The 72,089-nt window shown below is 34.9% G+C and overlaps 4 protein-coding genes across 5 annotated transcripts in view; 1 reads left to right on the top strand and 3 right to left on the bottom strand.

Moving 5' to 3' along the window:
- Window positions 1-8,064, top strand: part of grp (gastrin-releasing peptide) — an 8,180-nt gene extending 116 nt beyond the window's left edge. Inside the window, exons 1-3 of the mRNA XM_088628919.1 lie at window positions 1-112; window positions 5,522-5,772; window positions 7,648-8,064. The exon at window positions 1-112 is cut by the window's left edge and continues 116 nt beyond it. Coding sequence (XP_088485045.1) covers window positions 1-112; window positions 5,522-5,772; window positions 7,648-7,701 — 417 coding nt within the window. The 3' untranslated portion in view covers window positions 7,702-8,064. The remainder of the gene's footprint in view (window positions 113-5,521; window positions 5,773-7,647) is intronic.
- A 3,964-nt stretch (window positions 8,065-12,028) lies between these two features.
- On the bottom strand, window positions 12,029-17,932 carry rax (retina and anterior neural fold homeobox). Its single transcript, XM_088628918.1, has 3 exons — window positions 17,145-17,932; window positions 16,514-16,746; window positions 12,029-14,610 (listed from the first exon to the last, which is right to left on the bottom strand). The coding sequence occupies exons 1-3, from the start codon at window positions 17,407-17,409 to the stop codon at window positions 14,167-14,169; spliced, it is 942 nt and encodes a 313-aa protein (XP_088485044.1). The 5' UTR covers window positions 17,410-17,932; the 3' UTR covers window positions 12,029-14,166.
- Window positions 17,933-29,431: 11,499 nt separating this feature from the next.
- Window positions 29,432-40,705, bottom strand: cplx4a (complexin 4a). The gene is made up of 3 exons (XM_088628917.1): window positions 40,134-40,705; window positions 33,991-34,078; window positions 29,432-31,027 (listed from the first exon to the last, which is right to left on the bottom strand). The coding sequence occupies exons 1-3, from the start codon at window positions 40,298-40,300 to the stop codon at window positions 30,800-30,802; spliced, it is 483 nt and encodes a 160-aa protein (XP_088485043.1). The 5' UTR covers window positions 40,301-40,705; the 3' UTR covers window positions 29,432-30,799.
- Window positions 40,706-47,229: 6,524 nt separating this feature from the next.
- lman1 (lectin, mannose-binding, 1) lies at window positions 47,230-68,194 on the bottom strand. Of its 2 annotated transcripts, none has more exons than XM_088628915.1 (13): window positions 67,954-68,194; window positions 64,878-65,032; window positions 64,673-64,780; window positions 63,347-63,408; window positions 62,206-62,305; window positions 61,832-61,955; window positions 61,624-61,682; window positions 60,846-60,978; window positions 58,158-58,345; window positions 57,729-57,799; window positions 50,440-50,593; window positions 50,043-50,164; window positions 47,230-49,401 (listed from the first exon to the last, which is right to left on the bottom strand). In XM_088628915.1, the coding sequence occupies exons 1-13, from the start codon at window positions 68,150-68,152 to the stop codon at window positions 49,365-49,367; spliced, it is 1,512 nt and encodes a 503-aa protein (XP_088485041.1). In that variant the 5' UTR covers window positions 68,153-68,194; the 3' UTR covers window positions 47,230-49,364. The 2 variants fall into 2 exon arrangements, with proteins under 2 accessions (XP_088485041.1, XP_088485042.1); XM_088628916.1 differs by having other exon boundaries at window positions 58,158-58,342.
- Window positions 68,195-72,089: the final 3,895 nt, after the last annotated feature.

Genomic DNA, 72,089 nt, shown 5'->3' with positions numbered 1-72,089 from the left:
TTTATCTTTTTGATTGTAATTGTTTATAGAGTTAACTTTGCCTCATCATTCCCGGTGGAAAACGGAGCACCTCTTGCCAAAATGTACCCCAGGGGCAGCCACTGGGCAGTAGGTAAGCTGATATTTTACTATGTACAGTATATATCATTTTAAAGTAAACTTGAACTTTAGAACCCACATGAAATAAGAAATAAACATAATCTAAAAAATGGTTTGTAAAGAATCAAAATATGTATTTTGAAAGGAGATGTGGGCGCAAATTTCTGTGTCTGCGTCTGTGTGGGTAGATATAGTGAGCGGGCTACTCAGCAAACAAAACATTTAATTCCTTATTATTTCACTAGAAAGCAGTGCATCTAATTAAATGCCAATTAAGTGCGAAAAACGCGCTTTTGAATATTTGGATATAACGGCCCTTCAATGTATCGTTATTATCAAAATCTTTATCACAATAATAATATATTCATCAGTGCAAGTACTGTATGAAAGTTGTCAGTTTCAAGCTTTTACTTGTCGAGACCATGAAATATGACCAGGAGGTTTACAGTAATTCGATTCTCTCTTCAAACAGTTAATCACACGCAGCGGTATTCGCTGTCATTTCTACAGATGCTTGTGATTTTAAAAGGGCACGTCTCTATGTTTAAAAGTTAATCGATGCCTATTTAAATTTTAGAGGGTTAAGGTCTGTACATTTATTTTCTGTAGCCAATCTTTAGTTTTCTGAAAGAGTGAGATAAAGAGAAACGAAGGAAAGTCCAGGGTGATTAAAGCAACAAATATTGGTTTTGTGTAAAAAAGAATCGTTATATGATTCTTAAATAAGTGAATTCGAAGGGAAATGATTGTCTAATATTTCTCTTTACGTCTTATTGTTTCTTAGCATGCACTTTATTCTTACTAAACATAAATGTGGTAAATTGATTAGGGTGCTATAGTGACCAGACAGAAGCATTTATCCATTTATCTTGCCGATATTTTAGTGCTCGTTGAAAGATACTATAAACACTTGTACAGAAGTACCCCCTTTTTCCTGACACAGTACCACAGTGGTGCGGTGCAATATACAGTACAGAAACCAGGCATATTACAAGTCTAAGGTTATTTAAATAACAAAAAGTTAAAATTTGCTATGTCGATTAGGAAAATGAAATTGTGTCTTATTACTTGCAAATATTCCTAAAAAACTAAAAATAAAAACTTTCAGAGATCTGTTTTTAAGTATTGACTGAATCCAATCCAATCTATCATGATCTATGGTCTATACAAAATTCGTGTTTCTTCTCATCTAAAATTATGTACAGTAATTGGTTGACTTCACCTCAAAAGCACATGCACTGAGAACATTTGCTGGAAACAACATGACTTGTGAAAAAGAAAAATGGTTATTTGTGACATAATGCGCACAGTAGCAGTGTAGTCAAAGGAAAACTATGTGTCTTGGGGGATTTTCTATGTATTTGCCCTGGTAGATTTTAGGGTTTGTAGAGTTTGGGGGTGGGTGTAAAGGTAAAGGTAGTATTACATCTTAAATTAGCTGTGGAGTGCTTTCATTTCCTCATTCAGAATGTACTTGGTTACACAGCACAGATGTATCCAACCTCTCTTACCATCCTGTGCTAAGGATGAAAGAAATGTTTCACTAAGTTACAGTATATTTCAGATAAATTACTTCAATCAGCTTTAAGTTTTATACATTCTGATTAATATTTAATGTCTTGTCAGTAAAATGTAAATTTTAATTGCATTAATTTGTTGCTTTAATGCTGCAATTGTTCTTTAGATATACCCTGTAGAAATGAATACTGAAATGCCTATGAAAGATTTATCTTCCCCCTGTGTGTGTTTGCCTCTGTGAAACTGCAATAAAGATAAAATAATGTATTTTATAGTCAAAGTATACTGTTTGGGGAGCGAGGTCACCTGAACTACAAGACACCATAGGGATCACTTTGTGAATCAGAAGCTCAAAGCAAAATGCTGCATTGGCTGCTGAAACTAACCCTGCTTTTTGAAATCCACTTGATAGGCTTCTGAGTTACTGAAGTCCTTTGTCGACACCATTTTTACTAATCATGCTGCCTGAAGCCTTGTATGATATTGTAGTTCACTGTGAATACCACTGAGAAGATGATGGGCCAAAGATAGCATGACATAAGTCCCAAAAGCCACTTAACTTTGAAGCAAAAATCTGGACCTTAATGTATTTATAACATGCATACAGTATTTCAGAATATTTCCCTAATACTTTTAAAATAGCTTTCAAAATGTACAAGAAATGTATCGTTATTATTATTAAAAATGTACACTCATATAGCACTTTTCTGGAAACATCACTCCAAGCACTTTACACATAATGGGGATTCTCCTCCACCCTTACCAATGTGTAGCATCCACCTGGATAATATGACGGCAGCCAAAGTGCGTCAGTATGCTCACCACACATCAGCTATCACTAGTGGGGAGGAGAACAGAGAAATGAAGACAATTCATAGATGGGAACTATTAAAAGGCCATGATTGGTTAAGGCCGGAAGAAATTTGGCCAGAACACTGGGGTAACATCCCTACTCTTTTCGAGAAAAACGTCCTGGGATTTACAATGACCACAGAGATTCAGAAACCCAATTTTATGCCTCATCCGGTGGATGGCACCTTTTTTTACAGTATTGTGTCCTGTCACTGTACTGGGCCATTAGGACCCACACAGGTCACAGGGTGAGCGCCCCCTGCTGGTCCCACTAGCACCTCTTTCAGTAGCAACCTTAGTTTTACCCAGGAGGTCCCCATCCAGATACTAGTCAGGCTCACACATGCTTAGCTTGAGTGGGTTGCCAGTTGTGTGTATATTATAATCTACAGTGTATATATATAAGGGTACTTCTGATACTTTGTTGTCAAGCTGGTGCATTTTTTTAAATTATGCAATATCATATTTTAATAAAATGCACTATATTATAAGTCAAAATCTTTTTAAAGTAAAAAAAAACTTTGAAACTTTTAGATGAAACTGACTCATGCCAATAAAAGAATTTTCATATGTATGTTGAATTTTATTTATCAGACCAGAACATAAAATCTATTTCCCTCCCCTGCATGGCAACATTGAAATGTTTTTGTTATTTAAGCCTGTTTGTGGACACGCTTCCAGTACTCCCACCTTCCAGTCATGGTCTGAATTTGCTTGTGTGAACTGTAGAATGAGCAAATGGCCAATTGAGTTCTTCGTACTTGATTTCAGGATTTGTTCATTGGACTAAGCTGGTTAAATGAAACTGATGCAGATCTCACTGTGTCACTCTGCCAAAAAAGGATGGCCAATGGTGGGTGGAAGAAGAAACACAATGCTTTCTGAAATCTAAATACACCTTTCGTTGTTCATACTGTACATTTTTAAAGGAAAACTAATTTTCTCTTTAGAACTGTAATGTTTATCTGGTGTAATCTTGTAAAATCTGACTGAATAGATTTTAAGTATTACAACAATGGGATGTTTAAACATTAAAATCAATTTTCAATTTCTAAGTTTAAATGATGCAAAATTGATTAATTATTTGCAGCTAATCAAAGAAATATTTCTGAGTGGCTCAGCCTGTAAAAATCCTGATCTTGATCGTGATCTGAGGTTCCACCCTCGTTGTTGGATCTGTGTGGGGATCACAGATTCCCCACAGTCACTTGACCATGACTGCCAGGATTAGTAGGCCCAGCTTCCCAGGCTGTGTCAAGACACATGCATGCTTGGAGAGATATTGGTTTGGTTCACTTTTCTCCTCCATTCAGCACTAAACCTCCAATGTGAGTCCTTAAAGCCTGCGATGTGCTAAGAGCCAAGACATGAAAACACAATTGGCTATTCCAAATTGGGTCTGTACTGGAAATCTAAATTAAAAGAAAAGAGTAAGTGTAGTAGGTTTAGTAATAGTTCCATTATTATTATTGGTCAGATGCTACTGTATATTGATTTTTTATTCTGTAGCACAATGCCTGAAATGTATTGTTTACAGTGCCAGCTTTAACTATAGGAACAATATTATTCACTTAATAATAATAATAATAATAATAATAATAATAATAATAATAATAATAATAATAATAATAATAATAATAATAATAATAATGGAACTAATACTCAACCTACTACATTTACACTTCTCATGCCGAAACAGTGTAACATATTGTGTTATCTCTTTAAGGTTAATTGAAAACTCATTCTGCAAGTAGTATTTACAATTTAATTTAAAAAGTATCTAATTTGTCATACAAAGTATTTCTGAAACCCCATGGAAGTCTGTGATGTATATGAATTATATACTGTATCTATTCAAGTTTACAGTTAATTTGATAAATATTTTTATTAGACTATCATGTCTTAGAACATTGCTGTTGGAACTATGTATATATTTTAAATATTCAGTGACAGCACTGATGATTTCCAAAGGCAGTTAGTCAATTTCATGTACATTAACTCTATATCAACAATGAAAGAAAACAAATGAAGATGCAATACATATTTAATACATTAAGCTTTGAAATGTTCAGTTTTCAACGGCATCAAGTTATTCCTAAATAAAATGTCTTTTGTAGGATGAGCAGATTTAATGTTTTCTAACATGCTGCAATACTATTATTTTTTCTTTGTGGACATTATAGAACAACAGAAATATGAAATATAAAAAATGGATGTAGTGTTTAGAATCTAAACGAAACCAATACAAATATGTTACCTTTTGTGACGTGATAAATGAAAAAAGCGCTACTTTAAGACAGAGCAACATAATGTTTTTAATGTCTAGAATTTTGGCAAGAACATTTACACAAATTTATGTAAATTGTTAAAGAGGTTGTCAATGAATAAAAGGCTTTTATGAATAACACTTTTGTTTTTCTGCAAATAACTGCTTTTAAAAAGCACTTAAATATGCACTTAAACAAATCAGTCTGATTGTTAACTGGTTGTGACAGATTGAGAAATAGGCCAAGAATCATTTTGCCCGAGAAGTGTCTTTAGTACTTTCTTCAGTATCTCTATTTTACAATGTAATTGCTGTAGTTAAATGTAATGTTTGCTGGACTGCATAAAATTAAACAGTTGGTCCATACAGTCAGGGAATAGTCCTCACAACTCAAAACTTTTTTTTAGTAACTTGTGTTTTTCATTTAACAGATATACACAATAAACAACACTGATATTTAAAATAAAGTATCAGTTTCTGCCTGGGATTGTTATTATCTTCTGGACATTGTTTCATGATTGAATGCTAGCTGAGTCTTCTGGATGTGTTTTCTGGATATGCTAAAGACAGACAAGACTTTATATTCTCTTAACTTTATATACCATATTATTAACCAGATTGCTTGACGAAACAAAGATGAATTAAAGCAAGTACAATATTTAATTTAAGCTGATTTACAATCGCTAGAAAAAAACCAATAATGCTCTAAATTTAAAATTAAATTGTGCTGAAGTAAAAAACAACAAAAAAGTTCAGAATCAAGATTCTAATGTTCTTGTATCACAGGACATCTGATGGGGAAGAAGAGCATCGATTTCCCTTTGGGATACGAGGAGGGCGATGGGACCCTCTATTTATCAACAGGGGAGGAAGCCAAGGAGCTGGATAGACCTTTGAAATGGTCTGAACTTATCAAAATCATGATAAGGGCACTGGATGGGAACAATAGCCAGATGGGTCAACTTTTAGAAGAAGAGATACCTTTCAGTAGCAAGAATGCTTGGGAGGCAAGGGACAAGAGCAGCAACCTAAAGGAGGTGAGCAGACAGCCGAGAATTAATCTTAGCAAGCGAGGCTCTCACAGATATTTAGCTGTATCAATTAAGAACATAACTTTTTGCAATCTTCAGTTAATGCTTGTGTTAAACAAGCATTAACACACTCCACATACAGAACATGCATTCTTTGTCCATGCTTAGATACTAAATTCACAGAGCTGCATTCGACACATGGTTTCTGCCTTGAGGCTGCAGATCTTATTGGAAAAGGACATCACTCGTGCAGTGTGTCAAAGCAAAAACTACAACGTAATGCACTGAGGAGCTACGGTTGGACCTTGCACCATTGGATTGGCATTGTTTAGCCTGATGAAAGAAGCTATCTGAGGTCAGGAGACTAGTTCAGGAATGACAGTCATTGGATTATCTGGGCGTATACAGTATAAACCAAGGGAGGAAGAAGCGTGTGATTGTGCAGTGGGATCATTTGGTAAAAAGAAATGTTTTTTTGGCTAAAATAAATCATACCCGTGAAGTTTTTTTTGTGTGTAATGTACAAATTTAGTTTACATATTGACTATCACATACACAGCATAACTTTCGTTACTGAAGCTATATTACATTGATTCAGGCAAACACCGTTATAGTCTATCTTTATTAGAATACAGTTGAATAAAAAAATATAAAATGCTAATCAAGCTTAGTAAAAATATAAAATATCTTACCTTCATTCAATTTTCATTTCCTTGAAATCTTGAAACCTCACAAATTTCATCCTATCCCACCTTCTTTTCCACTTTCCTACAGTATGTGTTGTAGGCATAACTTAAATAAAATTACATACAAAGTGACTAGAAACAAGTGAGGTAGACAATAGTTTAATAAAATGGACAAAGAGTTACTAGTGATGAAATTAATATCATTTTCATTAATATATTTTTTCACTATGTTGTATATTAATAACACTTAAGGTATGAAATCATGGTCACATGAAGTGTAACTGCTAATCAAAATTTGCTGAAGGCTATATGTTCAGTGTAGAGTTGATGCCTATTTCCAATTAAGAAACTAATGAATTTAAGGACATAGGATTTGAAACCAATGACTCGTTTTAGTAGCCTTTCCTTCACTTGTTTTAAGCTATATAGAATTCTTCTCCAGTTCTGATGACAATTGTAAATCAAAAGGCTCACTCAGGTGAACAAAGCAAATATACTGTACACTTAGAAATATAGACCAGGACATCATAATGAACGATTTGTGAGTTGAATGCACTAACACTATGAAAGAACTGCAAATACAAATAATAGGTTGCTGTCCATTTTTAACAGCTTTGTACATAAAATGAAAATGAGGATCAATACATACTGATTACAAGAGCAATATAGTGAGGTCACAGCTGAGTTGACCCTAGAGCCACATATACTCTACTAGTTTGACAGCATACAGTATGTCATTTTGATTCAGTGTGGTGGGAATATGGACTATTTCAGCTTAAATGGTTCAGCCATTTTAGATTGTGAGTGGGTTAAATTCAACATGTAACATCTTCATGAAAGACTCAGTTACAGTATAACACCAATGAAAAGTTGTTAAGTGTTTTATACCTCAAACAAATACTCTGGTTTTTAAATCACTAAAGTCTTTATCCATGGGCACTTCATTGTAAATCTTAAAATAATTATTTATCTTTGAACACTAGCACATTCTTTAAAATTGAAATAACACTTTATTCTCAGCACCTGTACAGTATTAACTCCTTACCTTTTTCAGATACAGTATTAGCAAAAAGGGTGAGTTTACAGTGTTTCATACTAGGTGGTTTAATAAAGAGAGTGACAGCCACACCTTATAAAGTTACATCTTATATCATTGCTACAGTTTTCAAAATATTTTATTATTTTTTGTTCTCAGGTGACAAACTACCTCCTGCAAGCCCTCACCATGAAGGATAACAACCCCAGCTGAGAAGGAAAATCAACTTAAATTACAGAGACTTTTACTTCTTTTCAAGCAATTTACTCTAAATACTACCAGACAAACTGCTTTTGTGTTGAAATATAATTTGTGTTTCTGTCTTGAATCAATTTACATTAACCAAATATGTTATGCTTTGATGGTTTAAATTTAATTAATTTCATTTTTGTAAATAAAAATTTGGAATGGACCATAATATCTCAATAATCAAACTCCATGGAGTGCAATTAAGCATTTTTAATACTTTTAATCATTTTATCAATGAACACCTGTGCTGCACCAACATATACTTGTAATAATCACAATGATCCCAACTCTGTTAGATAAAATTAAATTATAATTTGAAGGCATTTATTTAAACTAGGTTTCCGTCTTTGTCTCCTTTATTTACATTGTGAAAAAAGCAACAATATGGTTCAGTGCTACGTTTAACCCGGTATTTCAAAAACACATAAATCACAAGGAATAGCATTATGAATAAATGACATGTAGTACTAGCACCAAAATGGATTATTTATTTTAAAATATTTTAAAATATTTAAATAGCTTTTGCACTTTCAAAAATGAATCAGAGATGCATCATCCGGCCTCATCTTTTTTTTCGAATTATGCTTATTTTCAATTCATTACTTCTAATGAAATAGCAATCTACAGTATAAAGCAGTATCTAGGTTGATAAGACTTCATTAGACCCTCCCCATACAATAAAGTGGTTATCAGAAGTCCTCTTTGAATTAAATAATGAAAGGCTCACACAAGATGGCGCTAAGAAACCAGAGAAGTGTCTTATAGGCTCTTTATATTCCACATTACAAGAAAATAATGGAGTCTTGTTCAATTGCCTTAGTCTTGTTCCCAGCTTTGAAGATGTACTGCATTAGGGTCACTCACATTGCATAGTATTGCAAAGTATCTGTGTCACCAATCTATTTTAGTGGTCTGCATTCTGTAAAGTACTCTTGCATAAAAAGAAAACTACCGGAAAAAAAAAAGATAGATCAGCATTTTTTGGATCTTGCCCATACCTGTGTTGGCCATCGAAAAATACTCTACCACAATGAAATCCAATTCTCACCAGTCCCATATTTCAGAATGTTTTCATTTTATGTTGCCTTTGGAGTTTAACTTTAAATTGATTGCACTTAAAGAAGAAAATGTCAATAAAAAATAAAAAAAACACAAAAATAATAAAAAATGTTCTGTTAACAAAAAGATCAAATAGAATTTGTACCAATCCTTATTTCCTCTCCTTCCCCCTTTTCACCCTTGTTAACATACTATAAAAACTGAGAATTTCAAACTTTTCTACTGTTCGTGAGATGTAGTTGTTCACAGCACAAATTGTGCTGTCACTGTTTCTCCAATCAGACCTGGTTCCCTTGCCCTCAATTGTGGCGCAGTTATGCAGGGCTTTCAAAAAGTTGTACTGTACAACTCATGTATATATAAGGCAGCAACACTTTTTGCCAAGTTTAGTGTGGCATGAAAACTATTAGAAGTACACTTTCCAGATCCCAGAAGATGCCAAGATCTTATTAGCTGAGTTTGAGCTGTGGGAAATCTTCATCTTTGTTTGCTTGTGGGTGGGACATTCTGAGGTACTTTTGCTGCTCACTTTCACTATCCATCCTTCATGTTTTTGAACTGGAGAGCTAATCCTAAAGGCAAGCAAACCTTTATAATGTGTTATCACCAGCAACAGCCCTTTTGAAAGCATTTCTTTAAACCCTGCAGGCCCTCACAGATTCTTAGCTCCACCCTATCACTATCACTATCACTATTTGTCCCATAAAACACCCAATTTCATATTCCTGTCCAGAAAAGAATTTCCTATTGGTCTACTCTTCTTCAGAATATGATCTTCCCTTTTCCCTAAATGTCACAAAATTGTATCCATTAATTTCCTTATCTGCCCCAGCTAGCTCCCAACTGTACACTTTACCTGATGGGACAAGATTCCATGTGGACAATATAGAGTATGTCCTCTATCCACTTGTCTTTCATTTTGATAACAATGTGAAAGCTATACCAAGGATGCAGTTCCCACTAGAAGTGCCTTGAACATTTGTGGCATGATTTGGAGCAACGTGACATTTAAGTATCAAAATTTGGTGAACAGGTAAGCATTTCTATGAAAGGAAGGGTTTCATACTCTGCTGACTGGTGCAAAGCAAATGGACAGCTTATATTTTATTTTTCTCAACAATGGCTACACATACTACTGCTAGTGACTCTGACAGCAGTCCCCCTGCTATTGACAAATGTTAATAAGAATAAATAATTGATTCATACCACGTCTGTTCAGTAAAACATTTATGCATCTGCCATAGAAAAGACGGTTATTTTCCTGATAATAACTTCGATACCTTATCAAAGTTACATGTGATATGTTTTGCAGATGCTCAGTATGTTATTTGTGATGCAACGTATCTCTACATTTAAAACAACATTATTTTTTATATTTTTCTAAACTATTTTCCGTGTTTTCAAATGTAACTGCACCATACCTGTAGCTCTATCCAAAAATGAAATGGAGTGGTTGAAAAACATATTAACAAGTGCTGTTGACGTACTTTACAATAGGACCATGGTTTGCACACTTGAACAAGAAACCATAAGGTAGCTCTAGACTATCCAGTTTCTTCATTACAGAAATATTAAAGCAATAGCACCAGAAAATTAGAATAATTACCACTGCCTTGGCTACAAATCTTAGCAACGTCTTGTGTTAGAACAGATTTACTTTATTGGATTTCCTTAGGTAATATTTTTCTGTCCAGGGCTTTTGGGTGCTGCTCACTAGGAAAAGGAACTATATAAAAGTGAAAGCATACAAGCAGATAAGACTTATATAGAGATACCATTACTGCAATTCATTTTAAAACAGAATTCTTAAAAAACATTAAGTAAAACCTTGTTTGTGAGTATGCATTGTTTTTAGAAGGAAGTAACATTATATACTGTATATACAGTATAGCACATGTGAAGTATGTGAAATACTTAATAATTTAAAGAAATATTTATGTTTTATCTAGTAGCCTTTCCAAATTGGTAAAAAAAATCACTCTCAATGGTCATTTTTTTAATTGAAAAATTGTATTTCAGAAGTTTATGCTGGTAGAGATATGAAATCACTATTTTAGTGCAAATAAAAGGGTGAGATGATTCAGAAAAAAAAGTTGTTGAATTTCTATATAACACAGATAATTAAGATTATATACTTTTTTAGGTTAGCATTGCCATCCTAGAGTAAAATAGGGGCTTGTGAAATGTTTGTTTTTGATGGAGCTCAAATAGATGCGAGTAAACTGTGAAAATACAATTATGAGCTGGTCTTTGTCTTAGCACAACGAGTGGAAAAAATTAAATGAAGATCTTGTTCTCTATTGAATAGTCCATACTTAACAATGGGGGCATTTATAGGCCTTTAGGTTTTCTATAATGAGAAATGAAAATTGTCATAGCTCTGTTTTGTTAAAATCATCCTGATAATAAAATTAGATTTGCCCTCTCTATTGCTTTAATCATTTAATGAAAACAAGTAATTGAGATTATGACAAATAAAAACTTAAATGAGTGATTTGAAGATATATGATTGCATACCTACTAGTCCAGACTAAATCAAAAGAAAGGAGAAGACTGATTACAATTAATAGCAGGCTCTAGTAAAGAAACAAGTAATAGGTTTATTTGTTTATACGTTGTGTTTTCTTTCTTCTCTTTTCAGCATGGAATAAACCTATTACTTTTTCCTTTGCAGCCTACACATGCTGACGCAGCTACCCACCTGAACTAGTAAAGAAAGCTGGGTAAGAATCTTTGGCATTTCGGTTTTTAATAAAATCTTTTAAAAAATGTACAGTATATGCATAATAGGAGTGCTACAATTGCACAGTGGTTAGCATTGCTCCCTTACAATACTATTGCGTTCAATTCCAGACCTGGGGTGCTATCTGTGGTTTGCATGTTCTCCCTGTGTTCATGTAGTTTTCCCCTGGGTGCTCTGGTTTACTCCACAGTTGAAGGACATACTGGTAGGTTAATTGGCTTCTGGAAATTTGAACTTGAGTGTGAGTGTGTGCTTGTGTGCCTGTCCTGCAATGGACTGGTATCTCATCCAGACTGTATCCCGCTTTATGCATGTTGCTTTCAGGATAGGCTCCTGCTCCCCACGATTCTTAATTGGATAAAGCAGCTAGAAAATAGATGGATGGATGGTTTATGCATCATTTAGTCATTTCACAAAACTGGACACCATAATATGAGTTTAAATACTTTTTCAAGACACTATATACTTAGGAAAGAAGAAGACTTTCTGTGAAACAATTAAACATGTTTTCTGTTTTTATTCTCCAGTGACATACCTCCCTTTAAGAGGCAATTAATCTTCACTGCAACACACCACACCAAGCATATTGATCCTTTGCTGGGTCTAGGGTAATCGTTGTCATTATTAACTAGAATAATTTTAAATGTTGAAGTTTATCATTCTTATTATTACACACTGCAAACAACCCATAACGTCTATTGGAAAGATATTGGGATATCTGACTCTGCAAGTGGTGAAAATAAATGCATATTCTTGTATACAGTATGTATATGTATATGTATATGTATATGTATATGTATATGTATATGTATATGGGGTTTGGAATTAGTGAATGTCATCAATGGTGAGACTGGTGTGGCAAATTTCTTGTTATTCCAAGCCAACCAAGTAGCATCAACTTTCAAAAACGTCAAAGAATCACCACACAGTATTAGAATCACGGTGTAAAAATTGTAAACATTTCAGGATTACAGACATCTTGCTGTGTCCTGACTTTTCTAAAGACCAAAAGACCAATAGAACATCTGTGGGTCCAACTTACTAATACCATTAACAGAAGTCAACTGAAACCAACCATCATCTGTTGATTGTGCCTGCACAGGACAAGTAGCAGAACATCCCACAGAACTACATATAGAGATTTCTGAGGCTTATGTGCCAGTGCTGCCAGGAGTTTGTAAATGCTTATGGAGGTCATACCCAACTCTAAATTTGTAGTTTTGTCCCATGTTTCATACTCAGATGTTAACCCGTTTTTTTAATCTTTTGTTACAAATTGTATGGCTCTGTTTGATACCTTTGTTATGTGAAGAAATCCATTAGACCCCAGTATTGGATTTCTTTTGTACATCATTATAGAAGGGAAAGTTGTCAAAAGCCTCAATTTGAAGAAGGGAGAATATTACTATGGTCTGCTCAACCATACAGCACACTTGACATTTCTGATTGGCCTGGTTTAGAAAACGAACTGAGTTATTTTTTTTAAAAATGTAAACAGATCCAGTTTTATATTTCAATATTTCAACAATGGACATCTTCAGAAGCAACAAAACAAAATCTGGACCAAACGAAATGCTATTTGTTCCCCTTCAATCTTTGACAAAAACATGAACATTGATATTTTGGCATCACACCTGCCACTTGGAATTTTTCTGAACATTATTGCATTTATTTTATAGTTGGTCATCTGTAAGACAGAAAAAGGAGAAGGCGAACTTTCCATACCTGTAATATCCTGTGGTTTTCTTATCATGGACAAAACGTTTGACCAAGGTTTGTAAAATGACACAGCAGGAGTCTGCTTTGGTTAAGTGAGACAATCAGACATAGAATTGCAGTGATGATTTCAGGATGACAAGTGATCTTTACAATACCATTGTGTTAATGTTAAATTGTAGCTGTGAAAACATTGTAAAGAATGCTTTGACAACATCCCCTGGAGTATATGTACTTGCAGATGTCTTTACCAAACTGCAACTGTTTTGTGATGTTTCAGAGTATCAATTGATTAGCTGTAATAAAAGGTACTCTGTTCTGTCAAATGAATTCATTGTTGAAATACAAGGGTTGCGTCAGAATGATTTCCTTTATATTTATAAAGTATAGTATAAAAATAACATTTACTACTCAGAACTATTGGCTTAAGTAAATTTTAAACATCCTCCCACACACAGCAATAGAAAAAATAAAACTGTAGAAACCTTTAATGAAGGACGCATTTAATAAACATCTATGTTTCTACATTAAAAAATGTTCTGGGGTGCACATAGAAAAAAAGTATAAAATAAGACACCTACTGTATGTGTGCTTAACAGAACTTTACAATATCTGTGAAAGAATTTCAGTAGAATTTCACGTTTACGTTCAGTTTTTGATTAATGATAGTCATATTGACAAACAAACATAAATAGCTTTCTTTAGATTAAATCTAAACAATGAGGCTGAGTTCAAACCAGACTTTTGCTTTGTTCTCAAAATAACCATTAAAAAGACAAAAAGGAATTAAGCTTTCACCCACTCAAAAAGGGCTTATGGATTCTGGAATCATGACCATTTTGCTTCCCGATGGCACTTATTACACAGCAAATGTGGTGAGTTTCATACAGAGGACAATAGCTCTTACAGCCCTACCATGTTTTTCCAATTGATTGAATGTGCTCCTTTGCCTTCATCCGCAGGGAAGCAATGCTAGAGTTTCTCGGATCAGAGTCCTCCAAAGGGAATTTGTCAATGAATGGAGAGCCTCCACACTGATACGGGGGTGGTGGGCACATGGCAGCCATGTGTGGAAGGCTGTGTCCAATGGCTGTCGAATTGAGGAAAGGTGGAGGGGTGTAGCTGTTTGAGAGCCCCTGAGGTGTAGGCATGAAGCCTGGTAGAGACTGGAGAGTGGCGGATGTGGAGATAGGGGGTGTCAGCCAGGGCTCCAGAGGTAGGCTGCTGCTGAGGTTGCTCAGGGATTGTTGAGGGGACCTGCTGAAAGAGAGCATGGGGGAATCTTGAAGTTTCATTGAGCTGACCTCCAGTTTCTCCTGCCGTCTCCATTTGGCTCTTCTGTTCTGAAACCATACCTGAAAATAAAGAATTCAACAGATGTTATAGCATTTGCAGAACAGATTCCATTGATGAATATAGTTCTTGCTATTTGACAGGTTGCATCATAGTGAAGAGTGAATTAGAGCTAAATGTTCCTCAATGACCTCCAATTTTGCACCGCTTTTAACGGAGACATAAATAACTCCCACTGAAACAAAATAAATACAACACAAATACTATGGATACATAACCGTCCATGTTTTTAGTATGAGTGTGCTTTGTGAGAAACGTGTGCAATTTAATTCACTTTTAAATTTAAAGAATAATATAAGCGTTTTTAAATAAAATGCCTAAGTGCGAAATGCAAAAGACAAACTGTTTTCAATCTTAAACTGCGGGAGGAAATGCTCCTTAACAAAGTTCATAATTTATATTTTAGTTGTAACGCAGAGGTCTGTGAATAATAATAATAACAAACATGAGAAACCATCAGGGTTTTTCCTCAGTGACTTTTTAATAAAGTGTCCTAGCTTTAAAATAAACGTATTTTAATACTGGCGGTTCGTTTGTCCGTTAAAATAGGACCAATAGATTTCTTGCAAGATATCTAGATATTACTTATGAGTTATAATACCAGAGGAATAAAATACTGTATGCATTATTATCCATATCTTTATCATATGTTTATCAATATATTCTAAACACGCTATTACTAGTGTAAATCGAAGTATTCACTTAAGCAACATTTGTTATTTCTATATTCAGAAACTGCACCACTTCCCTGCCTATTGCTTACTATGGCCGTTTAAAGCTCTAAAACAACTTTTGATTTTGGGGCCCTTGGATTATTAATCTTTTGAAAACAATCTATGACTTAATTTTAAATATGTTTTGATAATAAATAATAGGTTTTACTATATGAGCTTCACATTTATGGGATTTATATTTTAATCTAATACTGTTATTATGAGTTTTTCTATAACTGTCAAAGCCTTATTATTGATACTCGGATAAAACGTCTCCTATGTATGAAGTATGAAACACGTAGTAGTTAGAAAAAACAGGTGTTTACTTTTCGTTATGTATCTAAATATTTTATTGCTTTAGATCATAATATTGCAACGACATGAGGGAGATTCCAGTTGCCATTTTCACATAATTTACAAAAAACAATAATTATCCGACAACTACTAATCATTGTCAGCAACTTCAACAAAAGTAAAACTATTCCAAAGGCACAGAATTATCACTAGCTTACAGTTACAGGGGGACTACAAATAATTAGAGGAACAGTTTTACCCCAAGTACTAAAAGAGAATTATATTTAATGTCTTTAGTCAATGTACTTAAAAATACCTTAAACGGCTTGCAAAATACGATTTAAATTAATTTGCTTATATCTAGATTCCCTGACTGCTTCCAAGACAGTGTATGAAATACCTTTGTTTAACTGAAAATTCACAATAAAACAAAAATCTTAAAAACTGCCTAATTATACCTTGTTTTGTCCACGTTTAAAAGAACCGTGTTTTATTGCATAATCAATATTGTGTTAATTTGTTATATATTCCCGTTTAAATAACATATTATTCGGTTGTATACTTTGCGCCGGACATCCTATGCAGGAACCAGAGACTTGTTTTTAAATATATTTTTTGATGTACACAGTTAAAAAGCCCATGTGACGTGTACTCTTATTCTAGACAAAATGTTTTTTAGTACAACATTTTGTATAGTATTAAAGATCAATTTAAATTATTATTACAATTAACTAAATCATTCGATTTAATTTTATTTTGGGCTTAAAGAACTAACCTGTGATTTCTTTGGATTTCTGTTACTATTTGTTTGGTCATAATTGCCCTTCATTTAAATCGTGATGACTCGAGTCGTTAGTAGTATTTGAGTAGTTAAGTAGTATTGCTTATCGTGTTTTACCTGAACTCGAACTTCAGGCAGGTTTACTTTGAGCGCCAGCTCCTCTCTGCTGTACACATCGGGATAGTGGGACTTCTCGAAGGCTCGCTCTAACTCATGTAGCTGAAAAGTTGTAAATGTAGTCCTGTTCCGCCGGTGCTTTTTCTTCGGATGGTCCTCATCAGACAGCTTGCTCTCGTTTTCTGGTAGATCGGGACTGATTGAAGGTCCCGAACTACTTGTGCAATACACATCTGAAATAAATGGGCACATGCAATGAATTTAACTTCAATGTGCAGTTTATCTGTGATTCAAATTAGTTTTAGACTTTTTTTGGTAAAAAATCCAAGGAGTTCCAAATTCAAAAATGATCTTCCATTAAATCACTACAGCTAAATGACCATTGCATTAAAATAAACACTTCTCGTGTATTTTACTGGAAATGTCAATGCTTTTAAAACAATCAGACGCTCATTCAAAAATTTAACACTGACCTCTACACCTTCAACAACAAAAACTGTAAACGAAATACAGAGGTTTTTACACAACTAATTTATACAGCATTTGTACACATCTATAAATAAATGTGATCAGTCACTCATGTTCATACAAAACTAATACATTTCAATGGATGTTGCTCATGATAACTTACTTTCAAAACTTTTAGAATCTTGCTCTTTCTTGAGAGGGGACATCTTGTTACAGCAACTCCTGGAGCTATTCCGTTCGGTATCTTTTCCAAGTCTTGTCGTCCCATTTGAGGAAAACGCCGGGTGAAGGATATGTTCATCTTTAGTAAATCCCAAAATTGCTTCAATACTATGGATTCTCGAAGTGTTCCCGGGACTTCGTACTAAACTACCTGAAGGAGAAAGTCGCTCTTCCATCTCTTCAGGTGGTGCTCCAAGGAAACGCATGGGCTTTCGCGGACAACTGGCAGCCTCCTGAACAAGTTTCGAAGGGAAAAATATATCAAGAAGCAGGTGTGATAAATGTGTTTTTTTTGTATAGTTTTTTTTTTTAGAATTTTTGCATTTAGAAATTCCCTATAAAGCGTCTCTCCTTATATGTAAGGCGTGCAAACTACAAATTTGTAGTTTGTCCTTAAAGATACAACTTTTTTTTTCCTTCAGTGTGATGTTAATAAAAATACTTGGTTGTCGGAACAGACAGTATGGATGTAAAAAAATAGTGTGCACTGATACGGCTGTATCACAAAGAGAAATGACAGAGCGCTGACTACGGTCTGTTTTGAAAGAAATAATCTTCCAGATTAATGAAGAATGACCTTCTGTATGATGCTGGAAAAGAGTGCCGTTGTCACTCCTTCCTGGGTTTTTAAAGGAACTCCTCGGATACAACCTTTTGTCCCAGTGAGAGCCCCTACTGGCCTGTCAGACAAGAACGTCAGATTCCCTTAGCCCCTGGTTTGCAGGGTTACAGTGTATCCCAATGAGCTGATATTTTTTAACTCCTCCCAGTTTCTTGTAGATACTGTAACAGGTCAGCCTTTTATAAACCGCCTTACATAAATCTTAAAACCATCTTTAACTCTTCCAGATGTCATATTCTTGATGGCTCGAATACAAAAGGGGCTTGCTAGAGATTACAGTTTAAGGTAGAACAAAATAATAATTACACAATCGTAATCAGCACACAGATTTCAAGATGTCAAATCAGATTAACGTTTGGCATCTTGATCAGAATGTGTATCAACACTGATATAATAAAAAAAGTGTAGAATTCATTTATGATGATAGAGGGAAATAATCACATAGGCCTGTCTAAATCTACTGGCCAGGTCAATAGTATTACTACGGCTGCTACCACTGCTATAATATTTTATTTTTATGCTATTATGTACTTATTATACATCATATCTTTTATTCAAGTACTCCCAATTTCACAGTAAAGAGAGAGTTTACAGTAAAAGTTAATTTTCTGTACATTTAATTTAATTTTAAAGAATAGCATTTGTACATTGGGCCTAATTCAATATTACATTTAAACCATGAAAGCTAAATATCTAAGAAAATTTCCAAAAATATGGGACTGAGTAAATTTGACTAAATTAAGAATAGGGACCGTATATAAGAGCGATGTGTGGTTTTATGTATCTAATTATTTGGGAATTTAGAGTTTTAGGCTAGTTCTTCAGCAGTATCCTTTCAAACTGCATATTTGACATTTGAATCTGTAGAAACTTCGGGCTATCATTTATTGTATGTAACATCACATAAGTCCAAACTCAACAGTGTGACGAGTACAGGGAGACTGAAACAAATAAAGATCGCTAGTTTTAAATTATAAGAAGTTCAGGCCTACAGTACATATTGAAAACGTTTAATCATTATTACACACTTATTTTAAAATCTTGGAATTCCCTGTGATATGTTACGCACATTACTATGTGATTTATTTATTCACAATTAAGTGAGTTTACAATGTCAATTTACTGATTTCCTACTACAAGGAGCAATATTTCTAAATGAGAATTCTCACTTAATTTAAGACGGAAATAATTTATATGTTTTTCTAACTTCCTCGATATTAAAGAAATACGTGTAATTAGCACTAATCAAACATTGACAGCAGTTTGGTAAACTCTTGCCCACACGCTGCTAAGGGGATTAGTGCTTTTCTTACAACAGTTAATTCCTTTTAAACTACTTAGCTTTTCCCAATTATTGGAGGTGATGTTATCCTCTGTTTACAACTTAACCGCAGAAGTGTTCGCGACAGAAGGAGAATGTCTTGGGAGTTAATAGTTTTTTAGGGGAAACAGAAGGGGCGAACAGAAAAAAAAACCTTGGCTGTGTTGCCTTTTGTTTCCTCAGTGGAGTCGATAGTATTATCTGGAAAACCTTCGAACAATTATTCACTGGCCATTGTCGCGTTCTGTTCTGCAGGTTTACTACAGCCAATCTTGTTGAATGTGCTTTGTTAGTTCATCAAATACTATACAAATACCTCCTATTTTGAGGTTTTTGTTGAAGGCTATGTGAACAAAATGTGATTACTGTGAATCTTGTTTTAACAGCAATCTTGTATTGTAAACTGTAACCTTAAACCTCACAGTGTTACAAAGACACAATTGTAAAATTCGTTAAATTACCACCTAGGCAAGAAATTAAGGTTACTCCTTTGTCAAGGTCAGTAGTGCCTTGGGGAAAAGTGACTTGGCATATCAATTCCGATTTTAGTAATTATGATCTACTGTATGTTCTTAGGATGTCAGACTTATTATCAACAGGCTTTCCTATTCTGTCGGATGCATACAGTACATGGTTTTAAATATAATATTATATAATAATTTCGATGATCATGGAAGCACTTAAAGGTTAATTTTGTCAGTAGAGTGCATAAAAAGCTGCACGCTTAACGGCTCTGAAAAAGTGAAACTACCTTTCTGCTGTGAGATAACAACGTTCCAACAAGCGTTCAGCAAACGCCTCAAAAACGATTTTTCCGCCTGAAATACTTTTGCGCTTTACGTTAATTGTCGGAGACAGGCTACAACAAAACACGTATTTCAAAGTTAAAATAACTACAGTAAGAACATGTATACATTGGAAGAATTATTCCGTTATGGTGTATTTTTGGGCTGTGGGAGAACATGAAACATACTCTTTAAAAAAACATCTCTTCCCTCATGAAACATCTCTTCAAAAATACATTCTCAGTTTTCAGATTACAGTAAATGCGCAGTCAAATAATTTGCTTTTTATTCAAATTGGTTATATATATTTAAGTATTGTCAGGCAAACAAAACTGTATTTTGGAATTTAAATGCTCTAATTTGGAAAACGCAACATTGTTCATGCATGTACAGTATGTATATCGCATATGTATATTTCGTTACAATTCTCAATGAGATATTGTTGAAAAACTCAATGAAATAATGATTTTTCTATGTTATATAAGTTAAAATAGCATATCAAAGATCACCTACTGAAGCACCCAACTTGCATTATACAGTATAGTGACTGCAAAAGCAATAACAATCTGAAAGGCTCTGCTTGGACTGCACAGTTTAATCGTGGCGTGCTCTTAGAAAAAAATCTTCTGACAGACATCAAGCCTCATATTACTGTCAGAAAACTGTTTTCTGCAATGAAAACCGCAAACTATAAACACTATTATATTTATTCCCAAGTATATGACAGTGGTAAAGATCTGGTAAACAGATAAATGCATAAATTGCATGTCCAGTTAGTTTTGTAAAATGTCAGTAAGGAGCTACTGTAAGGGCAGTTGGTAGAAATCGTTAAGAGGATTATATATGGAGAAAATAATGATATCTGAAGAGAAGAAATTAATGGAAAGACTCCAAGAATGCTTGAATGTCACTAGTTTGATTATTTAGTACACATGAATGGCTGCTCTGTCTGAGCCAAATTTATGCTCCAGGCATTGAATTGGGGAATGGAACTCATCTACAAAGGTTTCTAAATTCAGTTATAAAGTTTTTACTTGCTATTTGTTTATTAATGCATTGTTCACATAAACAGTTTTTCATAAAATTATTTGAAAATGACAATTTCCTGTACATATATTGGAGTTTGTCTTTTGACCTTATATTATTTTTATGCTATAAAAGAAACCTACAATTCTGTGCAACTGTGCTAAAACGTGATTTAGCCACTCTGTAATGCAGATTTAAAAGCTTTATATAATTGACTGTACGGTATATTACAACTAATCCAATTAAGAACAGATGAATAAGGGATTGGAGAGAGTCAATATTAAGTGACAAGTGGCCAACAAGGAAACAAATTTATATCAGGCAAATGACCAATTTATTAATAACAAAAGAATATTGAGAATATAGAAATGGTTTGTATAAAATATCTTAAGTTTTAAGTTACATATTTTTCTTATACTGTAATTCTCTAATACTTAGTTGTTATGCAAATGTGTTCTGAGTCATGCAGATATTAAGAAGATTATGTGAATGCATGTTTTCCATGTCAGCATCACTGACATGAGTTATCATATACTACTGTATATGAGAATTTGAATCCAGCAAAAAAGCTGTATTCAGATTTTGTTGTCTTGGATAAAGAAAGTCCTGGAATCCTGACAACATCAGAGGAATGAGAAAAACGTAAGAAAAATGGGTACTGGACAATATGCACATAAGGTTGGAAGAAAATCTGTACTATCCCTGAACAATTGGTCCAAGGCTTGTGTTGTGTTACGTTACCCATAGACACACACATTTAGTCACTAGCCCCAGCCTAGTGAATACAGAGTAAGTGCTCCTTGACTGATACATTGAAACAATGTGTGGAGACATGTATTGCATCATTATCAGACTCCTTTTCATAGCTTTAGTTCTATTTAGCAATTGCTTAATTGCTCCCCCATGAGGATGAATAAAGCATTTTGAATTTAATTTAATTTATGGATGTATTAAAGCTAAAGCCAACTACCTAATGTTTTCAACACCATGGTGGCGCAGGTTTTTAGACCATAATGCAGCATTGTAAACTTCCCAGCATGGCCAAACAAATTCACAAGGAGATAAGTACACTCTCTGCATCAAGACACTCCCTTTCGTTCCTAGTTAGCTACATCACAAGGCACATGATAGGCACAGATAGGCTTTGCAAATCTACGAGAAACCAATCAATCAGACCTTCCCTTTAGCATTATTTTGACAAATACTGTGACACTAACATATCCTTTAATATCCACAAAGTGCATCTACTAGAAGATAGTACCTCTGGTACTATCAATCCCTTATACCCCAAAACTTGTTTCAGCAATCCAGAAATAAATATGTGGTCTTTGGGGAAAGCTGGGAGGTCTGTAAGTAGAAGCAATTACTTCTTGCTTCTACAATACAAAAAAAAAAGCTCTGTAACAGAAAGCTAAACATATTGAAAAGCAATATTAAATAACTAATCAGTCTTTGAATTCTGTAGAAGACAATGTAACAATGTGATAGTTAAAAGAGCCTGTTAAATAGTCAAAATAAAGATAAAATAGTTAAAAGAGCAGAATCCATCAGAGCCTTTATGTTTTTAGTTTAATGAATGTGTTATTTATTCTTTATTTAACCAGGAAGTCTCACTGAGTTCAAGATTTAATTTTCAAAAGAGACTTTGCAAGAAGTTAGCCGCAATACAATCACACCCATTTATACCAACTTTAAGGAAATAACATACTAACAATAAACATAATAACAATAACATACAGTAATGACACCTGATGAAGCCTTCATGGCTGAAACGTTGTGTTTTCTTTCTTCTCTTTTCAGCATGGAATAAACCTATTACGTGTTCCTGATAACAATACATACATTTAAATAACCAAAAAAATTAATTAAAAAAACAATTTCTGTTTAGAAAACAATCTCACCTATCGTGGCTTTAAATATTTCAATGATGTGAGGTTGGAAAGATATTCAAGAAGCAAGAGCAAAATAAGTAAAGCCCCCTACTGATATATCAATACATATACCTGAAACTGAAAACTAATGTTAACTGAGATATTAATTGACATGTCTAATAAAGTTAAATTAAGGAACCTTTCCCCATAAACACTTCATGTGTTTCATTCTCTGTGATAAATCATGAAGTGATCAAGATCAATTAGAGATTATCTGTAAAAGGTTTGCAACTAATACCAGACTAAAACCCAAACATTTGTCTCTGTTGATGCTGTAATATTTCAATTTAAATAGATTTTTTAAAGATTTTTAGAATTGCTGAATGACATTTAGTCTTACCCGGATATAATACAAAGGTATCAAAATGATACCACATGCTGTACATTTTTTAGTAACAAGAATACAGCGTATAAATACATCTATGCATTTTTTACATTTTGGCTCATATTAAAATGTAATGAAAACAGCTAGGCCTACAATAGAACCCTGAGGCACTCCCTTAGGGAGATTAAAAGAACACAGAATTACTGTATATCTGTCAAATAATTTTAAAACCAAACTACAGTTCACCAAATGTTATAAAGCCAATGCAACAATAATATAGATTCCGTCCATTTTCTACCTGCTTCTTCCAATTCAGGGTCACAGGAGAGCTAGAGCAAGCAACAGATGCAAGTCCATTCAGTTCATCGCAGAGTAGAAATATTCATACAGTAGTATGTTATAAATATGGACAAATCAAGGAAAAGGGGATCAGCATATTCTTATCTAGAGCTATCAAAATATCAAAATAACTATTGTAGGTGGATGCTGCACATTGGTGGTGGTGGAGGGGAGACCCCATTACTTGTAAAGCGCTTTGAGTGGAGTGTCCAGAAAAGCGCTATATAAGTGTAAGCTATTATTATTATTATTATTATTATTATTATTATTATTATTATTATTATTATTACTGTAGAATATGAACCATTTTCATTTTCAAGCAATTAATGACTCTTACAGTACATTTTTACCCATTCTGACAAAATTAGAAATAGGTCAATAATTACTTAAATGAGAATTGTGTCTTCCTTTCAATAATTCTAATTTTAAGTAATATACTGTACTATATTTATAATTTAATCAAATAATTGGTAGTTGTTTCAACTTGAGTTGTGATAAATCCAAGAAAATACATATGATTTTACATATTATTTCAGAACAACTGACCATGCAAAACAATATTAATTTAAAACTGGAAAGTAGATTTGTGTGTGTTAGTACAGTATTTCACTAATTATTTGACAACATACTAATTTCCAGGTATTTACTTATATTTCACTTTATGCTTGTTTGAGTCTTGTTAAAATGTTTCAAAACCCTTTCTGCTTCAATTGAAGCAATCTTTTATAGTCATATTATCAGTTTGGTGTCTTGATGGCTTTCTGCTTGATTTCCGTCCCAATGTGCAAAAAGTTTAAAATATTTGTTTCTTAGGACGGAAACCTCATTGTGAAAAAAATAAGGCATTCACATGTCAATGTATCAGAAATAAAACTTTGAGAAAAACACATGCTTCTAATGTCTTAACAGGAGTTGTTTTAACATACCTTATTCAAACTACTGTATGTGCAACCGTTTCTAAAAATTAATTTAAAATGAATAGATTTTTAGAGCCTGTTTATATTCTCAGAATTACTTACAATATTATTTCCATCCATGTTGTTTTTTTAATGTTCCCTGTAGCTGAAATATCAACTGATCATTAAAAGCACAGGATCTGCATCTGCATCTGCATCTCTTGTGTTGATGTTTGTACCAGGGGTGCTTCAGACAATTCATATATACTGTATACAGTATACTTCAATTCATGTAACTTCATAAAAATATATGCCATCTATTCGGTAGCTGGAAATTTGTGATATACCATTTTCCTGACTGTACTGGAAAATAATGCTGTACATCAAAATATATTATATTATTATTAGTACTATATACTTAGCATGTAATTTTATCTGGTAGTAATAAGTACTGCTTCAAAGAATTGTATTATAATATATTATCATTTCATTCTGTACATTTATGTTAACTGCCATTTATGTTATAGTAAATATGTTAAGTACTTAAAAGCTTGTATTTAATATTAGTGAATGTTGTTATGGAATATATCTTAGGATTACATCAATTCATGTTTCAGATGTTGTTTTCTAGTGTATTGAAGACTTAAATCTTCACAAATATGACCAAATTAAAGTGCCAGGAATGATTTGTTAGGCTAATTTACGTATTTGTGAAGTATAATTAGAAGCATTTAATTTTTTATCTTCTTAAAGTATTCTGTTCTGACAATATATAATGTGTTATTTGCAATAACATGTCCGGCGTGCTTAAAAATATAATTTCCCAGTATGGTTGATGCTAGAAATATGTAATAGAACCCATGACATATATTACTGGTTAATATTACAGGTAAATGTATAGCCATCTCTAATATATAGTGTTTTTCAGTACATTTAGAGTACATCGTCTAAAATATTTATGCGTTTTACCAAATGCATGAACCCCTGTTTAGGAGAGTAAATAAATATTTCTAAATATGTATTGAAGTACAGTATATGGAGTTATATTAAGTACTTTCACACTGTGTGGAATTTCAGGAATTAGGATAGGACTAGACTATCCATAATTTTCTAGAATGAATAAGTTTTTTATAAATATACATAAAATATTCATTACTCCTAACGAACTAGCCAATAGTATTGTTGGAGACAGAGGGTACCGAAACCCATATAAATATAAATTGCAATCACAAAAGTTCCTTTTTGTAACCACATAAAAACACCTTTGTATACATGAGCATTTTGAAAAATATAGTACCATAAGGGATATATATGTATTTCTTTTTCATAAATGTATTTTAAAAAATATACTTTCTTAATTTATTTTATTTTATACATTTATGTAATTGAGTGCTATTGCACTACTTACATACTTACATTACATACTGCAGTATTTGCAATTCTGTAGTGTAGCAGACTTACTCTATGCACTCTGGCAGTAGAGCGTGTTTTCATCTGTTTTAGTGCAGTCATAGAAAGCTTTACTTTAGACAAGTTTGTGAATCTGAGGCTCTGATTTGTCCAGTTTTGCTCCTGATGGGCTTTCTCAATATTAAGTTCAAAACTTAATTAGTACCAATAACAGCTCTCTGATATTAAAAGGACTCAAACCATTACCAGGTCTGGATCAGGGAAAATCAGATTGACCAAACTGTTGTTAAATTGAAAGTACTTCCACAGATATCATTTAGAACTCTACTAATGGCAAGGGTAAAATGAATTTGTTACAGCTGAGAGCACCTTTCTACAATCTCAAGCATACAGTGCCAATGGAAAATTGCAGATCTAGTGAATGAATATCATAGTGTAGTGTAGTTATCTGACCCCTCTGCATTAATTAAATGTAATCGTACCTAGCTGTTAAAGGAACTAGCATATTGTCTGATTTCCCCTGAGGACAAGTTTCATGAAGTAAAACTACATTAATGCAATCCATCTTCTCTTGTTTTCCAATTAGCCTAATTGAATTCAAATTACTTAAGAGAGCCTGCCAAAGGCATTTAACTTGATGGGATGACAACCTCAGCTAAAGTGATCCTATTAGCTGTTAATCTTTTAAACTTTAAATCCCAAGAACCTTAAACACTAGCTCACATGAAATAGGCTATGGCATAATAACTCCATGAAAACAATGCTGAAATTCCTACCAAAAGATTATCACAGATTTTCTCATTTTAAATGTTTAGTCAGAACTCTGGTATGTTTCTCCTACCTTGTTGCCTCATTAAAGTGTCTAGCAATATGTTTTGTTTAGTAAAAAGTAAGCCCTAAGTTGTCTTTGAAGTTTGCATAATTATCCAAGAAACCATAATAATAACCCTTTACCCTTTTTTAAATGCAATAGCATGTACTGTAAATAATATGCTACAACAAAAAAATAATCTGCATGCTGTAAGTATTGAGCCACAGTGTTTTGTGTTTTATCAGAAGAAAAAATAGTTTTGAGTGAGTTACAAAACAGAAAATAGGAAACATATTTGATAGCAAAACATGAGAAACTTTGAAACATGATTTCTCTCATGTTTATGTTGGTGGGCCTCCTGTGTTGTAAAAGAAGGAGGAAAGTGAAAAGGATGCCCAATCCAAAACTTTGGGATGGGTACTTAATGAAAAGGGACCATTCAGAAAGATTCTGAAGTGGAGGGTCCATCTACAGGGAAACTGACAAAAACAAAATGTGAAGAGCTGCTGGGTTATGAGATGTAGAAGAAGAATTGTTTGTATAGATAGAACCTCCACAGCTGCCCTGAAATATCCTACCAAGAAAAACAAATGAAAATAACTTTATTAAGACTAGTAACTTTATTAAGAATAGTAATGTTCTTCACAGTACACCAAAACACACATGCAAAGGTGTAGTGAAAAAGCTTCCCGAATGTGAAAGAGATCTCCCGAATGCTCTATTTCTGTACATTCCTGAAGATGAGTACTCACTATGAAGATGAATACTTACTTATCTTGACTTAAATTATCATTGACATTATGTTTTCCCTAAATGCAAGCATGATAAATAGTGGCACTATTACTATCCCTACTGATGATTTACAAATACATTAACTGCTTTCAAAATGATTGGTAATTGAGAGTTGTTATGGAGACACAGACAGGAGTTGTGAGTACATGAATAAATGCAAATTGCTTTTTAGATGCATTTTAAAGTGTCACTTTTTTTAAAGCTCCCACACAATATATAAAAATCTCTTTTTTATATACTGCCTGAATAATTTTTGACATCTGATTTCCAACACTTGTTTTATTGCTGAAATAGTGCTTTCTTTCTTTCTTTTTTTAGAAATTGCCAAAATCTGACATTTAAATGTGTCTCTTCTCTGTAGTATTGTTATTGGTTGAAAATATTTATAAATTCTTTGTAACCTGTAATATATTTAGAGAGAATTAATAAAGTGTTAACAACCTAGCAGTAAAAAACACATATGATAATTTGCATTTTTTGCTAAAACTAATTTCTGCTTGTTCCAAATTATCAAAAGTATGTAATTGTTCTAAATTATGCTGTCTTTATTGATAATTGTATGTTGTTAAGTTCATTATACATTTGAAGTGTCATGTACTGTACAATTCCTTAAAGTGTTACCCAAAAATAAAATATAAAACTCTAAATTTCCTGTTCAGTTTTGTACACTTGAAATGGGAGCTGTTACACTTATTTTCAGGCATTTACTTTATATGTCACAATATCACCCAATATTTCCTTTTTCTAGAACATTAAAACACACAAATAGAAAATGTAGGCAGACATTATTTTTTCTAAGTAGTAACTAGATTAATTCATATTTGTAGTCCAAGACTCTAAAAATGTCTTAATGTCACTGGTGAACTGAGGCCAACTTTTTTGTTCAATAACGGGAAGTTTGTTTAAAAAAGCATAATGCGAGAATCTCGTAGTATAATGAAATGGTAAGTAATTGATGGTCCAATTTCTTTTAAAGAGAAAACATGGTCATTGTGCCCATTGTACACATTTCAAATAAGTAATTCAAATAAGTAAACCATCTATGTTAATGATTTGGTAGACAGTTTAAAAAAACTCAAAATTAATTTGAAAATGGAGCAGAAAGGCCGATAACATAAATGATACTACATGATCCCCAACACAGAGATGAAAAGAATAAAAGAACACCTGGATTTCCTTTCTAAATCCCTTAACAGTCACTGTAACACGAGTAAGGGGATAAAACACTGGACTTCAGCCTTCCTGCAACAGGCCCTGCGCAGCTTTAAATTAATCGAGGAGATTTGTTTTTGCCTGAATTATTCTATTTATACTGTCGATCAGGCAGTTTAATCTAATTGTCAAACTGCACTAGCAATAACACAAACCATGTAACATTCTCAAAGTTTCAGGAATTCTATTCTCTTAAAAATATTCTGAATAAGATGTTATGATACTACTTGGTATTAAAATACTCAATCTTTGCTGTGATTGGTGAAAAATAATGTTTTGCCTCGATATTCCTTTCTTTTGATTTTTTTCTCTTAGTATCATCACTGTGTTAGGAGTATGAGTATAAACAGTAGTGTGAAAATATATGATAATACATGTAGATTTTTTTTTACCTTTATTGACAAAATTGAAGATAGTCATTAGTGATTTGCAAACTTGTCTTTCAAGAGTACCTGATGGAAGTACAGTATGTTGTGCTCATTGTTGTTTTAGTGTATGAAATTCTACATAATCGGTTTGTTCCTTAATATAATAGAATACAATAGTGGCATAGAATAAGTTGTTACTTATATTGATCCATGATTCTTTGTGTATTAGTGACCAATATGAAAATTTATGTTTCACCATCAGAGCAGCAGTTTTTTCTGCAGTTTACTGATATTTGTATAGAAATCAATTTGATAATCACATTGAAAGTAGTTAAAATATTTGACAATACTTTTCTACTTCCATACAGCTCTTCCCTTAGAAAACAAGGCTTTTTCTTTTTTTCTTTCATTCATTTATTATTTTTAAAACTAAGCTCATTGGTAATTTTGAAGCTTTTCAAGAAGAAAACATTTCTACAGATTTGAATGTACATTTTGCTTTTTCTATACTTTTTTTTTACACAATGTCCGTAGGTTATTTTCAAAAATACTGTGACAGAATAACTGTTACAACATTTTTTGTCAAAAAACAGAATCTTCATTATTGTGGGGAACAAATAACCCTTTTTCAAATTTATTTTCAGTTATGACTGAAAATTAAACCCAGGTTTTGTGTGTGCATGAAAGAAATATTTGATAAAGACAGGAGTTGGACCTTTTGAATAATCTCCTAACACAAAGATTATGCTCTCAGACTCAAAAATTAATTTAATATATATCCAATGTTTCTTTGGACAATAATAATGACAATTATTTGTGTTACCCAAAATAGTATTTATAAATGCACTGGATACAAGTAAAACAGTTGCAAACAATGGAATTAGTTTGAAAAATAACTGAAAATCACAATATGAAACACAACATAAACACTAAATCCTATAGACCCAAATACACAACTGAAGAATTGTTTATTTTTTAAAATCTAAGCATTAATGATTACAAAACATATTATTAATGCATATTTTTAGAATGGTAAACACAAGCCATAATAGTGGTCAACAGCATACCTTTTTAGTTAAAAAGCTGCTGTTTCTTTAAGTGCTGCCTCTGTTTTTTAAGAGGATCTCAAAATTTCCATTGAATAAAGAAGAGCCTTGACTCAGATGTACTGTAATCACACAAAAGTAGAGTTAGGTATTTTAATTTGTGGAGCAATGTGTACCTGCCGTTATCATTTCTAAATATGTCTAACATAAAGCATGCTATTTCAATAAAACAATCTTAATATATAATTTAACAAATTAAATATTACTGTATATTAATCCCTCAAACTCTCTCACCATAAGTAACATAATGTAAAGTCACAAAGATTGAATTAACATACAGACAGTTTAACAGTGTGTATGGACTTCATATTCCTCCTTAACAGCTCACATGAAATACAGTACAAACCTAAATTACAAGTACAGGTATAGAAGCTTTCACGCTGGTGAAGCAGTGTATGGAAGTTTGTAGGAACCAGGAGCAAAGAATAAATCTGAGCATTGTTTTATTCAGACAGCACTTACAAGAAATTTTGTTTTGTTCTACGCGTTAACTGGAATACATAGGAAAATAATCTGTTCTGAGCTTCAGAGGAATTTCTTGGGGGAAAAAAGATATCATGAAAGAAATCTTTGTCAAGTTTTTTCAAGTTTATTTTATCTTATTAGAAGAACAAGTTCTTAAAACCTGAGATCTAGCGGAGCAACTCTCCTATCACATCAGAGAGCATTTCTGTTCTGCCGCCACCTTCATCTCCGTGAAGGTGGCTTGGGCTTTCTCCTTAATCTGGTCCATGTCCATGTTCTGGAGGTTTTGCATCTGCCCTAGAATAGAGTCCTTCTCCTCTTCCTCCACTGCATCCTCATCCACCATCTTTCTCAGTTCCTCAGGCACGTCCACGTCATCTCCTGCGATCTGGATCATGCTCTCATCTTGTTCACTCTGCAGATAACAATCACATGAGAGCAGTTACAAATGAGAGGAGGCCATGCAACCCGTATGAAAGAAATCAGGTGGTGCGGTGGCTCTGTGGCTAAGGATCTGCACCTGTGGCTGGAAGGTTGCTGGTTTATATCCCCCAGCTGGCAGAGGAATCCTACTCTGTTGGGCCCCTAAGCAAGACCCTTAACCCCAACTGCTCCAGGGGTGCTGTATGAATGCGCTCTGACCCCAAGCTTCTCTCCCTGTCTGTGTGTCTCATAGAGAGCAAGTTAGGGTATGCGAAAAAAGACAAATTGATTACACAAGAAATTGTATATGGCCAATAAAGTGATCTTATATAGCCCTTTTGGTGGTTAATAGCTGATTTATCCTATGATCTCATTCCACTGCTTGTACTTACTTGTAAGAAGATACTATTGACTTTAAAAAAATGGCTGGGAAGCTTTTCCAATAATCCCGCAACCCTTTGGGTAATGAAGTGCCTTACGCTTTGCATTCAGCAATGTTACTGCAAGATGCTTTTCCTCACCTTCAGCGCAAAATGCTTTGAAAAATACCATCTTGAAATATAGAAATATAGAACATTTTTTACAGTAGCGTGCTGTGCACAAATAAAGATAATTTATGTTTTCAATACCAGCTTTTATTAGAGGGTCATCTGAATTTTCTGTGATAATGGGGCATCCTGATAATTTAAATTTTCTACTGAAAATTGATTTCTCTATATCACTTATTAAACCTCAAAATCCAGTGCATTTCATCACAATCATACGTATTTTAAACAGTAAGATAGGGACAATAGAATTATCCACTACATTTTCAGCTTTAAACCATACAACACAGCTTTAATCTGCATTTACCCAAGATGACTTTAATCATAAGTATTTTATTTCTCGGAATCTATGTAAGAGCAGACTAGGTCTCTATGAAGTGTAAAAGAGAAAATCATTTTAATACAATATTAGTATTGTTTAGTCATGATAAGATTTGTTTCAACTTGCTTTGCTGAGGGCCAACTCCCTGGTCATAGGGCTAGGTGCAAAGGTAGAGATACTGTAGGTGGAAACCAACAAACTAATGCAAAGAAGAAAGGGCTAATATATGGTATTTGTATTTTTATGTAAGAAATCAGGGCTGATTACAAGTTAGGGCGCCTGAGGTAAAAGTGAGCTTAGCTGCTGTCATCCACACAAGGAGACATAAGGTCTGTTGCAGTACACAATTATGTCATTGATCAGAGAAAATATGCCATTTAAAACCATACTTGGCTGAGGTTGTGAACTGCTCTTGCTAAGGAAGCTAACACTTGTCTTTTGTTTTTCAAATCCAGTGTGTCAAGACAAGAGCAGATATCAAAAGCAGTCTAGTACCTGTACAGTGTATGTTCATTCTTAGGAGTTGAGAGCCAGTCCACTGAGAGGACAAATTTTGACAAATAATATTTTTGCACATCATGAATACGTCCACTTCTCTATAGGCTATGCTTCACCTCAATAGGCTAGTATCTCTGCGCATGCAGGGCTTACTGGTTACGGGATGTATGCACCTATTTATGATTCCCCCCCCAACAAAAGTTTAAGTTTTATGCCATTAGCATGGACAAAGTTTCAAAAGTGTCAAATAGTGATATTCTATAATTCACTATGCCTTAGTGGCTGATGCAATGTCCCTGAAAGTTGGCATTAACAAAAGAAAACGTAGGTGTGAACTCAGTTTTTGTTGCAGAGAAAGCATTCTCTGATATCACTATAATGTGTGATTTGTCAAAATTGTAATTGCTTCTGAAACAGGAACTAGAGGTCACAGACAAAAAGCGAGTGGCCTGCTTTGAAGTCTTCCACATATGCTGCTTTTCGTATGCATTCCTTGCCTCTGCTTTGCCTCTTCAGAAATCCATAAATCTTTCTGCAAAGGAAGTTTTCTTAAAGTACAGCAATACCCAAAACACATAATGATGTTCAGCATAATGATCTAAGACATGCAGAAAAACCAAGACAATTATTTCTAAAGAGGAAAACCATCAATGTGCTATGAGTAATTCAAATAGGTAGCGTCAGCATGCGTAGGCTGCAAAGGAACAAGTAAAGGTTTATTCCATGCTGAAAAGAGAAGAAAAGAAGCACAACGTTTCAGCTGTGGAGCCTTCTTTCTTTTCTTCTCTTTTTGGCATGGAATAAGCCTTTACTTGTTCCTCCAAAATGCTGTGAGGACTTTTAGAATGACACTGGCCTTTTTACTGCTCTCAATTTGAGATGCCATTCAACATTGACACTCTTCCAGCTCAGCTGTGCAGTTGTGCTGATCCTCCTCATAACCACTGTGTCTCTTGTTCAAATACCTTTTAGTTGCTCTCTAACTGTTGGGACACATCTGCTGGAATTGAACTTGCAGAAAGCCTGAACTGAGAACAAGTGGAAAGTTAGGAACTAATTTGAATCATCTTGCCAAAATCTGATGACATCAGTCTTTATGTATTAAGTATTTTATGTAAGTATTTTCATATGTTATTGCTTTGAAAAAAGGAGAAATGTCTCATAGATAATGTGCAGTTGTGGCAAAATGTTTGCAAGCTTGTAGAAGCATCCTCGTAAGGCCATGCAATATATGATAAGGACAATTTGATATGTTCTACTATACTTTAATCCCCACACAGTTTGGATTAATTAAATTTAGCTGATTCAGAACGTAGGGGTAGGATGACAGTATCATCTTGACTAAAACTTGAAGACTTTTTATTAGTGCAGATATGTTCTTATTCTTAATAACATTTGGAATTAATTAAAAAATGGTTCTGACAAAATTATTAAACATTATTTTTTAAATAATTTCATAAATGAACAATAATTTTTCATTTCCACACTGGATTGTCTTGATTTTTATTTTTACTGTACTCTTTGTTTCAAAAAATGAAAAGGCAATATAGAAAGAAAAGGATTGTCCTGCACACGTCACTGGTACCTTACCTTTGGCAACCTGTATTTTTCTCGCAAGTGGACCCTTAAAGTTGCTCTTTCTGCTTTCTTGTGTGCAAACTCTGCATCCCGTTCCATTCTGCAACCGGGAAAAAGATAAAAACAAGCACAAAAGGATTGTTTAAGTACAATTCTCCACTACTTCTTATTTTCATTGCGCTTCTAATTGGCCACATGACTTAAGAGTGAAGATTGCATGTAAACTTTATTCCCTTTCTGCATCATTGGTGTCAGCCTTTCTCCCACTGAGATGCAGATTAGCTTTACAAAATAAATATCTTTAGGCTTCAGAGTAAGTTATTTAGACTAAGTGTGGGTAACTATGCCTGGTGCTAAATATATTACAAAACTCTCCTTTTATTTTTTTAATCATTGCAGAAGAAACCGCTAAGTGCGTTCAGACTTGCTAATACTATTTTACAAATAAGTCAACTAGGAATTGATTTCTATCAAACCTTAACATTTTATTGAATAAACACACAAAATAATAATATCTGTGAAGGGAATGGAAACCATACAGAAAATGGACTTTGAAATAACGTATTTAAGGAAACTTCAACTGAGATTGTAAAAATGGGACCTATCAACGAGAAATTCACATTTTAGTGCACTGCTAGTTGAGGTGTGATGTGTAAAGATCCATAGGATCTTTTAACTTGCACATGGCCAAAATATGTATAAAAACTAGTGAGATTTTTAAATATATTCAAACAGGTAGGCATAGAGTTGGAAAATATGATAGGCCATAGTAGAATGTATATGAATAATAAGGAACAAGAAAACAGTTTAGTCCATACTGAAAACACATTCCATGCCTACGAATGGTGACGCAGCTACCTACTTGAAATACTACAGTATATGAATAATATACATATACTATATAACAAAAATGACGAACTTGACTAAAATGTTTAAAACTTGACAGTTGGGATTTGGTCCACCTTCAACTTTTAGCAGGGTAGTTTGTGTAGATTAGGGCAGCACAGTGGTTAGCATTGCTGTCTTGCAGTGGTGGGGTCATGGGTTCAATTCTTGGGGTGCTCTCTGTGTGGAGTTTCTGTGTTTGTTTGAGGTGCTCCTCTTTCTTCCCACAGTCCCAAAACATACTAGTAGGTTAATTGACTGATAGGAAAATTGGCCATGGTGCGATTGTTTGCATGTGTATACAGTATATGCCCTACAAATGACTGGTGTCCTGTATAAGGTGCATCCTTAGCATAAGCGGTTACAAAACAGATGGATGGATTTGAAAACTCTACTTGTTATAAATGTTCTACACATTCTTGAATGATAGCCAGAATTCCCTTGATATTTGTTTAGATCCTGATCCTTTGAATTTATACCGCAGGACCGCAATTTTTACTGCAGGATCCGTCTCAGAGCACATTTTGCCGACAATTCCTCTTCACAGGCAGCTGATAACAACCCGGTTATTGATGTCATTAACAACATTAATCCCAAACAGAGCTGTTGGACTCCCTCCTCTGGCCGTTTTCCACCAGTTGATTATTTCATCAACCAATGCACTAATCAAGCTCCCAAGGCACTCTGTATACCCAGTAAACATAGGTCTAACCTCACCCAAGGAGAAAATCAGGCGCTCCAGTCTCTCCGCAACAGGGATGATATCGTCATCAAACCAGCGGAAAAAGGAGGTGCTGTTGTGGTGTGGCGTAAGGATCTATATATCTTTGAAGCCTCTAGACAACTAACTGACACTTCTGCCTACCTCCCTCTCCAACAGGACCCTACCACTGACTACCAAAAGGAAGTGGTATCCACCATTTCCCTTCTTATCAGCAGTAACGAGCTCCCCCAGGAGGCGAACCGGCTCATCATGGAACACCCACAGGTATCTCAATTTTACCTCCTCCCCAAAATCCACAAACCGGACACCCCTGGACGCCCCATCGTATCAGCATGTAACTGTCCAACTACTTACATCTCAGCCTTTCTCGACAGCCTCATGAGACCGCTGGTTGAAGATCTTCCCTCATACATCAAAGACACCAACCACGCGCTCCAACTTTTCAATGATTTCCAATTTCAGGGTACCGAATGCCACATTTTTACCATGGACATCACATCTCTGTACACCGTCATTCCCCATAATGACGGCCTTACAGCCCTCAAGCACACGCTGGACAAACGCACAGTGCTTGATCCACCCACCCACACCCTGGTACGCCTTGCAGAATTGGTCCTCACACTGAACGCATTCTCTTTCAATAATCTTTTTTACCAACAGGTCAGTGGAGTTGCCATGGGCACCAGAATGGGACCCAGCTATGCCAACATTTTTGTCGGCTGGGTAGAAGAACGCTTCTTTGCTTCCTACACTGGCTATGTCCCTGACCTCTACAAACGATATATTGATGACTGCGTCGGTGCCGCCACATGCTCCAACGATCAGCTTGAATTCTTCCTGCACCATTTCACCAACTTCCACCCGTTCCCTCAAATATACGGTTAACATATCTTCCACCACTCTTCCGTTTCTAGACATCCACTTGTCTATCAACTACCCCCGACTGTCCACTTCAGTTTATTACAAACCCACGGATTCACACAGCTACCTCCTGTACAGCTCATTTCACCCCAACCACACTAAAAACTCTCTTCCTTTTTCACAGTTCCTTAGGTTACGACGATTATGCAGCGATGACATCGACTTCGAAAACCAAGCCCTCCAAATGTACTCATTTTTCATCAACAGAGGATACCCCAGCAGTGTGATTGACAGGGCCCTTGCCCGAGCCAAAAACACCCCCCGGACCATCAACCCGATCAGGAACTCCCGCCGTAACAACCGCATTCCTTTGGTGCTTCCTTACCACCCTAACACACTTCCTATCCCCAGGACCATTAACCAGAACTTTTCCATCCTACAGGATGATCCCTCCATTGGGGCCCTCTTTTCTGATCGCCCTATCATCTCATATCGCCGACCATCTAATCTGCGTAACCTCCTTGTTCACAGCTCCCTTGACCGCCCTCAACAACCATCCACACCAGGCACTTTCCCTTGCAACAGAGCTCGCTGTATCACCTGCAAGTACACAGCCACCACCACACTCATTCAAGGCCCCTCAGGACAATTCCGGATCACCCAGACAGCATCTTGTACATCCAGCAACCTTATTTACTGTATCTCTTGCAGTAAATGCCCAGCCATCTACATTGGAGAAACAGGAAGGAGACTCGGAGACCGCTTCAGAGAACACGTCAGGGCTGTCAAGATTAAAGATCTCTCCAAGCCCATTGTTTCTCATTTCACCTCTGACGGCCACGACCACTCTAATCTCTCCATCTGTGTTCTCAAAGACGGTTTTCCGAACTCATACATCAGAAAGACCACCGAAACTAAAATTATTCTGCAGCTAGGATCACACATTCTCCCTTCCCTTAACGACAGATTACTGTTCTTTTAAATTTTCTCCATTCATTGGAAGTTTCATTTCACACCTCTCTGCACCCATTCTGACTTCACACCTCTTGATTGGCCTCTCTTTCTGTCCCCTGCTCCCGCCTCTCACTCCTCCTCCCTCTCAACCTTTGTTCTCCCCCTACTTTACCTTTGCCTACTGCCCTGTCTCTCTCACACCTGAAGAAGGCTCCACGGCCGAAACGTTGTGTTCTCTTTCTTCTTTTTTTCAGCATGGAATAAACCTATTACTTGTTCCTTTGCAGCCTACGCATGCTGACGCAGCTACCCACCTGAACTACTACCGCCTTTGAATTTATAGACCTATCTTCTTTTGTCTATTGTATAAGGTCATTGTCATTCTCACTGTGAAATGATTGTGGGCTTTATACAGTATAAGAAATTCACCAGGTAAAATTAAGATGTAATTTTTGTACATTCATCTTATGTGCTTCTTTTGTTCTATGATTTCCAATGACTGTAAGAATGTTCCCATATACTAATGTGTAATGTCCTGTGGTTTATACAATAAACAAACAGTAAAATCGTGTTTCATAAATTAATAAGAAGGTTAATTGTTGTAGAAATAGATTGTCGGACAAGGTTCAAGGTTCCAAAAATTTTCATAGTTCATTTACTTAATAAATCAGAAGGAAAATACATAATTCACAGAACATACAGTATAAGAATAAAATCTTAAAGCCTGGCACAGGAGGAAGGGAGAACTAGTAAGGAGATTTGTTATGCCATTGGATGTTTTTAATTCAACATTTTATAGTTATTCTGGATAAACATGTTAGTGAAATTCACAAGAAAAAGCCATTTAGGATAAGCATTTTCAACACATACATTTTTATTGACAATTTTATCATTTTAATTTTTAAGACATTAAAAGTTCCTTCAAAACAGTGAACATAATAGAAGGAAATTGCATTTTTTAGGAAACAGACCTCTCATTATATATAGTGGTTTCTGCGCAGTAGTAATTAACTCTGCTGTTTCCAAATAAGTTTAAAAATGTTTACCACTTAGTCACAAGGTTTAGTTTTTTCTAAAGAATATATATCAAACAGCTGAAATGTATTTTGTGTAGAACATGAGTCATGAAAGCTGGTAAGAGGTTCCTGACCCCAACACTAATCCTTAAAGCACTGACTTAGAGTTTTAAAAATAGTATTATCATGGCTCTGTTATGGCCAACCACAGGATAAATATAAAGCATAATTTATCAATCTGCCATAAATGAATTACTACAATTAAATCATTGCAATGGAAAGAAAATGATAATCTGTTGAAAACAGTTCGTATAATGGTGCTATGAAAGAACACATTCAGTTGCAATGCATCAGTTCCAGTTGCTACAATCATGGATTAGAGGCATAGCTACTTACAGCAAATACAGAATAATTTCATGGAAAAGCAACATTAACAATATTTGAAAGGACTTTCAACATTGCTTATTACAGTATATTACAGCAAATACAATTAAAGGTAAAATGGCAGCAGCATAACTATCAAACAACCTGTACAGGCCCATGGATCTTTCTATTGTAATTATACTCACAAGTAAATATACTTTTGAGTTAATCTTGATGTATATTTTGCAATATGATCATTAAAGTACTGTACTTTTGTTGTCATTTTTCCTAAGAGATTATATTATTTTTTTCTTGGATGCAGGTAAAAATAAATTGTCTTGACCTGTGAAAAAGATTAATTATGTAGAAAGATTCCTCCCTCAATGAAGTGCCCAATTGTGAAATATGCAGAAAATGAAAGATAATTATTTTGCTCCTCTTCTAACCCTTAAAAAGAAGTGGTATAATTAAACCCTTATGATTGCACAGCAGCGACTTTTCAATCCTAACACAATTACATTATGCACAAAAACATATTTATACGACCTCTCCCATTTCTCTTGAATACCTACTAAACAACACACGTCAAAGGGGACTGGATGGTAGATTATGAGAAGACATGAGGCTGCAGTAGATCAGTCATATGACTGCTTTTGTCCTTATTTGTGAACTGTGCCAGTCTGGCTGGCTTTATTTAGTTCTCAGACTGAACAAAGGCAAAGAGTATTGTTACAGAGCAAAAAAAGGCAATTCTTTATGCAGTGATACTCCTGTTGGGAGTATAATACTTCTATCGAGGGTGCTGCAGATATGGAAAAATGGCAGTTCTGTCCAGATAAATAAAAAAACAGGAACCAACAACAGCAATGTAATGTTTTTCTTCTTGTATCATGGAATTTTTAACCTTTACTATGATTTGGATTGGCTCAGATTTGCCCTACAAGTCTGTGGAAGACTCCAGTCACAAAAACACAACCTGTCCAAAGTACAGGTCCAAAGTAATAGTGGAACAGTCTGTCTTGATAAGATAAGATGTAAGTACTTGGAGGAACAACTTGACAGTGTTAACTCTTTTTTTGAAGGCGTATGTTCTGTTTCATTAACATATACTGTATGAACTACACTGGGTGGAATCCTTATGTCATCCTGCCTTTGCCAAACTCTTTACAATTGTGCATTTTCGTCACCTTGTTGTCATACGGAATTCACTGCATTTTTGTTAATAAAATAAAAAAATCAGCCTCATCTAATTGCTTCAGGATTTGGAGCCATTAGCTAACTTTTTCTGTAGCTTGGGAGTATCCCTGTGAGGGTCCCTCTATACGTGTTGCCAAATGAAAGCTGGCACTTACTTTTCTTCCAAAACCTGTCTCTGGTACTCCTCATACTCCTCGCGGGTCATCCCCGCTGCTGCGGCAGGGTCTGCTGGGGCCCCGGACTCCTCCTTCTTCTCCTCTCCTCCTCCCAGCCCCAGGTTCTTCACCTGGCTGCTCACCATGTTCTTCAAAAGGAAGGACATCGTGCGGGTGGCGTCAAGCTTTTTAATAAGAGCGACCCGGTTTCTTTTTGTTTTCGAAGCCCCCAATATTTGTTTTTCCAGTGGCAAAATCCAACAAGAGTCTGACTAACAAGACTGCGGCTGCCCAGCCGTGTTGTCAAGGGCACAGTGACGGTGGAGAGTAGAAGCCAAACAAACGAGAAAAAAAACAGTTATGCCAGCTATAATCTGGATTAAAATGTCGAACTCTCTTGCACTGAGAGGCAGATGGTTTAGATTACAGCTGAACAAAAAATCATTACTTACAATTTGCTAGTTTTCATATTAATGCCATAAGCTAATTGAAAGTGCCATTATTGTGTAGATGATGTGTTGCAAGGAAATGCTTGAAAAATAAAAGCAACTATTTTTGCAACTTTAGTCACTGTGTTGTCCTGACCAAAGCTAATCGTGTTACTTAAGTGGAAGCAACCCACGTGCTGACAAGAGTGGTTCAAAGAGATTTGCTGTACATTCATGCTGCTGAGCCACAGAAAGAAAGAAAGGATTAACAGCTGTGATTTATCGCTCAAGAAAGGAGCTGAGGTTATTTCAGACATTTTCCTGCTCATATGTTCCTATGAAGAGAGAGGAGGATAGAATGGAGAATGATGAACATTGCTTACTTTTTACAGAAGGAGATGAGTCTAGGCAGCTGAAAGCTGGTCCTCTCCAGGCAACATTAACATAGGGAATGATGTTAAATCCAAAGTATACAAACTACTATGATATTATCTTCTTTCTCGTTTAGGTTTAAGATTATCCAGCTGTCCATCTAAGGGGAAAAATCATGTTGCAGTGAAAATATAATCTTTTTTTGGAAACATGTTCAAATCCTGTTTTCAGTCTCTAAACATTTTCCATATGTTACTGACACACAGAAAACATTAGAATGGCCTTTTCAATACAACAGTTGGGTAAAGTGAGTCACTGATAAAAAGACTAGTGGCCTTACAATGCAAAATATATAAAGCTACATTTGAAAACTCAGGATCCATGTTGAAAACTAGCATTTTCTATACTAGTGGAGGTGAATAAACATACTGTAGTAAGCCCTGTCAGCCTAAAGAGAGCTTCATATCTGATACCAAGAACTATTCAGACCTATAATAGATGTACAATGTTATGTGACACATACACATCCTTTAACAATTCTGGAAACAAATAAAAACAGCTAATATTACAAAATAGATTATTAAAAAGATAACAAAAAATGTAAGTTTTTAAAGGCTACAAAATAATAAAATATAAGGGTTGTATTTCAGAGCCTTGGTCTCTAAGTATGAAATGCTCCAGTACCTCATAACCTATAGTTTCGAGATACTTTAAGATCCTCAGCAAAAACACATTTAACTGTTTAAATGTTTTTTTATGGAAAAAGATACAGAGAAAGTTTCTAATAAAATCCCTAGGATAAAATGAACAGAAATATTTATATTTGATCATTTGAAAACAAGATATTTAAAATCAGCTTCTGCATTTAAGGACAGTAGAAGAGAGATCACATCTTCGATTCAGTGACTCCAGTAGTGCAGTTCGAAGCAAGTTAAAGCTAGTCATGTTTTTTACACAGACCAATGAAATAAGAATTGGAATACTGGCATACAGAGATATGTTCTAATACTGTATAATGTATATGACATTACATACTATATTTAGGCAATAAAGATAACCTTTATGGAATGTGATGATATTACATGTATGGAACAATGTTAAGTCAAAATATGGCCAATAGATGATGTTTTAAATATTAAGCTAAAAGGTGGGTTTGTAATAATACACAAAAATTGGGATTTCAGTTTTAAAGTCATATGTAGCTGCTGCTCTAAGAAACATTTGCGGATTCAAACTTGGGTCCTGACAGGTAATATTCTGAAACTCTTAAATTGATCAAGAACTAAAAAAAGTGTGCTTACAATGTTTGGTTGTAGTGACACAATGAAGATACAGCCAGTTCGAAACATGTATTTGAGTGTCCTAATTAGTGCTGTACAAAGCAATGGTATGCTAGGACAAAATCCAGCATTCAACGATTCTTTAAACATACATTTGGGAGGAGGCCAATTTTTAATCTCATTCATTTCTGCTGTCCTACATGTAAATATTTCACTTCTAACTGCCGCCTTTGCACTTCTGTCTTGCACCTCTCCCCCTGTCTACAGTACACCCTTGCAACTGCTCCCTGGCTCATTCCTAGTGAAGACAGAGGTCTCAAACTTCTCTCAGCCAGGTGAACTATCCCAAATAAATTAATACATTTTAATCTGTACATCAAATCCATCAGGATTTGGTCTTTACTACTGAAATGAACTGTGTTGTCCTGGAACAATCAAATGAAAACATTCTTTCAGACATTTTGAAAAATGATTTCATGATTTAATTTAAAGCTGCACAGCAAAGTCATATTATTTGATACATACTATCTTTTATGAGAAATCATTGAGAAGGAAAACACATTTTTTTATCACAGCCTAGTTGACATTTTTCCAGTGCACCAGGAGAGTTTCTTTCGGACTGGTCAGATTTTCAGGATACTGACAGATTAATCACTGTCATTCACTGATAGCTGTCAGTCTGGACATTTCAGAATGCTTCAATTTCCATTCAGAGACATCTGAGGCACTGTTTACTTTTTTGTCTGTTCTAGGCTGCTGCTGTTTTTTGCATATTCATATGTCCAACTCTGAATTTGCAGAAGGATATCCCAATCAAAAAAAAACTTGCCCTGGTGTCTTGAGCCTGCCACACATTCCTACCAGTTAAATCATGGTAAGCTAAGTCCCACTGACAGCTTTCCTCTAGAACTCATATATATACAGGGAAAAGGAAATAAAAAATGCAGGTTTACAGTTTTGGAAAATGTTACTATAACCTCTGCAAATAACTAAGCCTTTTGAAGAATTGTGACCAGTACAAAAAAATGTGAATAATACTTTTAATAACATAATGAACACACATACATTTGTATAAATATTGGAATTAACTGGTCATAAAATCAGATTTATGACTAATGTCATGTTTATCAATTTATTTGAAAAAGTTGTAAATATTTATTGCATGCACCTTGTTTTTAATATTCAAACACCAATGCAAAAGGGTTTAAATGTAGAAAAGTAATTGGGAAACATGCGGTGGTTTCATGTTAGTGCCATAACTATTAGAGAACTATGTTTGCATCTAAGACGACTTCCATTGCAAGGATCTTTTCTATAAAAAACAATTTTATTTGTGCAGGCTGCCTCTGTGAACATATACCACATCTTTATTCTATGTATTATTTACAGCATAGTTCAGATAAGCATTTTATTTTTTAGTTTAACCACCGTTATTTTAAATTTACCAGATATAGATACAGATAACAATAATCTGGTTTATTGGTTCAACCAGATTTACTCAGATCAGTAACCTTGATGCTGCATAAAATAGCATTTGTATCTGACATTCACAGCTGCCATGACTTCACAGTTCCAAGGATGTTGGGCTTCATGCCGTCCTGCAGTCCTTGTGTTAAATAGTTTTATCAATCTTATTCCATATTGCATTTGTTCTAATTTCTCACCTCTAACATATTTAGGAGTCTTCAACTCCAGGAAACCTGTGTCTGGTAAGTGTTACAGCTCTCTGAAATGATCACCTGCTTTCCGCTAGTGAAAATAAATGAATTGGCTTAAGTAGATTGATTAAATAGTTAAGAGCACAGATTAGATGAGAACCATTCTGTTTATACGAGTATGTTATGTTAGGACTTCAAGCCACATGTGAAGATTCTACTATATGAAATATTCAAATTTATTTCAATGGTTTAGTGCTCATTATTTTCCAAATAAACACAAACAAATCACCGTGTTTGTCTTGTGTGAACATTAGAAGAGGTCAGTGTGACAGATGCACTGGTATTTCCCTTGCATTTCTGTGTAATCCTCTTCTGATAATAAATACAGATAGACAGAAAGGTCTATCAATCCAGGATTATTTATGCTGAAAACTCTGCATGCTTTAATTTTACTAATGGTAAGGCTTTGGAGCACATTTTAGCAGCTGAAACTCCACAGCTGAATCCAGAAAATATTACTTTCATTATGGAATTGCAATGCACTTTAATTTTCACTTCAAGTGCTATTTTTCCTAACTGGTTGGTACTATGAAAATAAAAAAAAATAAAAAAGGATGAATGACTTTATCATCTGATGCAATGACACTAGCAATTTGTGGAAATTTGGTAGCGTAGAGGTTACCATCTCTGTCACGTCATGTTTAGCAGATGACACTTTATAGATAAATAGACGTACTGCAGCCTGTGATACAGGACACCAACAGACCAAAGCAGTTACTGTACCTTGTAGATACTTTAATCATTTACTTTTTGATATATTTAGTTTATAGTATATCAACTGCTGCTATTTTATTTGGGCAAAGTGAGGGAAATGAAATGACCAGCTACTTTCCGCACATTAAAAACAAAAAACCCATAATAGTACATGAACTTGAAAAATGTTCCATTTATGATATATTTTCCAGGGAAACCATTATTTCAATTGATTTTCATAAGGATTTTGTAAATAGCAAACAAAGGATGGTTCCAGCAACAAAAGTCTGAGATTTAGGTGTACTGTATTGGGGGCTGTTCTAGATAAATTGTTCATCACTGATTTAAACTGATGAACTGATTTAAATTTTTAAGATTTTAACATTTCTTTCTTAAACAGATAAATGAGAAATTATGAATTGTTTATTCAAAATGAGGGAGCACTTAAAAGCAAGCTGAGAAGGTAATACACATACCTATGGTTCCATATGTTACATCAAACTATGTAGGTTAGGTTATTTTTTAAATCAAGGAAATAAATTATCACTGGTGTTAGAGAGCTTGGTAGAAACAAAAACAGAGATCCCTTGGGACCAGGGTCAGGAACCACCGACATAGAACAAAGTGATATTAATACGAGGGAAAAAATATTTTAAAATAAAAACGATCATCTCATCCAAGGTGTACCCTGCCTTACACCTGTTGCTTGCTGGGACAGGATCCTGCTGCCCTGTGACCCTGTATTTGATAAAGTGGTTATAAAATTGATGGACAAGTATTATCTTTCCCTGTAGTAGTCATTGATTATGTGATTACTTCCTATTACTTTCAAGTCTCATAAATACTTGGATGGCTAATACTTCCAGCAAGACACCCTTAATTCTGTTTTTTTTTCTATGCAATGTCAGAACCACAGGTAATTACAGGCTATGTGTAGTGTCCTTACATGTCCAATTAATACTAGTGATTTTAGTAAGATAAAAGCTGTTCGATCATGAGATTGTCTACGGATCATACACACTATTACTTTTTAGGCATTTGTATGCAAGAATATAGAATATGAAAAATGTACAATATGTCCACACCAGACAGTTCGATTACAGACAGATTCCAGTGTTGCATGCCACACAAAGGCAACACAACACATTTAGTTGCAATTAATCATAAATGTGCTTCATCATGTAATTAAATGGGTTGATGAGTAGTAATAGATTTAAAAATGCCTTTGTGGCTGAAATTAAATTTCACACAAATTAAAAAGTCTCCAAAATAGCTCTACCAGACTCATTCAGGTTCAAGGTTGAGCCTTATATACCTTACATCACTTTACGTTCTGAGCTATGACAGTGTGACTGGAATTCCCCATGTAGTGATGCAAAGTTAGCCAGGCAACACTGGAGATGAGAAGGGTCGAGCTGGCCACCCTAGTCTTGGTTTGCAATGTAAAGTGATCTTTCCAGTCATCTACGCTGTCAGGGTGTTGACAGTGAGAACCATATTATTGTTCCTATCAATACACTAATTATCCTGTAGGTACTGTTGGACCTGCACTGTGAAAAATGATGGATGATTCCTGTCAGTGATACAGGAAAATGAGCACAGCCCTCACCTTCTCACCTCACAGCAGCTGTGAGTGATCAATTTACAAATGAACATGTTAAAAAACTGGAAATAGTCTGTACAATGTTAGTAGAAAGAAAATAAAAGAATGTTGTTTTCTGACTAGCTGACTGGACAGCTATGCCAGGAATATCACAAAGTGAAACATACTATACTGTATAATTCTCTTCTGCAGCTGAAGATTAATGATGACCAGACATGCCCCTAGAAGATAACTAAGTATTTTTGTAACCACTCAACTGTTTGGGTTTAATCCTAGAGATTAATCTCCGAGGACACTGCAGACAACCTGGTTTGGCGAGTTTATGATTGCCTTTTATGAGATCCAATTTGGCTAACAGTAGGAGTAAATGCAAATCGTAACACCACTATGTTAGACCAGGTGCACTGCCTTTGCCAAAGATATGACTGATAGGTGACACACCCAAGGGATAGAAATGGAAATTATGAAGACTTAATTTAAATTGAAAAAAAGTGGTACTTCTTTACTCAAAGTGTTCTGTGGATTTTGAACAAGTTACCCAGTCATCAAGTAATGCAGATACTTTGGCTTCTTTCATGAAGCAGCTGGATTGAGATTTTCAGATCAACGACCAATTAGCAACCAAATGAGTTACAATAGATAAGGCAGACTGGTCTCCTGTCAGCTCTAACTTTATGTAGTTTTCAGAACTTAACTGTACTGTCACCACCGCAAAAACACAGAAGACGTTACGGTGTTTATGACGTTGTGGGTATTAAGAATCATGAAATAGTATATACAGACCTGGAGAGGTCAGTTCCTTATTTCATACTATTAAAATCATACACATGCAGTGCAGATTAATTTCTTAATTTATCACATCGATGCATTCTGTTTCCAATTTCATCACAACATTTCTATGGATTTTTACCACATTAACACTTTTACTAAATAAATTATGGAAACCAGCACTGATGCATATTTTAATAGAAAGCTAAAAGCACAACATGACCAACATCAATATTTACTTTCAACATTTATTTCTTATAACCAGGATGAAAGAAAAATATTGTCTGGGATGGCAGAATAAAATGTAATTCCATTCAGTACTCAAATTTCAGAGTACGGAAAAACAGGAAGGCATGTAAGCAATAGCGAAGAGACAGGAACCAATCTTTAATTTCAATATCAATACTGGTAGTGGCAATTTGGCTAATCAAAAGGAATATTTTTAATGGTAGTTTAGAAAGCTTTGTAATGGCAGAAATCACTGACACTTAAGCAGCATGGTGAGAGAACAGAACAGAGATAACTGAAGAGTTTGACCACTTGCAAGCTGAGCATCGTTACAGCACTATACTGAACATGGCACTGATGCCTTCGTCCCTGAGTTGTAATGTTGTACCTCACAACTTAGAAGTTGTAAAAGTTACCTTGGCTTTACAGACAGCTTATTTTGTATTTTTTCTACACATTTTACCACTACTGTTTCCAGCTTTATTTAGAATTCAAAAGTCTAATGGTTCAAAATTTAGTCTTATCTGAAAATTAAAAAGAAAATTAAGAAATTAGAAGACAATTCAAAAACAGATGTTCTTTATATGTGACCTAAGATTGCTTTTTTCCCCTGCATATGAAGTGAAAAGGTTAAGTCAGGCATCGCTTCACTCCCAGTTAAAATGTATGCTTCTGGCTACATCCACAGAGGAACCACCACTTTACTTTTGGGACTGGAGAGTGAAAAACATGCAGTAGGCGTAAAAGTTACCTGGACAGGACCAGATTTAACCTGACCTTCCTGTATCTAGTTTCATGACTGTCTCCATATTAGGTTCACTCAGTGCAAGCAGGGCTCTTAGAAACATGCAGGCATCAGCGATGCAAAATTTAGACTCAATTAGACAAGAGGGTGCAGAGAAACACCACTGCAGAACTCATACTGGAGAAGAACTCGGCAGTCAAGGCTCTTTACAAAATTTTACAGAGCACAACTAAGTACGTACATATTTGAGCAAATAAAACAGCAGAAAATTCTCTAAGAAAAGTCAGAAAACCAAAGAACCATTCCTATGCATTCTAGAAGTGATGTTTTAAACTCCGCTTTGGAATTTATGCACTACCCCACACTGTTACTCAAAGTTCATGTGTATACAATCTAGACTACAATACCAGTTTACAATATATTTGTTGAAAACACTGACAGGAGCCAATTGTTCATACTGTTGCAACTTAAACGAGCAGTAAAATCGAAGAATCTCTAGCAGGCAAAAAAGGGTTTAATGGAAACTCTCGGAATAAGGTCACATGAAAAAATCCAGTTTTGTCTTTTTTCAATTCTCTGTGTTCTAAATGTTGTTCCAAATGTAGATCCAAAAATATCTGAAAAACATTCAAGTCACTGTCAAAAACTTGCTTAGTTTTCTGCAAGAGTTACCATCCTGGTTTAGCAGAATCTGCTTTTTTGATTTGACTAATAAAGAGTTCCATTCAAGTTCTTTTGAAAGAAATTCTACTTTAAACATTTCAGCTATAGTATATACATCAACTGAAATGTTTTAGCTGAACTATAGAAAGGTTTACATCATTTTAAATTGTTAATTGTTATGAACTGATATTTATGACTTCTCATTTTAAAAAATTGCAATGCAAATGTACAGAATTGTGTTGAAACCTGAAAATAGCACTGATTTAGAAAACAAAATAACTAACCACCAGCTGTTAATTTTAAATGCTGCTTTGGGACTTCTCAAGAGCAATTCACAGAATTCATTAGATGTAATACCTGCTTACATAACATCTATGTCTGCTTCATTCTTTCTAGAATTCACCATAGCTTTGTAAGCTACGTGTATGGACAGTGGTTAACAAATTTTGTTATAATGGACAATTTCTATAAGAAAATCTGACTGAATTATAACAGCATAACACACAGGAGAAAACAAATCCTTAACAAAACATTTGCAAACATTCTTTGAAAACTTCACGTACATCTTTGATCAAACATACCAAGAAAAATAATTTGAACTTAAAATTTTATAATTGTCTCTACCAATATTCTTTAAGTACAATAATTTAACTTTTGAGAAAAAAAATTAAAAATTGACATCATTCACACAATTCTTTTTTTAGATTTTTCCACAGATAAACAGGAGTTTTCATCAAAAGAACTTCTTGGCAGCTGCTTCTTGTCGACTTCTGCAAAATAAATATATACATAAATATGCACAGCTCAGCAGCTTCTTTGTTTAACCAACCATTTTCATTAGTTAATGATGAAGTATCAAATCTTTTGTCTCCCATAATATAAATTCTATTATTTTCATGAGATAAGAAAAGCTACTGTTCACTTCACAATAAGGAAAGGCCTGGCCAGCATATAGGTAAAGTAGTATAACAGGTAAAACTGTTGGAATATATGAATTTTTCAGAGTTTATCCTTTGTAAATTAAGAGATTTTCACCTGACCCAAAGTGATCTGCCTGTCTGCAGCCACTTGAGAGCACTGCGATTAAGCCCGTTTAGAGGACCAGGGCAGGACTCATTAAGCATCTTTTCAAACTTCCCTGTGTTAGATCACAAGTCGGAACAGCAGAAAAGGTCCCTTTTATGAATACAGGTGAGGCCTCAGCCTCCAGACATTGCTGGTTTGAATCTGGAACAAGTCTTGAGCTATCCATGATCATGTTAGGATCCCCCCAGCTGTAGCCAACAATTAGATGAGTGTAGCAGAGATTTGATATTTTAATGATATTTTATATACAATATTTCTAATTCCCTTTCACTACATAGCCTACCATGGGGTAGGTCTTGTATAGAAATGTGCAGGACATACTCACCTGTACATTATGTAACCAATGAACAAGACCGTCTGAGCCGCAACTAACATGATGAAGTGAGCAGTGGAAAGGCATGATGGGAATGGAGGAATGTCTGGGCATTTAGTCTTTTCACCTGGCCCCTACACACAAAAAGAAATCACTATAGATAAGTACAAAATAATACTTTATTTAGCACAGGGCAATTTTCAAATGCACGAATAAAAGTAAAAGCACAATAAACATATCAAAATTAACATTTGAAAACAAAGGACAGAAACCATAACCAACATAATAAATCAAGTTTCATCTGCAAGTTGTGCTTCAGGCACATACATTTTGTCCTTTCCCAGAAATACAGTATCTACAGTACCCATGTTTTTCATAATAACGTGTCTAGATCTGAATATGCACTTACCCCATTACGCTGTATTAAATGGTCAAGGTCTCTTTTCACCAAATGAATGTGCTCCTTAATGTCATTGAAGTGCTGGACAGTCTCATAGGTTCCTGCTGAGTTCCCTTGGTTATGGACAGAGCCCACTTGTCTCATTGTATCCGACAAAGAACCCCTGAAACAAAATCGTACAGCTCTGTAAAAAAAATCTCACAAATTTAAAGTGACATTATTCTATAACTTGCATTTTCTTTGTCAAAGATGGAACAATAGTTAAGTGATAGTCAGTTTTGATAACCTACTGTTTCACAGTATACCATGTTATAAAATAAAGACATCTATAGTTCTTATTAACAGATCTGTAATGCAAATTAAAATTGAGTTAGTTAAAATGTCAATTAAAATATTAATTTTGCACATGCAGAACTGAAACAATATTATTCATATCATATTCAACATTGTTTAAACAACATGTTGAGAATATATGCCTTTGCCTTTTCCTTCTCTGCATAAATCCTTAGCATGCCTCAGATAAAATTGTTAGGACAGAGGATCCAATATTTATCAAGATTAAACACGTCACACCAGATACCAGGCAAAGTTCCAGTGGTTATCTGAGCCACAACTGTTTCTTACTCTATCAGTATAAAATAAAAACAAGCAAATGCCATTTCCATCTAGATATGGTAAGTATGGTAGTTTTTGTATTCATCCAAACAGTGAAAATAATTCCAATTCATGCATATGATTTATGCAAAAATGCTGGAGAAAACCTCTAACTTTCAGAAATGTTTGTCATATCTTTTCTAAGTTGATAATGAAGACTTTTAGGCATTATTTCTGATCATAACTGAAATTGCTCTGCAACAGAATTACATTATACTGCAGTGGTGTATTTGTAATTTCATCACAATGTAACAGTGCTTGAGAAGCCAGTAGATGCAGGCTCTGAGCATGGATTAATTATTACCTCACCACTTAACAAGCAATATTAAGTCTTAGAAACTGGCATTAGGTCTCGTTGTGGCACTTCAAGTAAACTAACTTCCTTATAAAACCTATATTTTAAAGCTTTATGCTACAGCTTGAAGTCTGTGCCTTCCTTAATCTTTTGATCCTTTTCTTCTCTAGCTCTCAAATGGCCATGCTCCTCTTAAAAATCTTACAGTTAAAGTCAGTGCTAGTGACAAGATAAACATGATTGTTAAATTAATCCTTTCTCAAGACACATGCTCCATCAGTAAATATTTTTTAATTAGTATCTCCTACTTACTTTAAGGTTTCTCCTCTGTTTTAAAGAAGATTAGTGAGACATTTCTCATGTGGCTTTTAATCCCTACCCTACTAATAAAGTAATCACACAATCATGATTTTGATCTTTGAACGATTGTCTCCTGTTAATCTGTCTTGAATCCTGCAGAATATTTCATTTGGGTTTCTTAACCCTACACAGAACAATCAGATCTATTAAGTTGGCATTTTGTTCTGATCTTGACATCTGTTAAAATAAAATGGGATGTCTTATGTTTTAATCACAGCTAGATTTTACAAATTAAATATATAAAATACAACAATACTTCAGAATTTCACTTTATCGATTCCTGCAGCAGTTGTTACACTTACATTATACAGCATCTGTTTTCGTCTTGCATATATCAGTATTTCACTGCAATTTTGTTATTTCTACGTAACATTATAAATACACAAATACACTACAGCTCAGAATATGATTCCAGGCATTAAAACTTCAGTCTGATTTTTAACCATTTAGATAGCCTTGTGTTCCTTTAGAATATACTTGAATACTTGGAAAGAAACCTTAACACATCACTCCTGCTTATTTGTTCCTGTGGGAAAAAAAATAATTGTTTTTAATATAGCACCATGAATTGTAAATATACCTTTTAATTATTTTAATCACTCTCAACTTGCCTTCACATTTCCTTTTAAAATCCACACTGTATGCTCCAAAATTACAAAATTACTTCATACTGTAGGTCTCTGCCTGCGTTTGCAAACTGCAATTATTGCATTAACATCTAATTTTGAATACAACATAAGTAGACTAGTATTCCTTTTAGTTTTTACTAAAATACACCACCAGTTATGCAAGAAAAAGTTTAAAGCATGCAAGCCTCTTCACCTTAAAAGTTCAGAAAGAATACAAAAGAATTACCAAATAATTAAAGTAAGAGTAGTGCTGTAAAAGGCATTTGGATTATCCTGTCCTGTTTGTGGTAACTGTTTTGTTAAAATGTGCTGAATTAAGACCCTTTCATTATTACTAGACTTACAGGGGTACTGCAATGCTATTTTTATAATTCGAGTTTAGAAAGAACCAGCACTGATGAATGCATTGGAAACCACAATAAAAGTAAAATGTAAACTGGAGGTTTTACACATTACTGTGTACATCACAAAATAGACAAAGTTTCCAGGTATGCGCAGTACCATATTCTGTGATTCAGAATGAGGCAACAAACCTTCCTGTCATGTGAGGTGGCCATATTATATTATAAACAAGCAGCAGGCTTCTGAATACATATCTTTTAATCCAGTAGAACAATTGCTCTTGACTTTGAGATGTTTTTGCTGATAAATACTACTTACTTGCTAATTCTGCATGCAGATCATGTTGGAACATTTCTGCAGTGAAATGTCAGCCACGCAACCTTTACTTATTTGCTTATACATCGCATTACATTAGTCATTATGGTGACTAGTGAGCAGGAAGAGCCGCTTTACATCACAATTCGCACAATCTTTCGCTCTCATCCGTGGCAAGACCAGGAGATTGCAACGACATTGGGACCATACGGTACTTAAACAAAGTTCATGATTTTGTGCTTAATTTGAAATTTGTAAATTGTTTTGTACCATCAACAAATGTATTTTGTTACTGAAATGTAACAACCAGTCTAAGAAATTGGGACTGTTGTTCCCCTTTAACACATCCTGAAGCACTACTCACTTAAAACAGTTCAGATGAGATGTAAAGGTTGCCTTACTATTGGGGAATGTTAAGTTAAGTAATCATTTATATTTTTTAAGTCACATCAACTGGACGTTGGGAAAAAATGGATCCTCTTTACATGTAGTCAGTTAACTACATTTTAATACTATGCAATTTTTATTTATTTATTTTTCTGTAATTTACATAAAACCCTAAATAAAAATAACTATTGTGAAGACTCATTACTGCCAGGTAAACTTGCATGGTGGCCATACAAATCACGTATATCTTAATAAATGAAGATTACTCTCTCCAATTAAATAAAGTAATTTTAGAATTACAAGACAATGATTACAATTCTGTAAAAAGAAAAGAGAAATGGGGAATTCCAAGACATGTAGAAAATGTACGAATCAACTACCACCTTGGAATAAGTTCTTAAAATGAGAGTAAATCAAGCTTCTGGGGAGTTTAAAAAGTGGATTTTTTTTAAAATGTAGCCATGTAAAACATGAACAAGTGCTTGAAGGATAACTTGGATTACTAAAATGAAATTGAAATTATTTAAAAACTTCAACTAGAGTTATTTAAGGAAAGAAAATTGAAAAGACGTGTAAGCATTTTCTCATACAATCAAAGGAATGTTCACTGAGAAAGTCCTTTGGTTAACCAAAGTTACTTTGGCGTATTAAAAAAAAGAAAATCTAATCTTCTTAATAAAAAGCACATCTTAAAATTAAGATCATGTTTCTGATGAAATTACATTTTCTTACGCTGTATTATTGCTGCCAGGAGGAATGTTTTTTTTTTCTCTTTTTCAAAATGTAAGATGATTAGAAATTTTAAGACTACTGACAAAGGAAATTGATTGGAGAAAATAAGTATGTACTCCTCTGGGAATAAAGTATCAAGAAAGCAATCAGATGATGCTCATGTTCTTGTATATAGAATGGATAGAATTTAAAAAGAGGGTGTAATCCTTCAAGTATATTTACAGCACTAAGATGTGACCTTCAGACTTCTGACTCTCACTGCTTTGTGTAAAAAGAAAAACATCCCAAAGCTGGGCACATGACCAAAACAAAATCTAATCTATTTTCTTAGCAAAAAAACTTAAAGAATATTAGAAATAAAGCTCTCTTAAATAAGCAAGTGAACATTTATTAAATGGTCTAGTCTTTATCTACTGGAAAGGACCTACTTAACATTAAAGAGACAAATCTCAATCACCACAATAAAACCTAAGCTTAGGGAACTGAGATTGAGAAAATCACAAACAAAAGTATGAAAGGACTTTATGTATCATGAACTAGACAAAGAAATGAACTATAATCACAATTCAATATCACAACAATTTAATCGCTTAAGATGTGATTAGTTTGTCAAGCTCAATTTTTATGTGTGCAGTGTACAGTAAATTATCATCCAACAACATTTACAGCTCTCAATTCAACTGTTTTGTTTTGTCAACAAGTGTTGCTGTGAAAATTAATGAGATGTATTATGCAAGACTCAGAACAAGAGCCTATAGATAACTAACACCAATGCAACATATCTAACATTATGTAGACTAGAACTGAAGAAAAGCAACAAAGCTTCTGCAAAGCTGTCAAATAACATTAAGTTGTTTTTAATAAGCACTACTAAATTAAAATGCACACCCGCCAGAAAAATGCTAGCTTTTTTCATGTGCATTTGTTTAAATCACTACATGATCCATGTACCTCTAAGAAACTTGTATTTTACAAGACACACCTTTCAGGATAATGTTATATATTTTGTTGTAACAGACTAGGGGAATGTTAATATTAATTAGCTTTAGCAGTTTCACAACAGCAGAGAGCAAACTGTCTGAACAAATCTAATTATGCTTTCAATACATGTACACTGTATGCAAAGTTAACATCCACAGACTCCCCAAGTTGATTTTATATGTACAGAGCAATAGGCCAGCCTTGAGTAAAACAAGTTCACACAATGTAGGAACAGAAGAAATTTCAACCTTCCTGCACCAATTACAATCAAACATTAATGTACTAAAACTTCAATATTTGCTAGTTCAATTTTCAGGATTTCGAGCAGAATTTTCAGTGTTCACTCTTTCCACATTCGCGGACCAAATTTATCTATTTGTGGGCTGCACAGCAGGAGATCAATATTTCACTTGACCTGCATCAGTCTCTGTTAACACAGCTATGTCTTAACTACAAAGAGTTAGTGTTTATGTAGCAATAGATCATGGATTATGTTTTACTAAGTTTCATTTAGAAACTCCATGTTCCCATCAGTTATCACAGTCTCATTTCTTATTTATTTTGCAGAAAAGGATAAGAAAAGAAATAAGTGGACAAATTGCAGGAGTAATACAGTTGGCAGAATGGGACTAAAGTAAGTACACAATCTAATTTTTGTCTATTTGTGTGCTGTAATAACATTTATTACAGTCCAGTAACATTGCATTTCCTATAGTAATACAAACAAGATGCAAAGTCAAGAAAAAGTGCTCTACTAGGATTGAAAAAAAAACTCTAATACTAGGTAATAATAATTAAAATTTCTTACACTTAAATATAGAGGTTTTCTGGATACTCTACTCATAGCACTTTATACAGTAGGGGACTCCCATCCACTACCATCAATATGTAGGCCCCACCTGGATGATGCACTTTGCAGCAGCCAAAGTGCGCCAGTACTCTCACCATACATCAGCTATCAGTAGGAAGGAGAAAAGAGTAATGAATCCAATTGAGATGGAGATTTTAAGGAGGCCATGACTGGTAAAGGCTAAGGGTACATTTGGCCAGGATGCTGGAGTAAGACCCCTACTCTTTTCGAGAAAAACCCTAGCATTTTTAATGACCACAAAGAGTCAGGACCTTGGTTTTACGTCTCATCCGAAGGACGGCCCCCTTTTAAAAAAATACTGTAAAAAAAGTTGTAAAAAGCTTTTTCTAATATAAAAGCTTTACTATCATCACAGTGATCTAATTTGTTTGCACATGCAACTTGAATTATAGGGGGAAAAACAACACTAAGTTTCCAATTCATTAGAACTACTTACTACCAATAAATAATAATACTGTTTCTGAAATCATTAAATGTTCTAACAAATTTTTTCAAAAAGTCTTTTTAAAAACTGGCATAGGAAAAGCTTATTTTGCAAGCTGTGGAAGAATACCCTATTTTCTTCAAGAGGTATTATAATCCACATTTGTGAATTCATGCATGAATTCATTCGCTGAAACCTCAAGGTACCTAACCCTCTCAAATACCAAGTTTTTCTGATAACAGCATACTACATGGAAAGACTGACAAAAATGGAAAACCTAAAAATTGTAAATAAGTAAAACTGATTATTAAAAACAAATGTATATCCTATAATAATAAAGAGCATATATACAAATAACTAAAGTCTCAGTACTTTAGCAACACTATAAAACCATATCACTATGAAATCCATATTAACTGAAAAGGACAGATGTTACTTGGTTTTTAAGTTTACATATCTATATAGTCTTAAATTGTACTACCTGCATGCTTTAATATATTTGTTCTTTATTACAATACCATTTGAGCTACATGTTTATTTCACAATCATGTTAACCAGAGCAAAAAGAACAAACATGTTATTGACAATGGGTTGTAAACAGATGCAAAGTGATGTTACATTTGGTGGAAGAATTGAAAATCTCATATATAATCAGGATTAGCCGAGTCAAAAGCAGCGTTACAAGATTTTAATTTGAGTCCACTGGTAAACACAAAAGCACAACATGTAACCTGTATCTGTTCGATATTAAATCTGTATTAGACCATAACTCATCCGAAATGCTGTTGCTAAGCTATCAAGTGGGATGAAACAATTTCTAGATAGGAGCTAAGGGATGTATCTACATATAGTTACTCAGAATTTACAAGAAGGTTAGTAAATTTAAATTTGTCTCCTATAAATTAGAAATTAAAACAGTATATTTAATTTTCTGAAATTAATCTTTCTTTCTTTAAATGAAAAATAATTTTAAATCTTGTATGAACTCTAAATGCAGCTATTAAATGAAATTTTAGCTAAACGTATGTGTAATATACAAGAGATCCAGCGTGAATTCAAGAAATACAATTGTGTAGCCCACAGACAATGATTAGTGCACATAACATTTGTAAAATCCCTAACTGAGTACCCTCCTATGAAGAGTTTACATGCAGATATACATGCATTAGATCTGAAATATCCTTCTTATCACACTTGTTTCTGTTATTATGCATAAAATAAAAGCAGCAGCCAACAGAGTATTGGTGCAGTTATTAATCAGAAGTGAAAAACGAAAAATAGTAGGAGGAGAAGTTTGTTTTTCTTTACCTGATCTCATTTAGGCTTTTCATCACTTCTTGTTGCGTTGTAACTATTGTATCAAGTTCTTGAGTGGGAATCTTGAAAAAAAAATGGATATGTACAATAGGCATTTAAGTAAAACAAATGATTTAATATTCAAACACATTTGATAAGTGTATAATACCTGCATCACAGTGTCTATCAGATCTTTTCCATATTAAAAAAGAGAATCTCACTCTTCAGGAGGCTATAGTCACTAAAGCTTATGATGTCAAAATGCCTTGCTGTTTTATCAGGAAGCCTCCACCATTTTATTTTTATTTTTTTATCGCTTTTGCATAAACTAAAAGTAGGACAGAAGAGAAGAACAGGGGAAAAAATAACCCCGTAGGAATACAGTAGGAATCTATAAGGAAGTTAAAAGTTTGTGCATGACAACACATTAACTGTACATACCTGTCCTGGCTGTCCCTGCGCTCCCCTTCGGCTGATCTCGTCAGTGACCACAGACACATATCGCCTCTGCTCATCCAGAATCATGCTTAGCTGACGGTGTAACTGCTTGATCTCCAGATGGATCCTGTTTTGGCCTTCAAACACCTGCCGGATCTCTCTGTCATTCACACTCTCGTACAGATCCTCTACTGAAAAAACATTGTCGTGGCAACGCACGACAATTCTCTTTTTAAAAACTGGCATAGGAAAACAAACTATGCATGAGGTAGCATTGTTCAGTGATGATTAATTTTAAACCAGACAGTTCTTTATACATGTAAAGATCATCTTTTTGAATGTATCTGACATACTTAAAGCAACTTCTGTATGCAATTTGTTGGTCAGTCATTCAATTGTACAATTATAATAATAATAATAATAATAATAATAATAATAATAATAATAATAAACTTTATTTTATATAGCGCCTTTAAAGGTGGCTTCTCAAAGCGCTTTACAGGATGACAATAACAATAAATAAGAAGACTACAACAATAAATAAGAAAATTTCACAAGACAGGACACAATTATAATTACAACAATACAACAATAACAATAGAGGAGACCGTGGAAGATGGTATTAAGAAGAGCAGAGGGGTGAAGAATGGAACCAGTTAAGTAAAGGCTTTTCTGAAAAGGAGGGTTTTGAGTCTGGATTTGAAGGAGTTTAGAGAAGGTGACTCTCTAATATCCTTGGGCAAAGAGTTCCAGAGCTTGGGGGCATAGCAGGAGAAGGCCCTGTCGCCCATACAATGTAGACGGGCTTGGGGGACAGTAAGGAGGGCAGAATTTGAAGAGCGGAGGTTGCGAGGTGGGGAGTAGGGCGATAAAAGTTCAGACAGGTATTGAGGTGCCAAGCCATGTAAAGCCTTGTAGGTGAGCATGAGGATTTTAAAGTCTACGCGGAATTTGACCGGAAGCCAGTGCAAGGACTCCAGGATAGGAGTAATGTGAACACTTGCACTAGACCTGGTCAGGATTCTGGCTGCTGAATTTTGGACATACTGCAGCTTGTTCAGAGTAGATTTAGATACCCCAGGGAGCAGAGCATTGCAGTAGTCAATTCGAGAGAATACAAATACGTTGATCAGCTTTTCAGCCACAGTTAATGATAGCATAGGGCGCAGTCTTGCGATATTTCTAAGGTGAAAAAAAGATGTTTTGACAGTATGCTGTACATGTGGGTCGAATGTTAAGCCAGAATCGAATATAACCCCAAGGTTTTTCAATTTTGATTGGAGCTCAAGTACAGAGCCATCTACAGACAGGGTTACAGGACTGGCTTTACGAAGTTGATGGGGGGTACCAATAAGCATGACTTCAGTCTTGTCACAGTTAAGATGAAGGAAGTTTTGAGTCATCCACATTTTTATGTCAGAGATGCAATTAGATAGAATAGAGACAGCCACATCAGTGTCGGGTTTGGTATGGATGTATATTTGAGTATCGTCAGCGTAAAAATGAAAGCTGAGGCCATGTGATCTTAAAAGCTGACCAAGTGGGAACATGTAAATGCTGAAGAGCAAGGGGCCCAGTATTGAGCCCTGAGGGACACCAGACTTGACAAGACCAATTTCAAACCTGTACCCATTGAGAGAGACAAAGTGACAGCGATCAGTGAGGTAAGACTTAAACCATTTGAGGGCAGTGTCAGAGACTCCAAATACAGTCTCGAGACGAGAAAGCAAGATGTTATGGTCAACAGTGTCAAAGGCAGCACTGAGATCAAGAAGGATGAGTATGGAAAGAGAACCAGAATCAGAAGCTATTAGGAGATCGTTGGTGACTTTGACTAGGGCGGTTTCTGTGCTGTGAAGTTGACGGAAGCCAGATTGGAGGGGTTCGAAAAGGTTGTTTGTCATGAGGTGGTTATGTAACTGAAGTGTGACAGCACGTTCTAGAATTTTAGAGAGAAAGGGTAAGTTGGAGATGGGGCGAAAGTTGTTAAGATTGTCGAGAGCCATGTTAGGCTTCTTTGGCACTGGGGTAATAGCAGCAGTTTTGAGGACCGTTGGTACAATGCCGGTGCTCAAGGATTCATGTATTATATTGAGGACAATGGGACAGAGAGAAGAGAAACAGGACTGGAATAAAGTGGTGGGAATGGGATCTAAAATAGATGTGGTGGGTTTCATGCGCGTAACTAGTTTGTTTAGGGATGCTGAGTCAAGAAGAGAGAAGCTGGAGAGACGGGAACCAGAGAAGTTAAGTGTTAATTAAGTGTTGGAAATAAAAAAAAAAAATAAGGATTTATTAATCATTAAGCATACATATAAATCTTTGCTGGCTGAACAACAACAGTTTCACAATAAAAGACTAACAGTCGCAAGGAAATGCATTCCAATATAAAAATCTGATGAACTGCTCACAATACCATCAAAGTAAGAACAATGAAATTCCACCACTGTGATCTACAGATCAATGCCACATAATCATGTATAAAAACCATACTTTAAATTATAACCATTCATTCTAATAATATAAATTCTACATTGAGCTACAGTTCAATAAGAATTGAACTGGATTAGCAAAATATAAAGGTGCTGGTTGGACCAACATTCTGCAAATGAGCAAAGTAAAAAAGCCACTGTATGAGTAACACTGGAATAAACAGCAAAGGCAGTCCACACAGCAAATCAAAGTACTGACCAGGTTCTCCTTGGACATCTGGATGTTCTTTCTGAAATTCTTCCTTCTTCTTGTCAAGCTCCTGTCGAAAGCTTTCGAACTCCTCTTGATACTTGTCCTTTTCTTCTTTGGGAATTTCAGCTTCTGGAGGAGGCTTAAAGAATTAAATGAAAACATAAAACATTTAACTAACAAGTGCCTTTTAAATGACTGAAAAACTGCAAGTTGGTGCAAATTTCCATTGAGGAGAATTCAAAAGGATATATAACATTCAAAATAATCAGGAGGTTTACTATCTAGATGCAAATCTTGTTTTGAAAGATCACTGCAAAGCAAGATTTCTGAAAAATGCTTGGATATTGATACAAAAACTAATTTCGGTAAACTGAGCATTCATTCAACAGCATTCCTCCTCAGTTTTCAATAAGCTCTAATTTTAAGAATTGTATTTTAGGGAACTAAAACCAAATTCAAACTAAATCATTAATCGGAGGGATAATTTTCATTATTTTTTGTTATATACTGTAGATTATAAAAGCATTGTTGTTGTAATATCTTATAAGTATTTCTTAACTATAAAAACTAGGGTGCAGAATAGGGTTTCGGCAAGATTGTTGATCTTGATTCTAATTGGTTTAGAATGGTTTTATGGTTCTTATCTTGATTCTACATCAGGTTTCACAAGCACCATCAATGGTACAACAGTTCCCTACTGTATACCATGCTGTATTGTCCTAAAACAAATTATGTCATTGTTTTTGTCACCCTCATTTTTCTGACTGAGATTTAAAAACAATACCGGTTTTTGTCCTGGTTCTGTTAATCTGAATGTCAAGAAGGACAGCACATCATGATCATCTGCAAAAAAAGAAACAGATTTAAGCTACTGTACAGGCAAATTCATTTTGAAAATCAAATGAAAAATTATTCATTTGTCTCAGATTTTATCACTGAATTAACACACCCTGAAGGACAATGAGTCCTTCAATGAGAAACTGGAAACTTACCAGCCAGCCCTCCTGTAGCTGCTGAAATCCCAAAATGCCCTTCCTTTGGGATATGCATATTTTCAATTTTGGCACAGAATTCATAATCATCCTTATCTGGAGTAAAGCCATTGTTTATCATAACCTGAAAAAAAGTTGAAAAAAATAAATATTGTAAAGTTTAGCATTAAAATACAAGAAGCTGATACTGCTTTTTCTTTCTTGACACTGAAGAGCCCAACTGGATAGAGAAACAGAATAATGCCAAAATACCAGCAGAAAATAACACTGAGTTTCAAGCAATTCCAGTTATTTCCAGTAATTTCAGAGAGGTGTATAGAATGACTGTACAGTTAAGGACTCATTCTCTTAGATTCCGTTTATGTGGTTCTTACCGTCAATGACTTCTGGTAGTATGTGATTTTGGCTCTGACTGGATAGGGCTTGTTTCGGAAGTCTCTCAGGCATGTTCCCAGGGCTTGAGTTGAACCATCACTATAGGATTAAAGTAAAAAAAAAAAAAACAGTACCAAAACAAAATTAATAAATTCAAGTAAAAAACTAAATGAAACAAAATGTACAATTCTGAACTGACAATGGCATTCTTATTCATCTTGCATGTCAATATATTCTCACTTATTACAGATGTATTTTTGCCATGAGCAAACCAGAAGCAAAAATACATTTATAATGTCTACATAAATGAATGTGGCTAAACATTAAAAACACCCTATTAATTTACACTCCCTGTAGCATAGACAGGGTCCAGTTTCATAAAAGCTAAATCTCTTCCAGATTTAGTTTAATTTGTTTCTATTCAAACACCAATCTTTTAAACAGTTAAATAAAATGTTTGCTTATACCAGGGTTCTGGTGGGAATTTCATAAATGTATTTCACCCCAAACACATAAGTGTGTTGCACATGCAAACATTACAGAAGTCAACTAACCCGTTTTCCATCTGTTCAAATTAAGATGCAGAAATAAGGGCTGTAAAACTCAAAACATTTGACTAATGTAGCAAGAGCCTGCACTTCAACTTGAATAATGAGTCTTTGAAAAAGTTCTTCAGGATCAACTAACCTATTCCTTTTTTTTTGTTTGTTTTAAATAGCACTTTTCCCCATCAGAAACAAACCCCTTCTGTATATGCCTCATCCATCACTGATGGGAAGCAAGCACCAGCATGGTAGCCCCTTTACGTACCCAATAAGGTACAGAAGTGATAAATTACATTACCAGTTGAATCTGTAACTTGAGAGTAAACTCAATGCCTTCGTTAAATGTTTTTTCTCCCCCACAGTGTACTATAGGATAAATATACCAGGAAATTAAGAATAAGGAAGTACCTCAACATTGCAAACAGAGAAATACCATAATATTACAAGTTTTCTAAAGTCATTTTTAATTTTATAGCAATGCAGTCAACTGAAAGCCTAATAAAATTAGAGTTTTAATACATGTAAGGGCGAAAGACGTCTATTTAAAGTTTAAAACTATGCTAATATGAAATGAAGGCAAAACTTATATACTTACTTCTGATGATCATATATTAGCTTTCCGTTGTTTCCAACTATAAAAACAGCAGGGTTGTTTTTCTAAAATATAAAAATTAAGATAATGCACATTAATTGTAAGACAAAGGGTACCCATTTAATTTCAAGCCTTGTTTTGTATTTCAGATTTGGGAAGAAAAAACATTTCCAATATACTGCAGGAAAGAAACCATTCAACATTAAGTCATTAGAGCATTCAGTGTTCATCCTGCACCATCACTAGACCACAGCTGCGCTAGCAACTGACAGGAAACACCTGTAATGACTCGGACGCAGTCAACAGTGTGTGACGACCCAATGGCAGAATTGTCAGACTCAGGAGGACCAACTGAAGGACAGCTACTGCATATCCAAATCGATGACAGATAACTGTGAAGGTACCCCTATGACTGTAAAATTTTATATCATGCTAAGATCTGTGTAAGGCCACAACAATGACCAGTGGAAGTAGCTGACAGCGTAGTTGTATATGGTAATACCACAGTACAGTACATTCAAGAACACGTTCTGAGGTCTCTTACTGCCATTGCTCCATCAACTGAAATGATTATTCAATGTAATTGAAAATGGTAAAACCTGTTCCCTAAAACAAGGGCTAGTCAAGACATTCTGCTTCACCTTGGCATTAGCAGTTTGCATTCACAAGTTTACCACTGATCCAACTATTCACTGGACTGCAGTCTATCCTATGGGATAAACTGACAAAATCTGCAGGTTTGACAGCATCTTAGGAAAATGAATAAAGTAACAATTCTGTGTGCTTTGCGGACTCTTGTGATTACATTTATACTGCATTGTTTTTAGTGAAGTAGTGAGTGTGAACCTCCTGGGACGTGTACAACACCACTGTTTTTCCCCAAGATTTGAGCCTTTTCATAAAGTAAAAAGCTTTCTTTTGTGCTAAAATATTGACAATTGTAATAAATTATGATGGAGATGAGAGAGTGTTTACTGCTTTTTTACAGGTTTGTAATCAACTTCCGTTAGACAGCACCTAATTAGTCTTGTGTGTTATTTTCCTTTATGAAACTCATTTTCAAATTAGACCTTTTTCAGTTTCACGAAATATTACAACTATTCATAGGCTTATCGTATTAACTTTATTTAATGCTTGCCCAATTACTTAAATGTAACAAACATATCTGACCATTTTACATCTAAACATCTTTTACATTTTACATTTACCTTATATGAATTCTTTGTTTTCAATGTAATTCTTAAATTTATATAATTTATTTCAAGTTGCCCTAAGGAATTTATGCATTTCCTATTTTTTTTTATTTAGCATATTTCTTACTGCACTAACCTTCCCATCATTATCGAAAGAATCAAAGAAAATTCCGAGTCCATTCCATAGGTCAGCTGCTCCAAAGACTGGACCATCAAGCCCTTGCTCTGATGTGTACCAGATTGCCTGTTTGGAAAGAAGCAAGGCAGGAAGAATGTCCATTATACATTTTTAGCTTTAAATGCTCAACAATCTTCAGATTAAATGTCAGGGAGTTACTTACAAGCCCATCAGCTCCCAGCCGACCTCTGCCAGACACTCTGAATGTTACTTCCACCTCCCAGTTTTCAAATGCAGCTGTGTTTTTTGTCCACACAGACCCTTTCTGGCTTCTCAGAGATGGGGTGATTCGGATTTGATCTGAACTTGGGATGGCATCTGAAACATGTTGACCATATTGAATGAATGGTTTATCACAGTACTGACAGTGCATAGAACCATCTACATACCCCACAAAACCCCATGCCAAAAAAGCCAAACATGACAAACAATTTTCGCCCCATCTCCAACTGACCCTTTCTTGCAAAGATTCTAGAATACGCTGTTACAATTCAGCTAAATAACAACCTCAAAAAACCTTTTCGAACCCCTCCAATATGGCTTCCGACAGCTTCAAAGCACATAAACTGCCCTGGTCAAAGTTACTAATGATCTAATAACTTCTGATTCTGGTTCTCTTTCTATCCTTATTCTCTTGATCTCAGTGCTGCTTTAAACACTGTTAACCATGATATCTTACTTTCTCATCCTGAGACTGTGTGGAGTTTCTGACACTGTTCTTAAATAGTTCAAGTCTTAGCTCACTGTCACTTTGTCTCTCTTAGCATATGTAGGTCTGAAATCTTACTCGTTAAGTGTGGTGTTCCTCAGGGCTCGATGCTGGGCTCTCTACTTTTCAATATTAACATGCTTCCACTTGGTTGCTTTTAAGATCAACTCTCACTTCTATGGTGAAGATACCCAAATCTACATCTATACCAGACCTGACACTGATATGGCTGTCTCTATTCTCTCTAATTGTATCTTTTGCATAAAAATGTGGATGACTCAAAATGTCCTTCATCTAAACTGTGACCAGACTGAAGTCATGCTTATTGGCACCCCCATCAACTTTGTAAAGTCAGTGCTGTAACCCTATCTGTGGAGGGTACTGTACTTGAACATCAGTCTAAATTGAAAAACGTGGGTGTGATATTTGATTTGGGCTTGATATTTGACCTATATGGGCAACATATTGTCAAAACACCATTCTTTCACCTCAGAAATATCACCAGTCTATGTCCTATGTATTTGATAATTGTTGCTGAAAAGCTTATCAATACATTTGTCTTCTCCGGAATTGATTACTGTAATGCTCCACTTGCTTTGATTTTTAAATCCACATTGAACAAACTCAAGTATGTCCAAAATTCAGAAGCCAGAATCCTGAATAGGTCTAGTGCTAGTGATCATATTACTCCTATCCTGGAGTCCTTGCACTGGCTTCCAGTCAGGTTTCGTGTCAACTTCAAAATGCTACAGTATCTGTCCCCCAAACCCATCTACACTCTATGGGTGACAGGGCCTTCTCCTGTTATGCCCCAAAGCTCTGGAACTCTTTCACTAAGGATATCAGAGAGACACCTTCCCTAAACTCCTTCATATCTAGACTCAAACCTTCTTCTTGAGAAAGGCCGTTACTCAACTAGCAGTAGGTTTATTCCATGCTGAAAAGAGAAGAAAGCAAACACAATGTTTCGGCCTCGGAGCCTTCTTCAGGTGAAATGTTGTGTTTTCTTTCTTTTCTTTTCAGCATGGAATAGACCTATTGCTTGTTCCTTTGCAGCCTACACATGCTGATGCAGCTACCCACCTTTAATTAACTAGCTCTGTTATTTACTCCTCTGCTCCTATTGTATTCAGTACCCACACTTACTCTCTCCTCTCATTGTGTATTTTCATTGTGCATATCTTGTGGATTTTTTTATTGTTGTCATTCTGTAAAGCACTTTGAGAAGCCACCTTTAAAGGTGCTATATAAAATAAAAGATTTGTAACAAATAAGTACAATTTTATATTTAAGTATTTTAATGAACTGTTTTTCTTCAGTAAATTGCGTATGACCTTCAGCTTGTGCTACAGATAAACAAAATCGACTCTACTACAGAATATTAGAAATAAGAGTTTTATTATTTAGAAATTAAAGGTAGCAAAAATCCTTGTTTGGCAAAGAAAGTATGAAAAAGATCATTTCAGGCTGTCACTTCACCCAAGCACCATGATATTTTACCTGAGGAAGAAATACTTGTCACAGAGCAGATGAAGTGAACCTACATGGACTTTGACACTGTGCAGCCACACAATACTTTGAAGTAATGAACATGGATATTGAATAAAAATGTAAACATAACAGAAATGCAAGAGCACTGACTCAACTAAAAGAAACAATGTAAAGGATAAATGTGCCGAAGTCATACCTCTTGCATACAGACTAATTTTTTTTAATTTTGGTTTTAAAACTGACTGGTTTCCTTCTCTTCACCAGAGTTCTGTGCTGCTGCACAGCACAAAACAGCTTTTCCCCCAAATGTTTTAGACAGAAAGCCATACCAGCCTTTATGTTGTAGACAGCTGCGAACTGAAAGAAAGTACTTTCTACTGGAGTGGCTGCAGATAAATGCTAATATGTCAGGTTAATCTAAGAAAAGACCTCAGACACTCCATTACATAGAAAAATTAGCAAGGTTTTCTGCCGTACATTTTCATAAAGTTACTTTTATCTAAGTGAAGTTCTGAAGAGTCCCACTCCAAACAGAGCTGAACAAAACAAATAGTTTATCGTTAAGCACTACTGTAACTCATGCAAATCGAGAAAAAATAACTGCAGCGCTAATTCACGGTAACAATAATACCATTACCATGCAAAGAAACACAAGTAGTGATTAATTCTACACTGAGAAGTTGAAAGAGCAAAGCACACAACGTTTCGGCTGGCAATGTAGCCTTTTTCAAGTTTATGTATATTATGATCGCCATTACGGTTTCAGATTTCATCATCAAGAGAAATGCACATGTACTGCATGCAGAGGAAATTAAACACAAATTGCATTTAATGATTTCCAATACGTTTCAGCACGGATTTTTCCAATGACAGCAGATTGCACAGTGCGCAAACAAACATCCAACAAGCTGTGTCATTTGTATACCTGCAATCTTTATAACGGGAAAATTGTGTTTATTAGTCTGACTATATTCTGCCTATATATTAATACAGAAAAGCTATTGCTCGTGTAGTATGAATACTGCAAAAAAAAACTTACTTCCAGTGTGCACCCAAAAAGGAATAGTGCCGTCGCTCTGCGCAAGATGAGGTCCTTTGAAACTGTATTTGTATTCAAACCGGCGATGTGGCGAGTCCTGGGAGCTCTGAACAACGTCCGCAGAAACCAGGTGAAATATTAAAGTTAATATTAATAACCTAGTTGCTACAATCAAGCACTTTTCTATGGACACCGCCATCTTTCAGTCCCACTGCTGACGTAGCGCAGACTGTAGGGGATGTCGGGAATTCCAGCACAGCCAACAGGGCGCTTTCTCATTGGACTATAGCTGGAGGGTGACGTACACACTAGTCGGGGTTTGGTGCGCTGTGGTGGGTAGGGGGAGAGTTCAGTTGAGTCGTGTACTGTATATATTATTTTACTATTGCCAGACCATAAAAAGCTCAGTTAATAATTTGGAATCTAAAGATTTGTTACTTGTTGTTTGTATGGTAACTTCTTGATTGATCCATCTCGTTAGAATTATATAGCAAGTTTGAATAACAATACACGTTTTTAGATAAACTGACATAAAAAAGGTTTATGGTTGCTAATTTGGTTACATTTGGTAATGAATCTATAAATTCCTTATGGCAAATAAGGATGACATAAAACTGTGTGATGATAAAAAACGACAACTTTACCACAAATTTCAGCCATTGCCTCTGTATTTTAGGTTTGACTAATACCTAACTTTATCACATCTGTCCTAAACAGTTGCAGCCATAGCTATAGTCCAAAAACACAAGGTGCTGTGTGTGGTGGGGATTGTACTGAGTTGCCTTCGAACAGCCTTAATTGAGTCCTTGCAGGGCTGAGCCACTGTATGCTCATTATTGTACATACAATAATAAGCAGAAAGACATGCAGCTAGTAGAGAATGGATGCTATCATCAAGAAAGCCAGGCTAGTTAAACCGTATTTTATATTGTATATGAAGTTTTAAATCTTCCTGACAGAAGAATAGAGTTTTAAAGTAGTGCTAGTCCTGTATTTTATATTAATCATTACTTTTGCAAACATAAAGTCATCAAGTCAGTATAAGGGCAGGAAAATAAATTCAGACAAAAAGACAGGACAGCAGCTAGGACATACAATAGTGTATATTCTCCATCTATTAGCCCAACATTGTCAAGTTCATTTATTTAAAGTAATGAAATCAAGTAAAAACAACTCTCCCTCTTGTGTCATACACACCCACTGTCTGCATCCAGAAGAGATAGGATGTGGTATTCCAGCCTGTTGTAGTCCAATTCACTTGAAGGATGCACCACATCTGGCAGACCCAAGCAGATTTGGATTTTGAGCTTAAAACACATATACTTTTCAAATGCATTTCTCTGCTAATTCTCGTTATTTACATTTTTAACAATACCAGTAAATAACAGTGTTTTTAAGTACTCCAACGTACAGTATGTATACAGGAAAAGCAACTAGCATCTTGTTTTGTGCACCATTGATCTATGTTGTACACAACAGTGATTATTGAGGCATTTTATTGTATTGACCTCTGCTATTATTAATTGAACAATAACTGATTGGCAAATTCCACATTTAGACACAACTAAATTAATAGACTTCTAAAACAATTAAATACTTTTTTGGTATTGTGGTAATTTTAAGGAGGAATCTCAAAATTTATATTTTACTCACTTTCTGTAAAAAGGTAACTGCTTTTGTATGCAGACTGGAAAAGAGGAAACAGGAGATTTTGCAAAAAGAAAGAAAGTATTTTAAACACTGAAAAATTTAACTTTAATAGAGGTTTGATGTTATGCCTAACAGGATTGTTGTGAATGACAGTTTTTGACTTTTGAACTTCATGTTTATTATCTCCCTTGTCGATTATTGTTTTTTTTCTTGTTCAAAGTTTCTCAGGGTATTAATTTTGTTTTGAATGCAGCAGTTCCCTATACATGTTTTGTAGTTGATGCACTTTGATGTACTTTATTTTTTTCAATAAAGCTCATCTACAATCTGTAGTTCATATACTGCGGTATAATAATACAATTAATTTGCTTGCATTTGTATAGTGCTAAAGGGTCCTAATCTGGTTTACACAAAAGAAGGCACCCACTTTACGTATCACGCAAGAGCAGCACCCACCTAGGTGACAGACAACAGCCCCACTGCTCAGCACGTTAGATTGAAAAGCAAGAACTGATTGAAATGAGAGGGTTATTGAGGGAGGCCAGCTTGTGTAAGTGCAGAGTTGGACTCATCTTATAAGCCATGAGATAGGATCTCTTGCAGTTAGTAAGGAACTTGGTTTAAATTCTCTTCATACGAGTGGTGCCTCCTACAGCACAGCATATTGGGTCATTAATGTAGACATTCTGCTCTACAGAAACTGTACTGGTCCATCAACACCACTATCAGCAACTGTGAGTGTTATGTGTAAAGTGTCATACTGTATGTATTAAGGTTTTCCTTTCAGGTCTCCTGCCCCAGTATAAATTGAAATATTGAATAATTTAAATATAAAAGTCAATTGGTGATATTAGTACTTTACAGAAAGTATTTCATTATACTAATTAACGTCTCTAAATAAATTATAGTGCAAAATTATAATTATATTATTATAATGCAAAAAAGCTGGTATACACCTAGAATGACAGGAACAAATAGATATGTATTTAAATTGACAATTTCTTCTGAGATACTACCCTTCAAAGTTCTTAATAGCATAAAAAACTACTGTACATTTCATGGTTTCATAATTGTAGTTCTTTTTCCTTGAGAAGTGCAACGTCTTTCAGGATTGGGGTGGAGCAGTGGCTCTGTGGCTAAGGATCTGTACCTGTGGCTAGAAGGTTGCAGGTTCAAATCCTGCAGCTGGCAGAGGAATCCTACTCCACTGGGTTCCTGAGCACAGCCCTTAACCCCAGGGGTGCTGTACAATGGCAGACCCTGTGCTCTGACCCCAGGCTCTCTCCCTGTCTGTGTGTCTCTTGGAGAGCAAACTGGGGAATGTGCAAAGATAATTCCTAATTCCTAATGTTGTTATTATTATTAAGGCATTGAGCATGTGTTCTCTTTCATGGCACAAAATATGGAAATATGGATACAAAGTTCGGATTCAGATTCAGATTATCAGAAGTAAGAAAGCTTATTAATAGGTGATATGCTCATGCCCATGAGTACAATATTAAATTTTTAATTGGATTTTAGGCTGTATGTATTAAAGCAAATTATGCTGGGCTGTTTTTGCCTGTGATTCATTTTTTTTTTGTGATCCCCCTTAGAAATAACAATAGCACGTGTCTGTGTTATACATCTAATGTAGTTTCTAGTTTTATGGAGATAAATTTTAGTAGATGTACAGTACAAAGAAAATGCATCCTAAAATTAAGAGCATCATTTAGCATTCCTGGTGATGAGAGCTCTGCATCGTTTTTGCATTCAGGCCATACAAGTGCAAGTTTTGGAATCTATGACTCTTCCTGTTTCGTTAACAGACTGACCTGGGCATTAACACTCCCCTCTGCTAGAGGTTGCCTTGGAAACAAAGCTTCCTGCGTGTAATCCCAGATTATCCAGCTCTTTATCCTACATGTGACCCCTTAATTGCTTGCTAAATTAGATTTTTTTTATGAAATCACAAGAGGAGGTTAATATGTTCGTGCAGAGGTGGTCAAGCTAAAATGACAGAGCAATGAATGGGGTTCAGGTTACATGATCCCTAAAGGCGTCTCATTCAGAGGGAAGCCCCAGTCCCCCAGTGGGTGGTGGAGTTTTGCAACAATACCTCTGTCACTCACTTTCGTCTTCCTGCATTTGACAGTTGCCAATGTGTAATGAAGTCTAACTGTACTGAGGCATCTTAAAAGGATTGTAAGCTATAGTATATCTATACTGTATACTATAGTATTATCTCTTAATAAGTGCGCATTTTTATTAAATACAGGTAACTTTTCTACCGAGAACACGAAGGCATGGGTCTATATTCAGAAAATACTTACAGTTCTACCACATTGCATTTTCACTTACCTGTACCCTTTTACAAGGGGGGAAAAATATAGTTTGTTCAGAGTCCAGTGCCAAGCAAGAATCTGATCCTGCTATACAACAAGTAGAGCTACACTGGAAAGTTAAAAGAAGAAGTAAAATCCATAAATTTGGGTTTCAAGCAATAA

Source organism: Lepisosteus platostomus, chromosome 4, assembly GCF_059453375.1.
Source record: "Lepisosteus platostomus isolate fLepPlt1 chromosome 4, fLepPlt1.hap1, whole genome shotgun sequence".
NCBI classification, from domain to species: domain Eukaryota; kingdom Metazoa; phylum Chordata; class Actinopteri; order Semionotiformes; family Lepisosteidae; genus Lepisosteus; species Lepisosteus platostomus.
Note: the sequence above shows the minus strand (reverse complement) of the source record. Positions and strands in the feature narration are given on the sequence as shown.

Excerpts from the sequence above, each read along its gene's own strand:
- cplx4a (XM_088628917.1), bottom strand. The coding sequence starts at position 40,300 with ATGTCCTTCCTTTTGAAGAACATGGTGAGCAGCCAGGTGAAGAACCTG. Across the intron at positions 34,079-40,133 it reads AGACAGGTTTTGGAAGAAAA|AATGGAACGGGATGCAGAGT; the intron begins GTAAGTGCCAGC and ends TCCCGGTTGCAG. Across the intron at positions 31,028-33,990 it reads AAAAATACAGGTTGCCAAAG|AGTGAACAAGATGAGAGCAT; the intron begins GTAAGGTACCAG and ends TGTTATCTGCAG.
- rax (XM_088628918.1), bottom strand. The coding sequence starts at position 17,409 with ATGCGTTTCCTTGGAGCACCACCTGAAGAGATGGAAGAGCGACTTTCT. Across the intron at positions 16,747-17,144 it reads AGATTCTAAAAGTTTTGAAA|ATGTGTATTGCACAAGTAGT; the intron begins GTAAGTTATCAT and ends CATTTATTTCAG. Across the intron at positions 14,611-16,513 it reads TGCCTGAAGTTCGAGTTCAG|GTATGGTTTCAGAACAGAAG; the intron begins GTAAAACACGAT and ends CTTTATTTTCAG.
- lman1 (XM_088628915.1), bottom strand. The coding sequence starts at position 68,152 with ATGGCGGTGTCCATAGAAAAGTGCTTGATTGTAGCAACTAGGTTATTA. Across the intron at positions 62,306-63,346 it reads CTAATATATGATCATCAGAA|TGATGGTTCAACTCAAGCCC; the intron begins GTAAGTATATAA and ends TTAATCCTATAG. Across the intron at positions 50,594-57,728 it reads AAAAGCCTAAATGAGATCAG|GGGTTCTTTGTCGGATACAA; the intron begins GTAAAGAAAAAC and ends ATTTTGTTTCAG.